Raw genomic sequence first — 72089 nt, forward strand, 5'->3', positions numbered from 1 at the left:
TCTTTCCAATTTCTTCCTGTTTTCTCTATAACTAAGGATATTAACTGTGTTTACAATTGAAAATTCTATTTGAATCTCACGTTTTCTAACCAAAACTATAAGAGAAGCATCATATGTTATATAATATTCAAAACGCTTTGCCTGTATATCCTCTTCAAATTCCATATGCATATGCACTTTCTATTACCACTAATGACAGTTTAGCATGTGTTTTGAGGTGAACTAGCATCCAGTAATTTTCGGAAAATGCACATATTGTTAAGTTCTTCTTTTCCTTTCTTTTTTGGTCCTTTGTCGGTTGTTGAGGAAACAAATTCCTGGGGTATTACAATCTGCAGCCTTCCAAAGGGATTCTCGTGGTGCTTTCAAAAACTAATTCTATGACACATGATGGACCAAAATCACCTCCTCTAGTAATGTAACCCGTTAAAAAACAGTTGGTTTAGTAGCTTATTTTTACTGTGTGATGATGAGCAATAGCATCTTATTATCAGTTTCAAATTTAAAATCTCATTAAAGACATCAGCAACACTCTTACTGAAAACTTCTTAAGAATCACTTTTAATGTCCCTTTTTTACCAACACTGTAAGTTTTTATAAAGAAAGAAAATAAAGTTTTCAAGTGTGGCAGCAAACAAAACTTTATGAAAATCTTTATCCAGTTCTCAGCACTCACTGCTCGTCAGAATCAAGTGATAAGCTTAAATAAAATATTAATGTCTGGCCCATGTACCTGACCAATTAAATCTATGCCTGAGTCAGCTTTGCATGGACAAACTCTCAACTTATGAGCACTCAGCAATCTAGCTCACACAATATGTAGTGAGAAATTATATATTGATTTACTCTTATAGGGTTAAAATTATGAAAAGTGCCTACATGTTAATCAAGTATCCCTGTACCTGACTATTGCATTCTTGCAGTTCACAGATTAAATATAGGGACTGAAAGCAAGTAACAGACCCTTATTTTTCCTCATTAACTACTATTTGAGCTAATAGCAATATAGATATTAAACAAAAGAAAAACACATTTTATATAGATTGAAACATGGCCTGATTCCATCAGGCAATAAACTAAACTAAAATAAAATTTTAAAAAATTAAAATGGCACTATTTTCCTACCGCTATTCTAAACCTAGAGCATTTATTCGAAAACCTTGTGTTTCTCACCCCTCTTTCCAAGTCTTTAATTAGTCATTTTATTTTTTTTCAAAGAAGTTTGGCAAATTTCAGTTTGTCCTTTTCATTCATATGGAAAGAATTGCTAGTCAGCAATCCAATTTTAAAGTTAAAATCACATGTATTAGTTAGAATCAGTTAAATTTATTATGATTGGCAAAATGTTTCCTTTCTCCTTTATACTATATTTTCATTTGACATGTCTGGCATAAAACTCAAATTTTCCTGCTTATAAGAACACATAAGGATTAGATATGTTAGTGTTGATGGAAGTTGTCAGTCTGTGCTCATAAAGTACTTCACTGACCTTTAATTTTGATATGAATAAAGTTTGTTGTCATGTTCATGAAGATTAAGAGGCTTGTGCTGTTGGAGTGGAAGTTTTGTATTGCTCTATAACATTTGGCTTTCTCACACTGTTAAATTTAACTCTTTTTAAATTTAGAATTTACTCAATCTGTATTCCTGTAATCAAAGATGATTGATCCTTATTCCTAACAACTCACGATCTGTATCAAATTTGACTAAGACTTACATATCTTAACTATTTCTTAATTTTCTGGTAAAAAATTTCAGGCAAATATTAAAAGTTTCAAGAGCCCAATAAAATTAAGGAAATCTTAAAATAATTACCTATTAATAATTCTTTCTGGAAAAAATTGAGGTCTATTAAGAGACCTTCTCAAGAAACAGGCCCACGTGGAGGAAGCATCATCCATGGTGCAATAGGAATTTGCTTTCTCTTTGTCATCTTTTCTATCCTGACTCTAACCCATACTATGATACAGAATAGTGTTTCTTCTCCAAACTGCTCTTGATTGACACCTTAACTGAGAAAGTTCACTTCATTCTCTCATTTCTGGCTCTCATACCCATTCCTAATTCCACTTCTTCTATGTTACGGATACTCCCAGCTCCAACCCTACATCCATTCCTGAGCCTCGGTATTATCCTGGTTGGTTAACATTTCTCTTTCATTTGAAACTTGAGGAAAGCTTCTATTCTTCAATTTTAATTATTTTGCATAAACATTAGAAAATTTTAGTATAATATCATACATTGGCAACAAACATTTGCCAAAATTGTTGTGGTTATGATGAAACCTAGATAGTATTTTAATTCTGTTAATATTTGTAGTACAAATTTTAACTGTAATACATTGTAATTAAATATGATTTAATTGTATCTAAGTACAATATTTGTACTACATTTAATATCATACTTATCACATGGCTTAAGTACACTTAATGTAGAGCTGTTTATCATTAGTAAATTAAAGTATACCCTATTTTATCCCCCAGAAGCCCCAAAGCAAAGAAACATTTATGACACATATGTGAAAAAATGTGTAGTTTTTACTTTTACTTATCAAGATCTAGGGCTGGAGCAAGCAAGCAAGCAAAATAGAAGTATTACAGTCCTATCCTGTGTTACAATATGTGAAAATTACTTTAACAAATATTTGAAACACAATAACAACTACAAAGACAAATTATTTTCTGTAATAAAGAAAAGTAAAGAAACAGTTAAGAGTGAAAGCAAATACTTTAGCAGAGTAGGAAGGGGAAACCAAAATATAGTCCATGGTTCATAGCTCTAGATCTAAATACAATAATACTGTCTAGAATCTTTAAGCATCTATTTGTGGATTTCAATGAAAATAAATGAGAATGCATAGAAAGGCCTTACTACCTCCTTGTAAGAAGTCTTTTTTATGAATGAAGATACTGTTATCATATAAGCATGTAACTCCTGGGAATTTAGTTTTATAACTGCTACTGAGACTATTTACACTAATAATTACTCATTCTTTATAAAGAGGGTGTTATCATCATTTGTTTTCACCTTTTAATTTGATTGTGCTAATCATATACAATTAGAGAATAAATCTGTTAATGATAACAGGTGTGCTTTTTAGCTTCCTTAATGGGTATTTTGAGTAGTTCAAATCCAAAGTATGCAAACATTTTTGATTACCTGTATACAGTACAGCTTTATAGCAAAACTCCAAGATGAAGTCATAAAGAATTTCTGAATTGCAATCTGCAAAATATCCTTCAGGTTAAAGCAATGCCTGTAAGGAAATGGGAAGAATAAGATCTGCAGTCTATGTCATATGGAGTTTAAATTAGAAGACTGATTACCTATTTACAAAACCTGTCAATAAGCTCAGTCAGCAGCTATAGATGGAAGTTTGGAATTCTAATGCTTTATCTGGTTTTGTAACAAAAGTATTCACAGTGCTCTATATGCTTAACTTCAAATTGAATGGTGAATTCAACAATATTTTCCAAGTCACATAATTAGGTAATACCATTAATCTTTGTTGACAGTCAGAATTCTTTAATGATCAGCTTTTCACTATGTTATGTGAATAAATACTCCAGGATAATGAATATTCTGTTCTTGAATTTATTTCTATTTTACTTAAATAATACACTTCAAACATTAATGTTTCTAAGCAATTTTCAGTCTTTAGAAACATTTGTTTTTATGGCTTATGTGGTTATGAAATAGTCTCTAGAGAGACTTGACAGGCTTGCTGTTATTATACAGCTCTGCATTTATTGCTATATTAAGCAACAGTAGTGTTGCTTATTTTAAAACATCAATCCATCAAACTTAGAAGCAAATTTTTGGTGAAAAGTTCCTTTTTCCTTCTCCTTCTCTTTCAAAAGTAACATGTTAATTCAAAGAAGGATATAGGAATATACCATAAAGGCTAAAACTTTTATTAGTAGATCTTCAGTTTTGTGATCCTGTTAGTGGGGTGCTGCATTTCATTCATTCATTCATTCATTCTTCATATAAAAATGTAGTGTATTCAATGAGGAATATGTGTCATCAAAGAGTTTACATCCTAGTAAGCAGATAGTGTGGCCTGAATAGCACATGGCTGAATAGAGTATGCCATAGTAGTGCTAGAGATAGAACCTTCAGATTCCTGCTCTTTAGTCTGCTGAGTCAGCACTTTGACTCAGCAGACTAAACAGCAGGAATCTGAATGTTTGGCTCAACTGTCTTCCCAGGAGGACTTTGCCATCTACTTCTGTTCACATAGGCATAGTTTTCAAGTGAGCCCTGGATGCTTGCACATTTACATGCTGACTGGCTAAAGTAGTCACTTGAAACCTACACTTAACTGAGGCATGGGAAAACACCCCTTAGTGTTCTATATTAATAAATTAAGGTTGTACCTAAATGACCAAACTAATGAAATACTGGATCTCATTAATCTTGCTAAGGCAGGCTGCTTCACGAAAGTCCAAAGTCCTTAGCACACGTGCAATATATTTTGCGGCCTTAAAACAATAATTGTCTTCTGTACCCATACATTTTACCTTAGTAGATTCCTTTTATTGTTCTTGGCTACAAAACAATTTGGTCCACTCATATCACTCCTTAACCTCCTAGTTTCATGCTGTTCCCAAATTTGGTTAACAAGCCATTAACATCTGTCAAATCATTGATTAAAATATATATTAGGAAGAGACCAGGGATACAGTCCTTTTAAATTGAAATGATATATAAATTAATAAGAAAAATTAATGGCATTATGAGTGATTATTACACGCCAAACTAAACTATACTAAGTTCTCAAGATATATTCACAAATTCTCACAACAACACTTTTGGTTAGTATTATTAGAATTCTTCTTATAAATGAGGATACTGAGGCATAGGAAGGTGAGGTACTTAGATTGTGATATTTAGGTAGTGACAGAGTGAGGACTCAACTCCCAGAAGTTGAGTTCCAAAGTCAGTACTCTTACTTTTTTGCCACCTTGACATCTGCATCAATAATATTCCTAATTATATTATGCTTTATAGCACATTTTCACTTCATGTCTGAAAGAATATCATGAGAAATTTGTCAGATCATGTGCTGAAATGTAGAAATATATGTGTATATATACATATATATATATGGCCAATTCTATCTTTTAGACATTAGCTTGCATATGGTATAAATTTAGAATATGCTCAGTAATCACTTTTGAAAAAAAAAAAAAGTAAATGGATGCATAAATGAATCCTTAAATCCAAAGCATGGTGGTTCAGTGCATGCCTCTGAAATCAGATGACTTGGTTTAGAACTCAATTTTACATGTTTCATTCTTCAGGAACTTATGATGGTGCCTTTTCCTCCCTTCCTATGCTTAAACCATGCTTTTATTAACCTGGCCATGAATAGTCACTGACCTTGGTATCTATCATTTGAATCTCTAGTTCCCTTGATGTTTTTCTTAAAATTGGGGCAATTATCTATCTCCAGTTTTGCAGCAGTTCTTCTGTTCTATATAATTCTTCCAATATCATGAAGAACAGTTTAATTCACTTGACTTTTCTCAGTACTCTGGGAAATAACTCATTTGAGCCAGGAGACAAACTCATTTAGAGCAGTTACCTGGCTTCTTACTATAGCCTCACTTATTGTGGACTTCAATTCCCTCTTCCAAAAGTTAGATCTATGCTTTCAGTCTGATGCTCATTCCCCTTGACAGAAAAGACAGAGGCAAAATAGAAGTTCAGTAATTCTATTACAATATATCTACAATATATAGTAAATATTAGGCACTGGATGTTATAGGGCAGAAAATCTTCATGCCTTACTGTGACATCACAGAGCATATCTGAAGTAAATATAGTACAAGTTGAGAAGTTCAATTAAAAAGGAATGAATGAAATTTGAGGAGGACATATGTAGGAGGGGATGACTAACTCTGTTAAGAGCATTAGGAAGGCTTTAAAGGGGAGGTGGCTTTTGAATTGGATTTGAAGAGTTTTTCCATGTTTTCCTTTCTTTATATTTGCTTTGACCTTTCAGACATTATTTTTTTGCTTCGATTTTTATATTCATTCCTGGTTATGAGTTGTAATCATCTCTGTACAGTGGTTCTTTTGGCGTCATAAGAACTTACTGTCTCCATGTATTTCAGGACCCATCTACTTTTCTCCCTTTTCAGTTTAGTTCCATGATTCACAACACCAAACTTTCATGCTTGACAATACTCTTGATATTCTTGTTATTTTGTCAATTTCCTGCAACCTGTTAGTAAAACCCAAACTCTGTAGGAATCCAAAAAGTGCACCTCCTAGTGTGCTGTGAAAAAAGTCTCACCATTGGGCAGATTGGTGATAATAAATTCATGCAAACCAACTGTATTAGTTTGTTAGGGCTTCCTTAACAAAGTACCACAAAATTGGGTGCCTTAAACAACAGAAATTTATTGGCTAATAGTTTTAGAGTATAGAAATCCAAAATCAAGTTGTCTACAGGATTGGTTTCTTCTCAGGGCTATGAAGTAAGGATCATCAGTTGCAGTCCTCTCTAATCGGCTTATAGATGGTTATCTTCTCCTGGTGTCTTTTCATATTATCTTCCGTCTACATGTGTCTGTCTCTTTGTCCAAATTTTCCCTTTTTGCAAAGACACCAGTCATATTAGACAAGAGCCCACTTTAATCACCTCATTTTAATGTGATTACCTCTAAAAGGTAATTCACATTACCTGTCTCCAAATAAGGTCACATTATGAGGTACTGAGGATAAGGGCAACAACATGTCTTTTTTGGGGGAATTCAATACAATACAATTCAATACATAACGTTACCTTAATATTTTTCCTTTTAGCTATCTGTGTATACAGATTGTTCTCCCACTCTCTCTATCAAAAGTATTTTAAATATTTCTACTCTTCTTTAAATTCAAGGCCCTGTCTAAATCACTACATCATTTTAGCTGATCCTCTTTACTCATGCTTCAAAAATAAATAAATAAAATAAAAAGAACTTATCATAAAAAAGGACCAAATAGGCACACCTATCTATAGCTATAGCCAATCTCTTTCTCTTATATTTTTATATTAAAAATAAAGGTTGGGTTTCTTTTCTCTCTCGGCCTGTCTAACCTCTAAATGATATTTCTTTGCACTTTTAAAAACTCAGTGCCATTGATTACAGCTATCTTCTTATTTTCAGCTTCCCCTTTCTATTGGCTTTTTTCCTATTTACTGTGGTCTTTCTCTTACTAAAACAGACAAACTCTGTTAGTTAACTAGTTGTCTTTATTTGCTTTTAAAATTTCATTATCTCTCATCTGTGACCCGGACAACTCAATTCTGGATTACATTACTCACCATTTCTTACAACTCCCCAAAACTCCTTAAAACATTCTTACTTTATTTTTTCTCTCATCAGACAGAGCTACAGTTTTCTCCAACTTTCTGTTCAAATTTTAAATTCAATTTCTGATTTCAAATTCTTTTTTCTAACCATGAGTATTGGATTCTTTTCAGTGTATCTTCCTTGGCCTTTTGACTTCTTACTTCAAACCCTCTTACTGAGGGTAAGAGTGGGTGATGCATCCTGATCACTCCCATGGCTTTAACTACCAACAAGTCAACTCAGTTCTGAACTTTGAACCTGTTTAATCCCTCCCCTTGATATTCACTGGAGTGTAATCCACTTGTTCCATAGCTATGTCAACCTCCACATATGTAGAACTTTAATTCTCTATTACCCCAAATTTGAAAATCTCCCCCAATTCCTCATCACAGTAAATGGTATCATCATTTATCCCCCATGGTCAAGTAGAATTTGTTGATTGAGACTGTATTAGTCATAATCATTTGACATCTCCTCATATTCCCATTGGTATGGCAGGGGGATTGACTCCATGTGGAGAGAATTTTGACCATTGTAAAACAAAAAATGAGATAAAACCAGGTAGATAAATTCCTCTTCTTCCTCACTCTTAAGGAATACCTTGAGACAATTTCTTTTTGAAATCCAATTTAGAGAAGCCTTACCAGACAAGTAGACATATTTACAGAACAAATTCCTGTGTCTCTTCAAAGAGGCTCATATCTTTCCTCACCTCATTCACATTTTTGTTATCTTCATTGTCCTGCAGTTGTACTTCTGAAATAAAACATCAGTACTTAATCCTCCTCAGACTCCATTTTCTAAAGAACGTGGGATAAGACATCTCCCTATTCCTTAAGATCATATTTTCTCTTTGGCCTCCTAAATACCTGCATCCATCAACTCCTCTCTCTTCCCACTAATGTAACACTAGTTAAAACCATCACCTTTGCTTACAAGGCTATCTTATATAGGTGAATGGCTATCTTAACTGTTCTCATTTCAACATGTTTCCCACAGTCTCCTTTTTCAACTATTTCCCAGAATCTAGTTAGAATAATCTTAGTAAACTTCAGATTTGATCTTGCCATTCCCCCTTCTAAAATTTGTCAAAGGCTTGATATTGCACTTTAAATAAAGTCCGAACATCTTTAGAATATCCTAGACCAAAGCTTTGCTAAGTCTTACCTCTGCTAGCCTTGCTTTCCCTGTTTTGTATAACTCTTTTTTCAACTGTGCCACAACCATACTGGTCCCCTATAGGTTCCTCCCAAACAGTATGTTCTTGTGCTCTTTTCTATCTCAAGACTTTGTCCCTGGCACAGCTCTCTTCCCTCCTCTCCATCATACCACACCTAACTGTTACTAATCCTTCATATTTTAGTTTAAATATAATTTTCAACGGAGTTGTCTCCCTTAACATCCTGATATAATTTCTTGTGGTGTTCTCAAAAGAGTGTTAAACCTCAAAATTTTCCAAGCTCACAGGGGAGTTTTCTGGGTATATATATCAACATCCCCTTATTACTGGACCATTTTTTTCTTTATAAAATTGAATATCATATTGTTTTGACTATCTATTTGGAAAAGTATCTTAATTCACCAATGCTCAAAGTTTTACTCTCTGATACTCACGAGCTTTAAGATGACATAGGCACGTCCTGAATTGTTCTCATTTCCACCTAATCAAGAATTTCCTTGCTGTTAATAATTAGTCAACAGAATTGGTTCAAAATGGCAGAGTAGAAGGACATGCTGTCACTCCCTCTTGCGAGAACACTGGAATCACAACTAACTGCTGAACAATCATCGACAGGAAGACACTGGAACTCACCAAAAAAGATACCCAACATCCAAAGACAAAGAAGAAGCCACAATGAGACAGTAGTAGGAGAGGTGCAATCACAATAAAATCAAATCCCATAACTGCTGGGTGGGAGACCCACAGACTGGAGAACACTTGTACCACAGAAGTCCACCCACTGGAGTGAAGGTTCTGAGCCCCACGTAAGGCTTCCGAACCTGGGAAAGTGGCAACGGGAGGAGGAATTCCTAGAGAATCAGACTTTGAAAGCTAGTGGGATTTGATTACAGGACTTTGACAGGGCTAGGGGAAAAAGAGACTCCATGCTTGGAGGGCACACACAAAGTAATGTGCACATTGGGACCCAGGGGAAGGAGCAGTGACCCCATAGAGACTGAACCAGACCTACCTGCTAGTGTTGGGGGCTCTCCTGCAGAGGCAGGGGGTGGCTCTGTCTCACTGTGAGGACAAGGACACTGGCAGCAGAAAATCTGGGAAGTACTCCTTGACGTGAGCCCTCCCAGAGTCCGCCATTAGCCCCACCAAAGAACCCGGGTAGGCTCCAGTGTTGGGTAACCTCAGGCCAAACAACCAACAGGAAGGGGACCCAGCCCCACCCATCAGCAGGCAAGCGGATTAAAGTTTTACTGAGCTCTGCCCACCAGAGCAACAGCCAGCTCTACCCACCACCAGTCCCTCCCATCAGGAAACTTGCTCAAGCCTCTTAGATAGCCTCATCCACCAGAGGGCAGACAGCAGAAGCAAGAAGAACTACAGTCCTGAAGCCTGTGGAATAAAAACCACATTCACAGATAGACAAGATGAAAAGGCAGAGGGCTATGTACCCGATGAAGGAACAAGATAAAAACCCAGAAAAACAACTAAATGAAGTGGAGATAGGCAACCTTCCAGAAAAAGAATTCAGAATAATGATAGTGAAGATGATCCAGGACCTCGGAAAAAGAATGGAGGCAAAGGTCGAGAAGATGCTAGAAATGTTTAACAAAGATCTAGAAGAATTAAAGAACAAACAAACAGAGATGAACAATACAGTAACTGAAATGAAAAATACACTAGAAGGAATCAATAGCAGAATAACTGAGGCAGAAAACGGATAAGTGACCTGGAAGACAGAATGGTGGAATTCACTGCTGCAAAACAGAATAAAAAAAAAGAATGAAAAGAAATGAGGACAGCCTAAGAGACCTCTGAGACAACATTAAATGCAACAACATTTGCATTATAGGGGTCCCAGGAGGAGAAGAGAGAGAGAAAGGACCCAAGAAAATATTTGAAGAGATTATAGTCGAAACCTTCACTAACATGGGAAAGCAAATAGCCACCCAACTCCAGGAAGCACACAGAGTCCGATACAGGATAAACCCAAGAAGAAACACGCCAAGACACATAGTAATCAAATTGACAAAAATTAAAGACAGAGAAAAATTATTGAAATCAGCAAGGGAAAAAAGAAAAATAACATACAAGGGAACTCCCATAAGGTTAACAGCTGATTTCTCAGCAGAAACTCTACAAGCCAGAAGGGAGTGGCATGACATACTTAAAGTGATGAAAGGGAAGAACCTACAAGCAAGATTACTCTACCCGGCAAGGATCTCATTCAGATTCGATGGAGAAATCAAAAACTTTACAGACAAGCAAAAGCTAAGAGAATTCAGCACCACCAAACCAGCTCTACAACAAATGCTAAAGGAACTTCTCTAAGTGGGAAACACAAGAGAAGAAAAGGACCTACAAAAACAAACCCAAAACGATTAAGAAAATGGTCATAGGAACATACATATTGATAATTACCTTAAACGTGAATGGATTAAATGCTCCAGCCAAAAGACACAGGCTTGCTGAATGGATACAAAAACAAGACCCATCTATATGCTGTGTACAAGAGACCCACTTCAGACCTAGGGACACATACAGACTGAAAGTGAGGGATGGAAAAAGATATTCATGGAAATCAAAAGAAAGCTGGAGTAGCAATACTCAGATCAGATACAATAGAGTATAAAATAAAGAATGTTACAAGAGGCAAGAAAGGGCACTACATAATGATCAAGGGATCAATTCAAGAAGAAGATATAACAATTATAAATATATATGCACCCAACATAGGAGCACCACAATACATAAGGCAACTGCTAACAGCTATAAAAGAGGAAACCGACAGTGACACAGTAATAGTGAGGGATTTTAACACCTCACTTATACCAATGGACAGATCATCCAGATAGAAAATTAATAAGGAAACACAAGCTTTAAATGACACAGTAAACCAGATAGATTTAATTGATATTTATAGGACATTCCATCCAAAAACAGCAGATTACACTTTCTTCTCAAGTGCGCACGGAACATTCTCCAGGATAGATCACATCTTGGGTCACAAATCAAGCCTCAGTAAATTTAAGAAAACTGAAATCATATCAAGCATCTTTTCTGACCACAACACTATGAGATTAGAAGTCAGTTACAGGGAAAAAAACAAAAAACACAAACACATGGAGGCTAAACAATACATTACTAAATAACCAAGAGATCACTTAAGAAATGAAAGAGGAAATCAAAAAATACCTAGAGACAAATGACAATGAAAACACAATGATCCAAAACCTATGGGATGCAGCAAAAGCAGTTCTAAGAGGGAAGTTTATAGCTATACAAGCCTACCTGAAGAAACAAGAAAAATCTCAAATAAACAATCTAACCTTACACCTAAAGGAACTAGAGAAAGAAGAACAAACAAAACCCAAAGTTAGCAGAAGGAACGAAATCATAAAGGTCAGAGCAGAAATAAATGAAATAGAAACAAAGAAAACAGTATCAAAGATCAATAAAACTAAAAGCTGGTTCTTTGAGAAGATAAACAAAATTGATAAACCATTGGTCAGACTCACCAAGAAAAAGAGGGAGAGGATTCAAATCAATAAAATTAGAAATGAAAAAGGAGAAGTTACAACAGACACTGCAGAAATACAAAGCATCCTAAGAGACTACTACAAGCAACTCTATGCCAATAGAATGGACAACCTGGAAGAAATGGATGAAATCTTAGAAAGGTATTACCTCCCAAGACTGAACCAGGAAGAAATAGAAAATATGAACAGACCAGTCACAAGTAATAAAATTGAAACTGTGATTAAAAATCTTCCAACAAACAAAAGTCCAGGACCAGATGGCTTCATTGGTGAATTCTATCAAACATTTAGAGAAGAGATAACACCCATCCTTCTCAAACTCTTCCAAAAAATTGCAGAGGAAGAAACACTCCCAAACTCATTCTATGAGGCCACCATCACCCCGATACCAAAACCAGACAAAGATACTACAAAAAAAGAAAATTACAGACCAATATCACTGATGAATATAGATGCAAAAATCCTCAACAAAATACTAGCAAACAGAATCCAACGACACATTAAAAGGATCATACACTATGATCGAGTGGGATTTATCCCAGGGATGGAAGGATTCTTCAATATACACAAATCAATCAGTGTGATACACCATATTAACAAATTGAAGAATAAAAAACATATGATCATCTCAACAGATGCAGAAGAAGCTTTTGACAAAATTCAACACCGATTTATGATAAAAACTCTCCAGAAAGTGGGCATAGAGGGAACCTACCTCAACATAATAAAGGTCATATACGGCAAACCCACAGCAAACATCATTCTCAATGGTGAAAAACTGAAAGCATTTCCTCTAAGATCAGGAACAAGACAAGGATGTCCACTCTCACCACTATTATTCAACAAAGTTTTGGAAGTCCTAGCCACGGCAATCAGAGAAGAAAAAGAAATAAAAGGAATACAAATTGGAAAAGAGGAAGTAAAACTGTCACTGTTTGCAGATGACATGATACTATACATAGAGAATCCTAAAGATGTCACCAGAAGACTACTAGAGCTAACCAATGAATTTGGTAAGGTTGCAGGATACAAAATTAATGCACAGAAATCTGTTGCATTCCTATACACCAATGATGAAAAATCTGAAAGAGAAATTAAGGAAACTCTCCCATTTACCATTGCAACAAAAAGAATAAAATACCTAGGAATAAACCTACCTAGGGAGACAAAAGACCTATATGCAGAAAACTATAAGACACTGATGAAAGAAATTAAAGATGATACCAACAGATGGAGAGTTATACAATGTTCTTGGATTGGAAGAATCAACATTGTGAAAATGACTATACTACCCAAAGCAATCTACAGATTCAGTGCAATCCCTATCAAATTACCAATGACATTTTTTACAGAACTAGAACAAAAAATCTTAAAATGTGTATGGAGACACAAGAGACCCCGAATAGCCAAAGGTCTTGAGAGAAAAAAACGGAGCTGGAGGAATCAGACTCCCTGACTTCAGACTATATTACAGAGCTACAGTAATCAAGAAAGTATGGTACTGGCACAAAAACAGAAACATAGATCAATGGAAGAAGATAGAAAGCCCAGAGATAAACCCACACACCTATAGTCAACCAATCTATGACAAAGGAGGCAAAGATATACAATGGAGAAAAGACAGTCTCTTTAATAAGTGGTGCTGGGAAAACTGGACAGCTACATGTAAAAGAATGAAATTAGAACACTCCCTAACACCATACACAAAAATAAACTCAAAATGGATTAGAGGCCTAAATGTAAGCCTGGACACTATAAAACTCTTAGAGGAAAACATAGGAAGAACACTCTTTGACATCAATCACAGCAAGATCTTTTTGATCCACTTCCTAGAGTAATGGAAATAAAAACAAAAATGAACAAATGGGACCTAATGAAACGTAAAAGCTTTTGCACAGCAAAGGGAACCATAAACAAGACAATAAGACAACCCTCAAAATGGGAGAAAATATTTTCAAACGAAGCAACTGACAAAGGATTAATCTCCAAAATATATAAACAGCTCATGCAGCTCAATATTAAAGAAACAAACAACCCAATCCAAAAATGGGCAGAAGACCTAAATAGACATTTCTCCAAAGAAGACATACAGATTGTCAACAAACACATGAAAGAATGCTCAACATCACTAATCATTAGAGAAATGTAAATCAAAACTACAATGAGGTATCGCCTCACACCAGTTAGAATGGGCATCATCAGAAAATCTACAAGCAACAAATGCTGGAGAGGGTGTGGAGAAAAGGGAACCCCCTTGCACTGTTGGTGGGAATATAAATTGATACAGCCACTATGCAGAACAGTATAGAGGTTCCTTAAAAAATGAAAAATAGAACTACCATATGACCCAGCAATCCCACTACCTGGCATATACCCAGAGAAAACCATAATTCAAAAAGACACATGCACCCCAATGTTCATTGCAGCACTATTTACAATAGCCAGGTCTTGGAAGCAACCTAAATGCCCATCGACAGACGAATGGATAAAGAAGATGTGGTACATATATACAATGGAATATTACTCAGCCATAAAAAGGAACGAAATTGGGTCATTTGTAGAGACGTGGATGGATTTAGAGACTATCATACATAGTGAAGTAAGTCAGAAAGAGAAAAACAAATATTGTATATTAATGCATATATGTGGAATCTAGAAAAATGGTACAGGTGGACTGGTTTGCAGGACAGAAATTGAGACACAGATGTAGAGAACAAACATATGGACACTAAGGGGGGAAAGCGGCGGGGGGTGGTGGTGGTGGTGTGATGAATTGAGAGACTGGGATTGACATGTATACACTGATGTGTATAAAATGGATGACTAATAAGAACCTGCTGTATAAAAGAATAAAATTAAGTTCAAAAAAAAAAATTAAATCTGCCACAGAACCAGTGTGACTTGGCAGACAGATCTTAAAAATAAGCAGTGGACCAAACAGTTGAGTTTAGTAATCAATTTCATAGCCAAGCCCCCAAAAAATAAAAAAATAGTCAACAGAAGTATCTTGGTTTCATGCTTTCTCTGACTTCTGAAAAATTAAATGACCTATTGGTAAATATCTCACATTCATTTACAAAAGGTTTCTAATCTTTCATTAATTAAAATGCAGTATCTATAAAACTCCATTTTATTGTGATTTTAAAAACACTGTTACATGTCATTTTGATGGCATCAGGAAACAATGAAACATTTATTAAGATGCCCCACACTTTATGTTTCTTAAAAAGTCAGATAAAGAAAGTGCATACAAAATAAGTTAATATGTTATGAAGCCAACAAAAGAGCACAGAAGCAAGCGAGTGAAAGATTTAAAACAGCTTTGGTTTGGAACTGCAATCCCTAGGTGGTCTAATTCGAGCAGAACATTGCCGCAAGGCACAGGACCCCGGCATTGTTAGAAACAACTCAAGTCATCTGCCATTTTGTCAGATGGAGGAGCTTCCCTACCTCGTAGATGAAGCTCATCACTGCCTTGACAACGCTGGGTTCCACATCATTAGTTTCCATTTGATTCTATAGCAACAAAATAAGAGAAAATTAATTATAGTAGATGCTGGAAACCAAATAGTGGAATTAAAATCCCAGCATTCTCATTTAATGGCCAAAAAACAAATTACACTATTACAGCAGAACAGCTTTTTTAACCTCCTGTGCTGGTTTCTGCATTTTGCATGAATGTGGAGCTTATGCTCTGAAATAAGCAACTTTATTAAAAATGAATCCTGGAACATTGCTGTGGAGAGTTCAGTCAGCAATTCTGTCCAATATGTGAGCTCTTAGGAAGGAACCACATCTACATTTCTGGGAAAAACTACTTACCTCCTTCTATTTGCTTGGTAAACAAAGTAACCTTTTTACTTCAACATCGTCTCTTAGATGGACTCAAGCTGGTGAGACAGACTGGCAAACTCTGGCACCATCAAAAGTTTATACATCTCATTCCAATTCCACTGTAAGGCTGATTAAAACAAGAAAGTATAACAGATCCCATTTTAAATGGAGCTGATCCAAATTGCTGGCTCAGACTAAGGTCAAAATCAGAAAGGACTTGAAAGAGAAAGGCTGTAGGTATATAACATGCCCAAAGAACCTCTTTCAACAGAGAGAGATTCCATAACTATGGAACTGCCAAAGGACAACTCTTTCAAGAAAGTACTTTATGTAAATGACTTCTTGTTTTCATCTCCCACCCTTTGTTCTCTAATAACACTCTACATTAAGAAATGGCTTTATAAGCTTTATTAGCGATTTGAACACAAGAGTATGCTGAATGGCGAGTAATATACTCAAAAATGCTTTCAAGCTTTCCACTTTCTTTTCTAGTTTTATGTTTAATAGAAAATATAACACTTTCCAAATGACTGAAATCAACAATATTTTCATTGCTCTTGTTACATACTATATATGTATATATTGTTTGGTATGTAGACAGGTAAATAGAAAGGTGTGGCTTTCAGATGCTATAATGTAAAGTACTACACGATAGCCTGGGGAAAATATATTCAACTTCTATGTAGTCTCTTTTATTTTGTCATTTCCTATCATCTTTGTACTTCTCTTTTTATTTCTTTCATTTTTTCACGTTTCTGTTATAACCATTTACCTCCCAGATATTTATTGATTTGTATACAACTTATATGGCTATGTTGTATGGTGGGGACAGGTAATGAATCTACTGCTCTATGACTTCCTGAAGAGTTATTTCTATTGAAGATCAATTGTCTAGTATTTCCTTCTCTTTCTTTACCTTCAGCCATTTAATAAAAATATGCTTATTTTCTTTGCTTTGTGTAGTGCAGACAAGGAAAAGCATAAGCATCACTTCATGTATTCCTTGTGATTATTGTATTAATTATTTATTTCATGGATGACCCTAAGATATATGTTTTAACGGAGCCCAAGACATGCATGATCTGACTAATCTCACATAAACACATATTCAAAGCCAGGTATTTTCAGGTTAGCTACAAATGTATTCATATTTATCCTCTTTTTGAGAGAATTTAAATTACCTTAACCAGTTCTTCTTCATTATAATTAATATCAAAAGGATCCTAATAATCACGTGGTACTTCATGGATTGTAAAGTGCTTTCCTACACATTAATAGATCTGATTTTCATGAAATTCTGGAAATTGTGTGCACGTGTGTGAATGCGTGTGTATGCATTACAGGTGAGGCAACTAAGGCACCATGAGAGAAAAAGACACATCCAAGTCCAGAAATGCAAAGTGATACAGAGCACAGCTGATAAACTAACCTACCTCTCCAGATTTCCAGTTCAAAGTTATTTATGTTAAGATACTTTGAGTTTATTTGTTAACCATTGATGTTTGGAGGCTACAAAATAGTAGAAACAACAAAATTGAAATCACTTGAAATATCACTTTTACCTACCTCTAAAAATATGTGTATGTTAAGTTTTCTACACATAATTCTAAGGGAATAAAAAGAGCTTCAGATAAAATTTAAGGGTATAACTTTAATTGGAAATAACCTAAGAATCTAATAGTAAGGGATTGGCAAATTAGGTAATGTTGTAATTGGTAAGCTGATGTACTCTGAAGACATTAAGTGTTATGCTTTTGTATTTGGAAATATGTACAGTTTCATTTGCAATAGAGAAATAAAAATTAAACTATAATTATTCACTAGTCAGGTTGTTCAAGATAAAAATTTTTGATATGCAGAGTATTGGTACATGAAAGAGGCCCACTGCTTTCATACATTTCTAGTAAGTGTAAAATTAGGGACACCTTCTCTGGAGAAAAATTTGTCAGTATCCGCTAAAAGTAATTTCTTTTAACCCACTAATTCCTTTTCTAGGAATTTATCCTCTTGATCCACTCATATGAACAAAATAACATAGGTGCAAAGTGTGCACTGAAGTACTGTTTGTTATTGCAAAAACCTGGAAACAATCTAAATGCCCAGTTGAAAGGGAAGTTGTTAAATAAATGCTAGTATATCATGAAATAAGTACTTCAGAGTTTTCAAATAACATGGAGAATGTTCACTTTGTATTATTTGGTAGAAAAGGCAGATTATAAACAGAATTTTTAATATCAGCCTAATATGTGTCTAAGTATATCAAACATTTAATTGCCAACTGTGGTTCTGTAATAGGAAACTTCTCTTCTATATTGAAAATTTTCTAAAGTGAATGTGTAATTACTTTTATAGTTTAAAAGTGTATTCAATTTACATTTAAAAGTGACTAAAGGAAGTAGAAGTATAGTCTTTTTAATAAAAATTTTATATATTTAAGGTTTGCAACATGATAATTTGGTGTACATGTACACAGTGAAATGATTACTTATAGTGAAGCTAATTAGCATCTCATCTCCTCATAAAATTACCATTTTTGGTGTGTAATGAGAGCACCTGAAATATACTCTCTTTGCAAATTTCCAGCATTAATACAATATTATTAAGTATAATCATCATGCTGTCCATTAGATCTCTAGACTTATTCATCCTACATAACTACAACTATGTACCCTTTGACAAGCACCTCCCCATTGCCTCTACTTCCTCTACCACTAGGAACAACCATTCTACTCTCTGCTTCTATGTACTTGCCTCTTTTAGATTCTACATATAAGTGAGATCCTGAAGTTTTTTTCTTTGTCTCTGACTTATTTAACTTAGCATAATTTTGTATAAAATTTCTGCCAAAAATAATTAACAAGAATTTTTGTATGCATTTTAAAAGTTACCCATAATTTACACTGGAATGCAGAATTCCTCTTTGGGAAAGGCCTGCTGAATGTTTAGGAAAATACTTAATGGGTTAGTGGACATTTCCCCCTCTCTCTCCCCCTCCCCCATCAACACTCCTTCTACTTTTCTTTTGTGTAGTTAAAAATGGGGCTTTGAGAAGTGTGGGTGTCCTCTGATAATTCAAGACCTTGGAGTTTCCAAGATTGTAGCCAGTCAGGAGGAGAGGGAGATAAAGATGTGGTATATGAGATAGGCATGGGCCCAAAAATTTAATGATTGATTCATATTTGTGTAAAAAGATATCAAATAAGAAGTCTTTAGACTACTATGCTTCAGATAGTAGTAGGCTTCAGATACTACTTCAAACTACTGTGACCAAGGACTTCAGCAAAATGAAGTCTAATAATAAATTTTAAATACAGTCATTCAAAAAACAGTCACTGATTATCTAATATGTGTGAATATTCTACCAGGCCACAATCAGTATATGAAAGTTCCCTATTCTCACAGACTTTATATTCTAGAGGGTTAAGAATAAATCCTATTTAAACAGATAACAAATGTTGGTTGGGACAGTGAAGTAAATGAGCAGGACATCACTAAGGGGAAAGCACTCTTAGATAGAATGGTATGGAAATGTCTCTCAGAAGAGTGACTATTTGAGATGGGCACTTGAGAATCTTTAGTGACAATCAGTGCAGCATTGTGGGAGAAAAACATTTCAGGTGGGATAACATCACATGCAAAGCCCCTGACACGGGAAAGAATATTTTGGATTATAGAGAATAAAATACCCATGTGTAATGATTTAGGGAGAAAGGAGAGCAAAACGAAATTGGGAAATTAGGAGCCAGATAATATAGGACATATATAGTGGACATTTATCGATCTTGGCTACCGAAATTCTATTTTTCCTTTCTAATAGCACCCTGATTTTTTTTTAACATCTTTATTGGAGTATAATAGCTTTACAATGCTGTGTTAGTTTCTGCTGTATAAGAAAGTGAATCAGCTATACATATACATATATCCTCATATCTCATCCCTCTTGTGTCTCCCTCCTACCCACCCTATCCCACCCCTCCAGGTGGACACAAAGCATCGAGCTGATCTCCCTGTAGAGAGTATGTGGCTGCTTCCCACTATCTATTTTACATTTGATAGTGTATATATGTCCATGCCACTCTCTAACTTTGTCCCAGCTTACACTTCCCCCTCCCCGTGTCCTCAAGTCCATTCTCTACGTCTGTGTCTTTGTTCCAGACCTGCCCCTAGGTTCTTCAGAATCATTTTCTTTTTTTTTTGATTCCATATATATGTGTTAGCATACGGTATTTATTTTTCTCTTTCTGACTTACTTCACTCTGTATGACAGTATCTAGGTGCATGCATCTCACTACAAATAATTAAGTTCCATTTCTTTTTATGGATGAGTAATAATCCATTGTATATATGTGCCACATCTTCTTTATCCATTCATCTGTCGATGGACACTGAGGTTGCTTCCATGTCCTGGCTATTGTAAATAGAGCTGCAATGAACATTGTGGTACATGTCTCTTTTTGATTTATGTTTTTTTCTGGGTATATGCCCAGTAGTGGGATTGTGGGCTCATATGGTAGTTCTATTTTTAGTTTTTGAAGGAACCTTCATACTGTTCTCCATAGTGGCTGTATCAATTTACATTCCCACCAACAGTGCAAGAGAGTTCCCTTTTCTCCACACCCTCTCCAGCATTTATTGTTTGTAGATATTTTGATGATGGCCATTCTGACTGGTGTGAGGTGATACCTCATTGTAGTTTTGATTTGCATTTCTCTAATCATTAGTGATGTTGAGCATCCTTTCACATGTTTGTTGGCAATCTGTATATCTTTCTTGGAGAAATGTCTATTTAGGTATTCTGCCCAATTTTGGATTGGATTGTTTGGTTTTGCTTTTTTTTTTTTGATACTGAGCTGCATTAGCGGCTCATAAATTTTGGAGATTAATCCTTTGTCAGTTGCTTCGTTTGAAAATATTTTCTCCCATTCTGAGGGTTGTCTTTTTGTCTTGTTTATGGTTTCCTTTGCTGTGCAAAAGCTTTTAAGTTTCATTAGGTCCCATTTGTTTATTTTTGTTTTTATTTTCATTTCTCTAGGAGGTGGGTCAAAAAAGATCTTGCTGTGATTTATGTCATAGAGTGTTCTGCCTAAGTTTTCCTCTAACACTTTTATAGTGTCTGGCCTTACATTTAGGTCTTTTATCCATTTTGAGTTTATTTTTGTGTATGGTGTTAGGGAGTGTTCTAATTTCATTCTTTTACATGTAGCTGTCCAGTTTTTCTAGCACCACTTATTGAAGAGGCTGTCTTTTCTCCACTGTGTAGTCTTGCCCTCTTTCTCAAAGATAAGGTGACCATATGTGCGTGGGTTTATCTCTGGGCTTTCTATCCTATTCCATTGATCTGTATTTCTGTTCTTGTGCCAGTACCATACTGTCTCGATTACTGTAGCTTTGTAGTATAGTCTGAAGTCAGGGAGCCTGTTTCCTCCAGCTCCATTTTTCTTTCTCAAGATTGCTTTGGCTTTCGGGTCTTTTGTGTTTCCATACAAATTGTGAATTTTTTTGTTCTAGTTCTGTGAAAAATGTCATTGGTAGTTTGATAGGGATTGCATTGAATCTGTAGATTGCTTTGGGTAATATAGTCATTTTCACAATGTTGGTTCTTCCAATCCAAGGACATGGTATATCTCTCCATCTGTTTGTATCATCTTTAATTTCTTTCATCAGTGTCTTATAATTTTCTGCATACAGGTCTTTTGTCTCCTTAGGTAGGTTTATTCCTAGATATTTTATTCTTTTTGTTGCAATGGTAAATGGGAGTGTTTTCTTAATTTCACTTTCAGATTTTTCATCATTAGTGTATAGAAATGCAAGAGATTTCTGTGCATTAATTTTGTATCCTGCTACTTTACCAAATTCATTGATTAGCTCTAGTAGTTTTCTGGTAGCATCTTTAGGATTCTCTATGTATAGTATCATGTCATCTGCAAACAGTGACAGCTTTACTTCTTCTTTTCTGATTTGGATTCCTTTTATTTCTTTTTCTTCTCTGAGTGCTGTTGCTAAAACTTCCAAAACTATGTTGAATAATAGTGGTGAGAGTGGGCATCAACCTTGTCTTGTTCCTGATCTTAGTGGAAATGGTTTCAGATTTTCACCTTTGAGAATGATGTTGGCTGTGGGTTTGTCATATATGGCCTTTATTATGTTGAGGTAACTTCCCTCTATGCCTACTTTCTGGAGGGTTTTGATCATAAATGGGTGTTGAATTTTGTCGAAAGCTTTTTCTGCATCTATTGAGATGATCATATGATTTTTATCCTTCAGTTTGTTAATATGGTGTATCACATTGATTGATTTACATATATTGAAGAATCCTTGCATTCCTGGGATAAACCCCATTTGATCATGGTATATGATCATTTTAATGTGCTGTTGGATTCTGTTTCTTAGTATTTTCTTGAGGATTTTTGCATCTATGTTCATCAGTGATATTGGCCTGTATTTTTCTTTTCTTTGACATCTTTGTCTGCTTTTGGTATCAGGGTGATGGTGGCCTCATAGAATGAATTTGGGAGTGTTCCTCCCTCTGCTATATTTTGGAAGAGTTTGAGAAGAATACATGTTAGCTCTTCCCTAAATGTTTGGTAGAATTCGCTTGTGAAGCCATCTGTTCCTGGGCTTCTGTTTTTTGGAAGATTTTTAATCACAGTTTCAATTTCAGTGCTTGTGATTGGTCTGTTTATATTTTCTATTTCTTCCTGTTTCCCTCTTGGAAGGTCGTGCTTTTTTTTTTTTAATTAATTTATTAATTTATTTATTTTTGGCTGTGTTGGGTCTTTGTTTCTGTGCAAGGGCTTTCTCCAGTTGCGGCGAGTGGGGGCCACTCTTCATCGCGGTGCACGGGCCTCTCACCGTCGCGGCCTCTCCCGTTGCGGAGCACAGGCTCCAGACGTGCAGGCTCAGTAGCTGTGGCTCATGGGCTTAGTTGCTCCGCGGCATGTGGGATCCTCCCAGACCAGGGGTCGAACCTGTGTCCCCTGCATTGGCAGGCAGACTCTCAACCACTGCGCCCCCAGGGAAGCCCGGAAGGTCATGCTTTTGTAAGAATTTGTCCATTTCTTCCAGGTTGTCCATTTTATTGGCATAGAGTTGCTTGCAGTAATCTCTCATGATCGTTTGTATTTCTGCAGTGTCAGTGGAAAAAGGACAATTGATTTGAGGCTTCTCTCTTTTTTTCTTGATTTGTCTGGCTAATGGTTTGTCAATTTTGTTTATCTTCTGAAAGAACTAGCTTTTAGTTTTATTGGTCTTTGCTATCACTTCTTTCACTTCCTTTTATTTATTTCTGATCTGATCTTTACAATTTCTTTCCTTCTGCTAAGTTTGGGGTTTTTCAATTCTCCTTTCTCTAATAGCTTTAGGTGTAAGGTTAGGTTGTTTATTTGAGATGTTTCTTGTTTCTTGAGGTAGGATTGTATTGCTATAAACTTCCCTCTTAGATCTGCTTTTGCTGCATCCCATAGGTTTTGGGTCGTTGTATTTTCATTGTCATTTGTTTCTAGGTATTTTTTTATTTCCTCAGTGATATCTTGGTTATTTAGTAGCGTATTGTTTAGCCTCCATGTGTTTGTATTCTTTACAGATTTTTTTCCTGTAATTGATATCTAGTCTCATAGCGTTGTGGTTGGAAAAATACTTGATATGATTTCAATTTTCTTACATTTACCAAGGCTTGATTTGTGACCCAAGATATGATCTATCCTGGAGAATGTTCCATGAGCACTTGAGAAGAAAGTGTATTCTGTTGTTTTTGGATAGAATGTCTTATAAATATCAATTAAGTCCATCTTGTTTAATGTAACATTTAAAGCTTGTGTTTCCTTATTTATTTTCATTTTGGATGATTTGTCCATTGGTGAAGGTGGGGTGTTAAAGTCCCCTACTATGATTGTGTTACTGTTGACTTCCCTGTTTATGGCTGTTAGCATTTGCCTTATGTATTGAGGTGCTCCTATGTTGGGTGCATAAATATTTACAATTGTTATATCTTCTTGGATTGAATCCTTGATCATTATGTAGTGTCCTTCTTTGTCTCTTGTAATGGTCTTTATTTTAGACTCTATTTTGTCTGATATGAGAATTGCTACTCCAGCTTTCTTTTGATTTCCATTTGCATGGAATATCTTTTTCCATCCCCTCACTTTCAGTCTGTATGTGTCCCTAGGTCTGAAGTGGGTCTCTTGTAGACAGCATATATACGGGTCTTGTTTTTGTATCCATTCAGCAAGCCTGTGTCTTTTGGTTGGATCATTTAATCCATTCATGTTTAAGATAATTATCGATATGTTTGTTCCTATGACCATTTTCTTAATTGTTTTGGGTTTGTTTTTGTAGGTCCTTTTCTTCTCTTGTGTTTCCCACTTAGAGAAGTTCCTTTAGCATTTGTTGTGGAGCTGGTTTGGTGGTGCTGAATTCTCTTAGCTTTTGCTTGTCTGTAAAGCTTTTGGTTTCTCCATCGAATCTGAATGGGATCCTTGCCGGGTAGAGTAATCTTGGTTGTAGGTTTTTCCCTTTCGTTACTTTAAATATGTCCTACCACTCCCTTCTGGCTTGCAGACTTTCTATTGGAAGATCAGCTGTTAACCTTATGGGGATTCCCTTGCATGTTATTTTTTGTTTTTCCCTTGCTGCTTTTACTATTTTGTCTTTGTATTTAATTTTTGATAGTTTTATTAATATGTGTCTTGGCGTGTTTCTCCTTGGATTTATCCTGTATGGGACGCTCTGTGCTTCCTGGACTTGATTGACTCTTCCTTTCCATATTAGGGAAGTTTTCAATTATAATCTCTTCAAATATTTTCTCAGTCACTTTTGTTTTTCTCTTCTACTTCTGGGAACCCTGTAATACAAATGTTGGTGTGTTTAATGTTGTCCCAGAGGTCTTTGAGACTGTAGTCAATTCTTTTCATTCTTTCTTCTTTATTCTGCTCTGCGATAGTTATTTCCACTCTTTTATTTTCCAGGTCACTTATCTGTTTTTCTGCCTCAGTTATTCTGCTATTGATTTCTTCTAGAGAATTTTTAATTTCCTCTAGTGTGTTTTTCATCATTGCTTGTTTGCTCTTTAGTTCTTCTAATTCCTTGTTAAACGTTTCTTGTATTTTCTCCATTCTATTTCCGTGATTTTGGATCATCTTTACTATCATTACTATGAATTCTTTTTCAGGTTGACTGCGTATTTCCTCTTCATTTGTTTTGTCTTTTGGGTTTTTACCTCGCTCCTTCATCTGCTGTGTATTTCTCTGTCTTCTCATTTGCTTAATTTACTGTGTTTGGGGTCTCCTTTTTGCAGGTTGCAGGTTCGTAATTCCCGTTGTTTTTGGTGTCTGCCCGCAGTGGCTAAGGTGGTTCAGTGGGTTGTGTAGGCTTCTGTGTGGAGGGGACTGGTGCCTGTGTTCTGGTGGATGAGGCTGCATCGTATCTTTCTGGTGGGCAGGACCATGTCCAGTGGTGTGTTTCGGGGTGTCTGTGGGCTTATTATGATTTTAGGCAGCCTCTCTGCTAATGGGTGGTGTTGTGTTCCTGTCTTGCTAGTTGTTTGGCATAGGGAGTCCAGCACTGTAGCTTGCTGGTCATTGAGTGGAGCTTGGTGTTAGCATTGAGGTGGAGATCTCTGGGAGAGCTTTCACCATTTGATATTACGGTGTCTGGTGAACCAATGTCCTGAACCTGGCTCTCCCATCTCAGAGGCACAGGCCTGACACCTGGCCGGAGCACCAAGACCCTGTCAGCCACATGGCTCAGAAGAAAAGGGAGAAAAAGAAAGAAAGAAAAACTATATATAAATAAAATAAAATGAAGTAAATAAAGTTATTAAAGTAAAATATTTTTAAAAATTATTAAAAATTAAAAAAAAAGAAGAGAGCACCCAAACCAAAAAACATATCCACCAATGAAAACAAGCACTAAAAACTATACTGAAAAACACCCCCAAAAAAGGAACAGACAGAATTCTAGGACAAATGGTAGAAACAAAGCTATACAGACAAAATCACACAGAGAAGCATACACATACACACTCACAAAAAGAGAAAAAGGAAAAAAAAATTATGTATATATATATATAAAAAAGGAAGAGAGCAACCAAATCAATAAACAAATCTACCAATGATAATAAGCTCTAAATACTAAGCTAAGATAAACATAAAACCGGAAACAAATTAGATGCAGAAAGCAAACCCCAAGTATGCAGTTGCTCCCAAAATCCACCGCCTCAGTTTTGGGATGATTCATTGTCTATTCAAGTGTTCCACACATCCAAGGTACATCAAGTTGATTGTGGAGGTTTAATCCGCTGTTCCTGAGGCTGCTGGGAGAGATTTCCCTTTCTCTTCTTTGTTTGCACAGCTCCTGGGGTTCAGCTTTGGATTTGGCCCCACCCCTGCATGTAAGTCACCTGAGGGTGTCTGTTCCCCACTCCGACAGGACAGGGTTAAAGGAGCAGCTGATTAGGGGGGCTCTGGCTCACTCAGGCCAGGGGGAGGGAGGGGTATGGAATGCGGGGCGAGCCTGTGGCGACAGAGGACAGTGTGACGTTCCAACAGCCTGAGGCGTGCTGTGCATTCTCCCAGGGAAGTTGTCCCTGGATCACGGGACCCTGGCAGTGATGGGCTGCACAGGCTCCTGAGAGGGGAGGTGTGGATAGTGACCTGTACTTGCACACAGGCTTCTTGGTGGCTGAAGCTGCAGCCTTAGCATATCATGCCCGTCTCTGGTGTCTGTGCTGATAGTCATGGCTCATGCTCATCTCTGGAGCTCGTTTATGTGGTGCTCTGTATCCCCTCTCCTTGTGCACCCCAAAACAATGGTCTCTTGCCTCTTAGGCAGGTCCAGACTTTTTCCCGGTCTCCATCCTGGCTAGCTGTGGTGCACTAGCCCCCTTCAACCTGTGTTCACGCAGCCAACCCCAGTCTTCTCCCTGGGATCTGACCTCCGAAGCCCGAGCCTCAGCTCCCAGCCCCCGCCCGCCCCGGCGGGTGAGCAGACAAGCCTCTCAGGCTGGTGAGTCCTGGTCCACACCGGTCCTCTGTGCGGGAATCTCTCCGCTTTGCCCTCTGCACCCCTGATGCTGCACTGTCCTCCGTGGCTCCGAAGCTTCCCTGCCGCCCACCCTGCGTCTCCACCAGTGAGGGGGTTTCTTCTTTTCCTCCTTCACAGCTCCCCCCAAGAGGTGTAGGTCCCTTCTCTATCCTTTTGTCCCTGTTTTTCCTTTTTTCTTTTGCCCTATCCACGTACGTGGGGAGTTTCTTGCCTTTTGGGAAGTCCGAGGTTTTCTGCCAGTGTTCATTAGGTGTACTGTAGGAGTTGTTCCACATGTAGAGTTATTTTTGATGTATTTGTGAGGGGGAAGGTGATCTCCACGTCTTACCCCCCCACACCATCTTGAAGGCCCCCCACCCCGATCTTCTCTGTGAAAGCTTAGAGGTGATGATAAATCAGGGGTCCACTCTATCAGTGAAAAGTGGGAAACCTTAGGAGACTTTTCATCACCCAGGTACGTCAAACATGGGCATATGAACAAAGTTCAAAAAATTAAGGTTTTTTCTCAAAGCATTTTAAGCTCATTTTGGTTGTTTACAGTCATTTCCCTAAATGATAAGGAGTATCAATTTTATTCAAAATGTATTATGAGTCTTCCATTTCTAGGAGAATGGCACTGCAAAACAATTAGTAAGTATTAAGAACAACTACAACACACGTTTTTAGGATTGTAATAAAACAAAGGAAAGATTCTCTAAGAGTCAGAAGGGTTTTAAAAACAAAGTGAAAAAGCACAATTAAATGAAACCAGAGCAACTGTCTGGTGAGCAATAAGTGATCCTGAAAGGTAAGGAAACTTCAGTGCTTAACAGCTATGTAAGTGTGGCAATTGTTTCACCATAGTCCCACTACATATTAGGACTCTCATATTAAACACATGTTCTTAGAGTGCCTCAATAATAAACCCAGTATCCAAGGAGAAACAATTACAAATCCTCCCTGAAGAAAAACATTCACAATGCAGACCCTTGATATTTCTACAAGTTCAACTAAATTTGAGCCAAAAAAGAAAAAAAAAATTAGCAAACACAAAGGGAAAAACAACACAAAGGGGCTTCAGCATGAGAAAATCAGATTAATAGCTAAAAATATTTCAGATTTTGGAAAATACTCAGATGGTACATACAATAATTATGTAGGAAATATTTTAAGAAATAAGTAGAAAAATTTTAAGTGAGTAAGGAACAAGGAACTGTCAGAAACGATCAGGTAGATTTGAAAATAGAACTTATAGAAATGTAAACTAAATCATTGAAATAAAATTCTCAGAAGATTAAACAGTAGATCCAACACAACTGTAAAGAGTGTTAGTAAACTGGAAGATAGGGTTGAACACGTAATACAGATATACACGAAGACCATAGTTAGACAGATTTTCTGTCAAAGCCACACTGGCCTTGCAGTCTGTTTACTGATCTTCATCTACCCCCCGTTTCCCTACCTCAACCTCCACCCCTTTATGATGTTGTAAGAATATATTAAAAGTTTTTTTCTATTTTATTTTTAGATGATTATAGATTTCTGAGATTGGAGCTTTCTTCCTATTGCAATAGCTCCTGTTCCCATATTGCAATAGTCCCTTGCCCTTTCTCGCAGTAGTTTTTTTGAATGAAAATCTCTCCTTACGAAGTCCTGATTTGTTTTTTGTTTACACGCTATATTATACCTATATCCCTGATCTTGCCTCTAAGCTTCAGACCTGTATGTCTCCAGCTGTTTACTCCACACAGCTACCTAAATGATTTGGAGGCAACTTGAATTCAACTTGAAAACCCAATCTGATGCTCTTGCCCCTTAAATTTGTTTCTTAGGTAATTTAATAACACTAACTTTCTTCCAGTGATACAAGTTAGAAACCAGGGGGTGGTCCTACCAGATGTGCACACTCCTGTCACCCATACATGCAGTCTGTCCCCAAATTGTATTGATATTTCACTTAAATATAACTTGAATCCTTCTTCATATTAACTGTCACCTTCTGGCTCATGCTACCTTTACCCCTTAATCTGGACTACTTCAGTGGGCCCCTCCTAATATTTTCATTTTAATCATTTCATCCCTGGCCTAAAACCCTCTAATGAGTCAGTCACATTGCTCACAGAGTAAAGAATCAATGTATTAATAAGAACAAGATTTGGCATAATCTGGCTACTATTATTCTTTCCTGTCTCATCTTGTACACCCTCCTTGTCTGACGTCATTTTAGTTGTTTCAAATGGGCACTGCCTACTGACTCAGGGGCTTCACATAAGTTTTTGCCTCTATTGAGAATGTTTGTGTTCCCTTCTTTTCATCTAAGTAATTCCTCCTCAACCATCAGATCTCAGTTCAAGTGTAATTTTCTTAGGGAATTCTTCTTTCATTCCAGACTAGATGAGGTTAACTGTTATGATCTTTGATAGCAAATAAATTATACATTTCTATCATAATTCTTATAATCTTATTTTTAATATATGATTAACATTAAGTCATCCATCTCCAAAAAACCAATATCATCATTAACTATAACCTCCATGAGAGCAAGATGTTTGTAATCTACTTTATTTTACTCCCGGTATCTATCACATTGCTTGGAACATAATAGATTTTCAGTGAATGGGTTGGTTAAATGAAGAAAGGAATGAGTAGATAAAATCAAAGGAATAAAGAAAAGTTGCTAAAGTTGGCTATTTAAGAAAAGCAACTCTTTTATAAATGGATAACAGAAAATGAAAAAATGTCCAGTGTAAATTAAAGGATCAGTACCAAGAGAAAATGAAAAACATTCATTTCCTTTATAGCAAAAAATTACTCTTAAAAGTAAATGTATGGAGAGTTTACTACCGCAATATACTGAGACAATATTTTATTCATATACAGGGATGTAGTTTGCATTCTTTCAAAATCCTGGAGAAGTATGGTGTCACTGCAATAGTAACTTATTAATGTGGCTGATTACTCTAATGCACTTTTGTTATTATTGAAGAGTACCATCATATGTCATTTTTGCCCTTGAGATATAGCTAAATATGTTAATTCCAGGGCATACGTAATACAACGTTACTGGAGTTTTATAGCATAAAAACTACAGTTATAGCATAGTGTTAAAAATCTGCATAATACAAAGCATCAAAGTAAAATTACCTTGAGCATAACATACCAAATATATTTTCAATAGGATGATCTCAGAGAACAGAAACAACTGAAATTAAATATGTATCCATTCGAAAACTCTATTAAAATAATACATTATAAAATTATATTTTCAAGTCTGGAGTTACAAAGTGAGAATGCCTATTATTATAACCGAAGAACATTTAAAAATCCCATGTAGTAATTGGAATTAAAAAATAATGGAATATTCTATACATCTATCATAATATTTATTTATAAGTGTTCAAATAAATTATTTAACTAAAATATAACCCAGTATGACTATCCTTCCATTTTAGATTAACAGGAGCTTTAATTACTAGTATTCTTTAATTTGGAGCATTTATATTGCCCTTGATAAAGAGTTTCATAAAGATCAATCAGAATGATTTTTGTTTTTTATACATTATTTCTGGGTCTGTATTACTTTTGTAAATATTTTTTTTAAAATCCTTACATCTTTACTTAGTCTATATTTTTAAGCTTGAAACTCTTGGTGTTAAACCAAATTACAAATTTATTGTAAAAGAATATATTTTTTTGATTTTATTTTTTAAATTAATGTACAGTAATATTGTGGTTTTGTAGCAGCGTTTATAGTGCTATGCAGTTTTTTTTTTTTTTAACATCTTTATTGGAGTATAATTGCTTTACCATGGTGTGTTAGTTTCTGCTTTATAACAAAGTGAATCATCTATACATGTACATATATCTGTAGCCAACCTGAAATGGTTTGATTTCCTTCTTTATCAAATAAAAAGGAACATAATAAAGAATCATTTTAATGCTAGAGGACAAATGCTTGTTCCAGTGTTCTTTTCTTTTCAGTTGCTGTGATTGCAACTAGAGATAGCTATGGGGTTGCTTTAGATAATCCAGTAAAGGTGCAAATGGCACTCCAGCACACAATCTGCATGCCATGTGTTTCTTGCTATAACCTCATAGCCTTGTTTTTTCTTAGTTCTCTAAATTCATGTTCCCTCATCTAAGCTGTGATTCTTGAATTGCAGGACCTGCAGTTGAGGTTTGCATCTGTGTTGATGTCTGTGTTGAATTGATGTCTGCGTCAAAGCACAAAATTAATCTTATTCTTTCCTCTTATTGATAGTTTCCTTACACTTAGGTTATACAAGATAAATGATATCTGAGATTTACAAGTGCTTCATTTACTAGTAACTAAATCTGAAAGCTGAGATCAGTGTTCAACGTTTCAGAATGCTGCTTGACTAAAATATTTGAGCCTCTAGGGTTTCAAAAACTGGTTGTAAATCTTGCCAAGAGTGGATTACACTATTTCACCTCTTAACTGTATTAGTTCTTTGTGGAACATAAAAGTGCAAAGGCAAGCACAATTTTTTAATTAAAAAGTCTACTGGACATTTTCAAACCTTCAAAAAGGTTCATGTCAGCTTTTGTTCTATAAATGTGCAAGCCTATTTTTTTCCCTTTGGTGGCAGCTCTTCCTTTACCTGTAATTCAGCACATAATTTCAGAAGCATCTGGGATCCTGTAAATGTATATGAAGAATCATGTGTGTAAACAGATGTCTATGTGAGTATATTCTGATGGATGGATATTATGGAGAGGTGCTTTTGTTTTTGCTTTTTTTTTTTTTTGATTTGTCATAAGTTTGTCCTATAAATCATTATGGATAAACAGATATAATTGGAATAGGCATATGAATACCATCAACACTCTTTTCTATACCAAATCTTAAACACAGCATTAATATAGCACTATGTCTGATGGGGAGAAAAGGGAGTTTAAATTCATGTAGTCCATGTGTTATCACATAAAGAAATTCCTTTTAATCCAATAGCCAGCTCCGATTTTCATGTTAGGTTGATTTTAGACCGATTTTTCACCTTGTTGGAAGTTCCAATAGTAACTAAAACTGTGTTCAACATTTTCAGTTGTGTGGTTGACTTGTGGAAATCTCTCCACTTCTTTTCCCTGTGCTCAGTATTTTTATCACGCAGTGAAAGCCAGTATATCACCAAATAAGTAAAAAACAGAACATTGACAGAACCCCGAAAGGTCCTTCATGCAAAATCCTGATCACTGTATACTCCTACCTTCTCCAAAATGTAGTTGCTATCTTGACTGTTAGGATAATCACTTTCTTGCTTCCCATTATTAGTTATACCATATAAGCATGACTCCCTAAACAGTACAAATCAATTTTGCCTTTTTGAACATATATATCATGTGCTCTTTATGTCTCATTCACTCATCATTATATTTGTAAGACTTATCAATCCTTGGGTTTGAAACCAGATATAGGCGGTCCCCTAATTTGCTTTCACCACACTGACTCCCACGTTAGTCCTTAGTTTTGTGTATACTTACTCGTTGAAGTACAATTTATATGTAAAATGCACAAAACTAATGTGTTCAGTTTGATAAATCATAAGTTTTTACACGTCTGAGTAACAACCACCCTAAAACAAGATATATACCATTTCTATACCAGAAAATATGCTTGTGTTCTTTACCAGTCAATGCCCTACCTTCAGGAAATTACCACATTTGCACTTCTATGTTCACAGCTTAATTTTGTCAGTTCTTGTACTTAATTTATATAGAAAGAAACAATATGTATTCTTTATGTCTCACTTCTTCGGTTCAACATAATGTTCTTGAGCTTCATCAGTGTTATTTTTTAATTAATTTTTATTGGAGTATAGTTGATTTACAATGTTGTCCCATTTTTGTGGGATGATTTGCCTTTTCCCACTTCATTTTGAAGTGTTTACACAAAGATGCCATTAGTAAATGCTTTTATGGCTTTTTTATTGATTTGTAGGAGTTATTTGTATGCTCTAGATGTGAGTCTTTTGTCAGACATATGTCTAGAGATAATTTTTTACCATTTGTTTTATATATATATATATATCTGACAGTATATATCACATATATAATTTCCTAGGTGGTGTCTTTTGATGAACAGAAATGTTTAATTTTGATGAAGTCCAAATTTATTATTATGTTTTAATTGTATGTTTAATGAGTGATTTTTATCTTAGTTCAAAAATTATTTGCCTACTCTACCTGATTTTTTCGATGCTTTATATTAAACGTTTTATAAACATAGATCTTACATTTTAGTGCTTTGATTTATCACAAATTAATTTTTGCAAATAAAATGAAATAGGGGTTAAGATTACTTTTGTTCCATATGGATATCCAGTTTTTCAGCATGTTTTGTTAAAAAGTTTTTCCTTTAATTATAAAATTATCTTGATACATAGAACAAAAATTATTCATTCATATATGGGCTGCTGTATTTCGGAGCAATTCTTAGTTGCATTGATGTTCATCTATCTTTATGACAATGTCAATCTCTTTGTATTACTGTAGATTTATAGTAAGTTTAGAAATCAGGTAAATCCTACTTTATCCTTTTCTAAGAGTGTTTTGACTATTTTAGAACCTTCACATTTCCAGATAAATTTTAATCAACCTGAAGTTGGTCAATTTCCAGACAAAATTTCCAACAGACACACATAGAAGCCTGTGGTGTTTAGTTGTTTTTTTTTTTTTTTTTTTTGGTTTGTTTCTTTGTTTTACTTCTTTTATGTGTTCTTTATTTTTTTAGTTTTTATTGGAGTATAGTTGATTTATAATGTTGTTAGTTTCAGGTGTACAGCAGAGTGAATCAGTTATACATATACATATATCTACTCTTTTTTTTCTTTATTCTTTTCCCATCTAGGCCATTACAGAGTACTGAGTAGAGTTCCCTGTGCTATACAGCAGGTTCTTATTAGTTATCTATTGTATATATATATCAATAGTAGTTTGTATATGTCAATCCCAACCTCTCAAGTTATTCCCCCCACCCCCATCCACTGGTAACCATAAGTTTGTTTTCTACATCTGTGACTCCACTTCTGTTTTGTAAATAAATTCATTTGTACCTTTTTTTTTTTTTTTTAGATTCCACATATAAGCGATATCATATGATATTTGTCTTTCTGTGTCTGGCTTACTTCACTCGGTATGACAATTTCTCAGTCCATCCATGTTCCTGATAATGGCATTATTTTGTTCGTTTTTATGGCTGAGTTGATGAACATTTAGGTTGCTTCCAGGTCCGGGCTCTTGTAAATAATGCTGCAATGAACATTGGGGTGCATGTATCTTATTGAATTATGGTTTTCTCCTGGTATATGCCCAGGAGTGGGATTGCTAGGTCATGTCCACTCTCGCCACTATTATTCAACATAGTTTTGGAAGTCCTAGCCTTGGCAATCAGAGGAAAAAAAGGAATCCCAATTGGAAAAGAAGAAGTAAAACTGTCATTGTTTGCAGATGACTTGGTACTATACAAAGAGAATCCCAAAGACACTACCAGATAACTACTAGAGCTCATCAATGAATTTGGTAATGTTGCAGGATACAAAACTAATACACAGAAATCTCTTGAATTCCTATACACTGACAATGAAAGACCAGAAAGAGAAATTAAGCAAACAATCCCATTTACCATCACAACAAAAAGAATAAAGTACCTAGGAATAAACCTACCTAAGGAGACAAAAGACCTGTATGCAGAAAACTATAAGACACTTTGAAAGAAATCAAAGATGGTACAGACAGATGGAGAGATATACCGTGTTCTTGAACTGTAAGAATCAACATTGTGAAAATGACTATACTACCCAAAGCAATCTACAGATTCAATGCAATACCTATCAAATTACCATTGGCATTTTTCACAAATTAGAACAAAAAATTAGAACAAAAAATTTTACAACTTGTATGGAGATGCAAAAGACCCCAAATAGCCAAAGCAATCTTGAGAAAGAAAAAAGGAGCTGGAGGAATCAGGCTCCCTGACGTCAGACTCTACTACAAAGCTACAGTCATCAAAACAGTATGGTACTGGCACAAAAACAGAAATATAGATCAATGGAACAGGATAGAAAACCCAGAGATAAAGCCACCGCCTATGGTCACCTAATCTCTGACAAAGAAGGCAAGAATTTATAATGGAGAAAAGAGAGTCTCTTCAATAATTGGTGCTGGGAAAACAGACAGCTACATGTAGAAGTATAAAATTAGAACACTCCCTAACACCATACACAAAAATAAACTCAAAATGGATTAAAAACCTAAATGTAAGGGTGGAAACTATAAAACTCTTAGAGGAAAACATAGAGAAACACTCTTTGACATAAATTGCAGCAAGATCTTTTTTGATCCACCCCCTAGAGTAATGAAAATAAAAAGTAACAAACAGGATTTAATTAAACTTAAAAGCTTTTGCACAGCAAAGGAAACCCTCAGAAACAAAACAAAAGACAACCCTCAGAATAGGAGAAAGTAGTCACAAATGAAGCAACCGACAAGGGATTAATCTCCAAAATATACAAACAGCTCATGCAGCTCAATATCAAAAAAATAAATAACCAATCAGAAAAATGGGTGGAAGCTCTAAATAGACATTTCTCCAGGGAAGACATAAGATGGCCAAAAAGAACATGAAAGATGCTCAACATCACTAATTATTAGAGAAATGCAAATCAAAACTACAATGAGGTATCACCTCCCACCAGTCAGAATGGCCATCATCAAAAATCTATATACGATAAATGCTGGAGAACGTGTGTAGAAAACAGAACCGTCTTATACTGTTGGTGGGGATGTAAACTGATACAGCCATAATGGAGACCAATATGAAGGTTCCTTAAAAAAGTAAAAATAGAACTGCCTGTTGGTATTTTGATTGGAGTTCATTGAGTCAGAAATGAAATCTTTAAGATTCTGGGTCAGTGCACTCAGATATCTTTTTAGTTAAATTTAAAAAAATTTTTTTTCATTGAGGTATAATTGTCATGTAACATTATATTAATTTCAGGTAGGCAACATGATGACTTAACATCTGTATATGTTGCAAAATAATCACCACAATAAGTCTAGTTAACATCTGTCACTATTCATAGTTACACATTTTGTTTTTATGATAAGGAGTTTTAAGATCTACTCTCCTAGCAACTGAAAAAATATACTTTAACATATTTTAAATGCTCTATTTTTTTTAATAGTTACCCTAACATAAATATTCTATCAATATATTTTCCTGCTTTTTTGAAATTTACCCATGGCTTTTTAACATAATTATGAAAATAGTATGCTACCTGTTTGTGCTTATAAATATGTATATATTTATAATGCATAGACAACATAGAATATATTACTACTTCCTAGAATTTGAATTTGTGAATTTGTCAGCATAAAAACTAAAATTGAAAGAAGGTCTTCTGGTAAAAAAAAAATATGCTAACTTAATAATTCTAATATTTTTACTTGTAATACTTATTAAATACATAATTTAACATTCTGATATTTTTATATTGAGGAAATAGGAAAAGGGAATTGTGATAGGCTGAAAAATACATAAGAAATTTTAGACAATTTTTAAAAGCACATTATGAATACTTTCTATAACTTTTATTCCAGATAGCCTTTTATATATATACATATGGATTGTGCTCACTTGTTTTAATAGCATCATGCTCACATTTTTAAAAACTGGGATAAAATTTTGTTACATTCATTCTTGTAATCTATTTCTGTTTCAAAATATAAAATAGTAATCATTCAAAAGCTTTAATAAAAGACTTTCAAACTAAGTAATATGTATGATGTGCATAGTGTTTATTCCACTTTCCTCTATTAGATGTGAATAATTCATTTTTAGCCTTAAATATGAGCACAGGAAGAGTTTTTGAAATAAATGAAATCAAAATTAGTAATTGGGATCATCACCCTCATAGCTTTTGAAGCTCTAATAATTAGTTGACTGCTGCCACCTGGTTTCATAATTCCAAAGGCAATGACACTGATAACAGTTGCAAATTTTTCACAACTTAAATTAATTAATTACTGAGTCTGATTGACAGAATGAGGAAAGAGTATTGTCTATACTGGCTTTTGTTTCAAGGCAAAAAGCCAGGGATCCTAGGCCTAAACAGGAGAGGAAGTAAAGACAAATGAAGTAAAATGATTTTAATTAGGCTGTGGATGTATTTTGCTTCTAATAAATTCTGTCAAAAAAACCCAACACTCTTTAATTAGTGAAAATGCAAGCAGAGTGAGGAACCTCTACTGATTCTCAGAGATTTAAAAAAACTATTCAGGATAGTCTCTCTCTCTCTCTCTGTTCCTCATAAGTTCACGTCTATATTGATATAATATCTATCACTATGATATAATATTTACACCTTTTGATTAAACGGGCTGCTTGAAGCAGATTTGGGAGGTAAAAAGTGGTGGAAGTGAGAAGATTAGAAAGAAAAACAAAATTCCCATTTTAAATTTTATGTTTTGAGTAATAATGAGGTATTTTATTCAAACTAATCCTGAAGGGTAGATTATTATTGTTGAAATTTTTATTTAAATTTTTATTTAATGTTGTCTTGGTGCCTGTATATTTAATGTTGTCTTGGTGCCTTATGGATAAGATACTTTTTAAGGGCTTTAATGATTGCCTTAATATCTGATTCCTTTGCAACAAAGCAAACCTTAATTCCTTTGCAACAAAGCAAACCTTAATTAAGGAAAGATACAGATTCTCTTTCTGATATTTTCTCAAACTCTCAATAATCCCTAGGTCCAGGAGGACATGGCCTTTCCTCAGTGCATGTACACAAAGAAAGAGACATCAAGCTTTCTAGTATCTCTTCTCATAAGGGCATTAAACCCATCAAAAAGGACCCAACTTCATGACCTCAGCTAAACCTAATTATCTCCCAAAGGCTTCATCTCCAAATACCATCACATTATGGTTTAGGGTTTCAACTTATGAATTTTGAGGGACACAATTCAATACATAGCACTATGACTCTATTTCATGAGCATGCATTTATTTTATAATTGAATCACCAACAGTATATATTGAAAATATTATATTTACTAAAATTACTTAGACGTATGTCTGCGTAGCCAATGAATTACTACTGCTGCCACATTACTACTATAATGTGGCAGTGCAAATAGAACAACCTCTTCCAGTTCTGGCAAAAATCAAATTAATATTTTAGTATCATGGTGGATATTCCATCTCTGCATTAGTGGGTATAAACAAGGGTTCACACCATTCTTAAATGTTTTCTTCATGACAGCCACAACATTCCTCTGATTCTTACTGTCTACTAATTTAGATATATCTAAATTAAACTCTTTATGGCAGCGTATCTCATCAAGATAATTTAGCAGAATTATCCTGAGCTTCTCAGGATACATCTGTCAGGGAGTAAATAATGAAGATGGAGCAGAGAAAGAAGTTGAACTGCATGGCAGATACAACAGAGACCTCAGGAGATTCCTCTAGAGCTTCGGATCTGGAATGTCCTTTCAGAGTTTTCCCAAATTGAGTAAGGGATCTCAGCCTGTGGGGGAGATCCCACATTGACCAGCTGTGGGATGCAAGCTTCCTCTAGGGAGGGAACATAACTTTAAACAAACCATTTCTCTTCATTGGAGGCCAGTTCCTGGAGAGTAATTCAGCTGTGAGTTTTCAGCAACCAACACTTGGCAGTAGGTGGGAGAATGAGTGACTACACTTGCAGGGGGTAATGACTGTTGAACCACAGCATCCACTACAGATTCCCTCTCAGAGTGCCATCTAAGTTTTCTAATGATGCTGCAATATTGAACCCTGTTTTATATTCCAGCAAGACCAGCTTTTCCTTGGAGAGAAACTGCCTTTTGCTTGGATTGGAAACTATTTTAACAGAAGAAAGTGATCTTAAACCAACTTCTCTTGCTTAGAGACAGAATTTTACTACAAAAAAAGAGCTCTGTATTTGGAGCTAGAAAACTAGTCTAAGTTCTATTGCTTATTTTTTGACAAGGGTGTTGATCTGCAGATATAATGATTATTATTTGCCAATACTATTGAAGGATAAGGAAATACATTTTTTAAAATCCAGACCTGATAAGATAAAAGTGTAAGCTAGCTGACCCTAAGGGCAACCAACCAAGTAAACAAACAAATGAAATGCAAATTCAAGAGTTCTCCTATATAACAAAAATAACAAATCCTAAAAACAAATGAACAGAAAGAATCTATTTGGAATAGAAGCAAAATCATACAATATCTAGGGAAAGCTAAAAAGAAATATGTAAGACCTATATGAGGATAACTATAAAATTTTACTGAAAGACATAAAAAAAACCCTGAATAATGGAAAGGCATCTTATGTTCTTGAACATAGTGTGTTGTAAAGATGCTGAAACTTTGTGAAGCTGTATAAATAAACTGAACTTCCTATCTCTTTCACTGCATGACAAGAAAATATCCATTCAGACTTTAATCAAACATGGATATTAAATTTGGGATCATCTTATAGAAAATATAGGTATGCATGCATGTTTGCATGAAGGGAGGGACCACTGGAGAGTTATCCCAAACAGGCATCTGAAACAGAGGTGTAAGGTAAAGCAAGTTCAGTGAGAAATGCCATATATGTGTTTTGAAAAAATGGATACAGAAGATACACAGTGGTTTCAAATGTGTAGTATGAAGAAAACATTGTCAGGAGAGAAAATTATGAATTTTAGACCTGAGTTCCAATTACGCTGTTTCTTACATAAGCAACTCTATGTGATCTACTTCAGTGTGAATAGTTGAAAGGATTTATTTATTTATGTAATCTGGATTAATAATTTTTAGAGCAATGCCAGTATTGACCAGAAGTTAATTTATACCCATTCTCTATAATCCCAATGAAAACTTTATCAAAAATTTTAGAGAAATCAACAGGACAGTTTGCTGAATGACAGTGTCTTTTTTTTTTTGGTTTGCCAGACAATGAGTTAACAGGGCTGTAGCTTTCTTTTCTCCCAGTTGAAAGGGCTTCCCATTGTCTTTCTCTGAGTGTTTTCAGCCTTTGTATCTTGCATGCTACTTGTCTACAATTCTTCTCCTATTTGTCTGACATTCAATTTCAGACAGTTCTTAGCCCTTGCACAAGACCACTCATATGGAGTTACAGAGTAAGGAGAAAGAAGGGCCCCCATTCCTAGAACACAGACACATAGCACATGCGACTACATCCAGGCCCATGTGCCCGTCTGCAGGATGGTAGATGCATGCATGTCTTTGTCTTATGACCCTCTGCTTGTAAATTTTCCTAATAATACCTCCCTTTTCTTTAATAGATTCTTCCTACAGGATGGCAAATCCCTGAATCTCTACAGAGTCTACTGTTAAAAGCAGTAAAGAGAGTTTGATTCCTTCTTGAAGGGTATGACAAATCTTATTTCTAGAACATGAACAAATCCAATCTTGTAAACAAATAGAAGGATGAATAATCTCTCTTATTCTCTAGTCTAGATAGGCACAGGCCAATTAATTCGTGCCCCTAGTGGAAGGTTTATGATGATTATCCTCTATTATGGGAAGACAAGAAGAATTGTTTACTGAATGACCCCCGTGTTCTTCTCCCAACTTTTAGCATCAGCGATTCTTCTCCCCCACCTCCCAATGGGAGGAGCCGCAAGATATCAGTGCTCTTTAAAGTCTCCAGATGCTATTACTACTGTTGCCCAGCCCATGGTATGTGTTCATGACTCCCCTAAATAGCTGACATTCAACATGTGCATAATCACATCACAAAAGAAGCCAATGAAAATGGAGAACAAAAGGCAAGGTTTTTGGCTGGAGCACAGAATCACAGTATTTCCATTTGCATGAAACCTTAAGCATACCTTTCTACAGATGTCCAAAGCATAGGGGACTTAATACTTCATCTTGCTGACCCTCTACTTAAAAGTTTTCCCTAATAAATTGATTTTACCTTAACATGCATGTCATTGTATTGTTTGCCTTCCCTCATAACTATACACTTTATTATTCTAAAATTTATTTTGGAGAATATGTTAGTTCCCTAGAGCTATATAACAAATTACAACAAACGATGGCTTAAAACAAGACAAATTTATTATCTCACAGTTTCTTTAGGTCAGAAATTCGGGATAGCTTACTTTTAGCTTAGCTGGGTCCTCTGCTCAGAGTCTCACAAGGCTAGAATCAAAATGTTGGCTGGGATGCATTATTATCTGGAGGCTTGCCTGGGGAAGAATTAGCTTCCAAGACCATTCAAGTTGTTGGCAGAATGCATCTCCTCTGTCTGTTTCCTTGCTGACTGCTGGCCAGCTGCCACTTTTAGTTTCTGGACACAGTAAGGTAAGGACACAGTTCCTTATCACCTGGGCCTTTCCCAGGCCCTTTTACAACCCATGACCTTTGCCATATTCTTTTGGGTAAAAGCAGGTCATTGCTTCCACTGTCTCTCAAATGGAGGGAGTTATACAAAGTCATGAGTCATCAGGGATCCATTTAGAGTGTGTCTGCCGCCGAGAATGAATATAAACAAATAACCAATACATTTTTGAGAAAAAAATGAGGAGTAGGTTGTCCTACCAGACATGAAAATATGCCATAAGATTTTATCAATTAATCTACTGTGGCATAGCAGCAGAAGTAGGGGGAAAAAAAAGAATAATGGAATAGAATTGAGAGCTTATAAGCAGATTTACATTTACCTTGATATAAGGAATTTCATTTATGATAGTATTGAAAAAAATCACCATTAAATAAATGATATTAGGGCAATAGAATATTGCATTCGGGAAAACAGTAAGTTAAAGCTTATCTTACAAGTAAATATCTTACTAATATAATAAATAAACAAATGAAATATAATAAAATACATAAGTAAAATGAATAAAATAAAATAGAATAAAGTAAATAATGATTCAAATTAAGAGAGAGATTAATTTGAAAATAAACTTTAGGAATCAAATATGTGGTAGTAGCTTAATATGACCTGACATCAATTGTATGAATATTTCCATGTGGACCTATGACTCATTTTCTGTCTTGATTTTCCATTCTGAGGGTCCACATCTACTCCATTCAGAGGATATTATCCAGAATTCACCAAATTCATTTCATTATATTGTTTGCTAAAGAGATTCTTCTTAATCTAGGTGTTTATTTGTGGACTACTTTATTTCTATCCTTTTTATATCATGCCTTACCTACATTAATTAAAGGTATTTTTTTTCTGTAACATTTTAAATGTTCCAGACAGTTGTTTGAGTACAAAGTACTAGGAGAAGAAAACAAAAACAAAAACAAAAACAAAAACACCAGGTGTTTGCTGTGATATTTTTGATACATTGTAGAGTTAGTTCTAAAAGGTATTGGTCAATAGATTGATAATCTCAAGAACTTTCATTCTCTGCTCTTATCACTGATTTTTTATGAGTGCAATTTATACTCAAATAATTATTAAACTCTAATGGAACTATGATGTGACCAAATATAAAGACTGATAGAATAGTTATTTTTTTCTTTGAACACGATGGATTTTATTATTCAGTGGGAAATACTTCTAGCATAAGATCAAGGAAATCTCACTGAGCATTTTTGGGAAAATAAAAGATATCCTATAAACACAAAATTTCTCATTAGTTCCCTGAGTTCATTAAGCACTTACTAGTCCCACTGATCACCATATCCCAGTTAATCTAACATGAGCACATACTCTCCTCTCCCAACTCATCCACATTCACAACTACTTACGCGCTTATACACACCTCTTCACTTACACACAGAATCACATACATACACGCATACATACATATACATACTCAAAGACTCATTTTTTAAATGTAGTTGAAAGGGAGCAAAGATACACAAAAACTCTGAGGTAAGGATATTCTTTGTAACTAAAAGCTTCGCTGTAAATGGCTCTGTTACTAAAGAAGAAATCACGTTTTTTTAAAGGGCACATAAGCAATGAGGTTCCTACCTTTTATAAAACATACTGGCTTCATCTCTGTGCATCCAATTATCTATTTGTCTTTCAAAGTTCTCAAACTGAAAATAAAGAAAAGCAAAGCCACTGAGGATAAAACCTTGCTTATCATCCATGGACTATACAAATTAGACACAAAAGATCATTGCAAAAATATCAGAGCTCTCAGAAGCATTCCATCACAAAAATATTTAGAGATCAGCAGTGAATTAAATCAGTCGTCCTCCCTGTCACACTGATGAAGGAATTGTATGCTCTGTTTTCATGACAAACACATCATTAGTGTACATACATTTAAACTGATTATTTAATTCAGCACAAGGGACATTAGGGTTAGAGTTATATAAAAACTCAAATCACACTTGATGTTTCCCAAATATCATGCTTTGTGTGGCCTAATCAAGATTTCATCAAATGTTTTATTAAGCTCTGTCACAGGAACCCAGCTGAAGCCAGATGATCCCTTATTATTAAGCAAAAGTAAATTGCTTTCATTTTGGTCTGAATTTCAATGAAATGGTTCCTAAAATACTTGGGAAATATAAGAAGGTCACTTGTAATACCACCAAAACGCTGCAGTGCATTCATGTAGCTGGTGAGCTGAAAGAAATGATGAAGTGTAAAAATGGGAGTTTAACAAAAATTACTAGAGCTATTATGCATATACAAACATCTGTACATCACGAAAAGGAGAATTATTAGGCAAAGATGTATGAACGCTTACATTTACTACAGTTTTGTATTTATCACATTTCTGATGCGACCACAAAATCAAGGAAATAGCCAATTACCATTAAAAAGCTAGTGTATGATTTTTAAGGTAAATTCAACTGTTGTTTATAATATGAAACAGCTTGAAAATTAAACATACCTTCCAATATCAAAATATACCATAGTGATGTCCAACAGACAGTATTTTAACAAAATCACTCTGAACTCTAGAGAATGATCAGAATCAAAGAGAAGTTCTATACCAAGACCAGTAAGTCAGGATCATGTGTAACCAAGTAACCCAGTTTGCCTTGGACAGTTCAATTTTATACCTGGTGTTCTGCTGTTATTACTAATAGTGCTTCCTTTAACTCTCTAAGTATTCTTGTTTAGCTTATAATAAATTATGTGGCCATTTTTTTCTCGATTCTGATTAATACAGAAACACCAGGGCGTGTTCTTTCAACTGACTATGAGAGCAATAGGTCTTCGTTCTTTTGCCTCAAGACTGTTTCCTTCCTTCTTTCCTTCACAGCCCAGAGCAAACAAAAATGTCTTAACATCCCCATAACATTATGCTAGTCCCTTACATAGGTGGAGATTTGCTAATTATACCTGATAAGCAAGAAGTTGCATGTCCCTAGATACTTCTATCAGAAGTGCATATGCCATATGGTAAGATATAAGTGCCCCCACCAAGGCTTTCCACATTGGTGAAATTTCTAAGAGTCAGTAGTTTAGGTCATGTTGCAATATTCCCTCTGAAATGAAATACAAGTTTCTGCACCTTGATTCACTTGCATGAAAAAAGATACACAATGCTTGGTGGACTTCTTTGGATTTTAGAGGCAACATGTGTCACATTTGGGTGTGAATCTCTGATCAATTTATTGAGTAACATGAAAGCCTTTTTGAGAGAGGCTCAGAGGAAGAAAGGGCTCTTTGGAAGGTTTGTATTGTGGTATAAGCAACCCTGCCATTTGGTCATAATGACACAGTATACCCAGTGTTGCTTACTGCATCTGTAGTAGTCAGTGTGCCTCATGGAACTCCTGGCAAATCTCAGTTAGAGAAACTCTTGGGAAGCACTAGGATTTTGGAGTTAAGTTATTCTTCAATTGAGAAGCAGCTCTAAGCTCACTATTTGATAGAATATAAATATCTATGAAACACAAAGTAAATATGTGTTCTGATCTCAGTGTCATGAATGGGATGATATTTAAACCACATCACCAAATCTAAAGTGGGTTATGCCCAGGAGAATTCTATCACTAAATGGAAAAGGTATCTATAAAACTGGCCAAAAGCAGATACAGAAAGCAAAAGTAAATCCCATGTCTGAGTTGCTTAGATTACTATTAGACACACTAATTTTGCCTTGCTACCTTTCCTACAACCCACCAATGGATCATAAGAAGAAATAAAAATGCATGCCTACTTTGTCTATGGTTCTTCATGATATCCTTACACCAGCTGGAGGAGAAGGCTGCAGCAGGACAGCTCTACTAAGGAGTGTGTCTGAAAGACAGGAATAAAAGAAACCTCAGTGGACAGAAATATGAACAGCGTATTGACATTAACTTATGGACAGTAGCTAACAAATTGGATAAGGAGTTCAGAAAAAGCAAGATTGGAAGATTATCAACAAAGAGGTCTGGGTAAAACAAATGGCCAAAATTGATGGTGAATATAAGTGTATCCTATGTGCACATCCATGAGAGCATCTACTGCAGAAGCATGCTCAATAATCAGATGGGCTAGATGACCCATTGTGGAAAGGTTAGCCTTTTTCCACTGCCAGCCAGTGTTTGATCAATGGGATCATGATCCAAGTTCCATGGCTGCAAGGATAAAAGCTATACATGAGCTCAATAGTTTGGAATTCCCTCATCAAGCCTCACCTTTATGTATCTAATGCTAAGTGCTCAGCCTGCCTTAGTAGAGGACAATGTGGAGCCCTCATATGACACAATTCTCCAGGAGGATTAATCAATCTGATGTCAAATCAGTTACTCTGGATGCTTTCTAACATGGAAGGGGCAGTGATGTTTTGTTTTGGTTTTGGTTTTGGTTTTCTCATGGGAACAGAGACATAGTACAAATATGGGTTTACCTTTCTTGTTCATAACACTTGTGTCAAAAATGCCATCCACAGACTCTTAGAATGCCTGACGTAACACTATAATATTCCACATGACATTACTTCTGACCAAGAAACTCATTTTACAGCAAAATGAGCGTGGCAATAGATTCACTCCCACAGAATTGATTGGTCATATTAAGTATCCCAGATCTCAGAATCAATTGGCTTTACAGAATCGTGTACTGAAGGCTTATTTACAAGAGACTATTAGGAGCTAACACTTTATGAAGTTGGGGTACTGGTCTATAAGAAATAACATATACTTTAAACCAGTGACCAATATGTGGTAGAATTTCTCCAAGAGCCAGAATTTATATCTGAGAATTGAAGGGACAGAAGTAACAGATATTCTCTCCCTAATACATGTAATAGCTCACTTAGAGAATTCTTTTCTTTCTGTTCCTCTGTCATTGAGTTCAGTGGTCCTAGTTCCCAAGGGAGAAAGACTCCCTTCAAGGAACAAAGCCATAATTCTGCTAAATTGAAAAATCAGAAGTCCCACTGGTCTTTTAGGTCTTGTTATATCAGTGAGACAGCTGTCATAGAAAGGGGCTAATCTGCCTCTGGTGATTGATCCTGATTACTAAGGAAAAATTGGGTTGACATGACATAATGGATTCATGAGAACCATGTCCAGGGTGTCTCTTAGAACTCATGTGTTCAATAATAAATATTAATTGAAAAATTATCAATATGATAAGGACAAAATCATTAAGTACTCAAATCCTTACAAAATGAAAGTTTCAACACAGCAGATAAAGAACTTTGAGCAAATAAAGTGCTAGTATAAGATAAAGTTACATTGAATGGAGAAGAAAGAAAGAGAGAAAGAAAGGAAGGGAGGAAGGAAGGAAGGAAGGAAGGGAGGAAGGGGGAGGGAGTGGGGGAGGGAGGGAGGAAGAAGCCTTTTGCCTAGCTACAGAGGTGATGAGTGGTGATGAGTGAAGCTGCTATGCATATTTTATGTGAGATAATTTTGTCTTCCTGTTGCTGTATAAAGATGATAAGTTATAATTAGGGTTCCAGTTGGGAGTATTGCTAAATTGAAATCACCCCTGTTGAAAGGTGGTTGATCTCTGTGGGACTTCTGTGTTGGAAATTGAGAGCATTGTCTTCTGAACAAAAGGTAAGAATGAAGACTGAGTGGCAAAAAGAGTATACTTTTCTGGGTATTCTTTTTTTATGGCTACCTCCATCATTTTTTACCCTTCTCTGTTTTTCTCTGAGACCCTGGAGACTGACCTCTTTGGATTGCATCACCCAGGTTAGACTTAGCTAATGGGAGGCATCAAAAGGACAGTGAAAGTTGAGACAAAAAAGAATGCTATTTCTTGTCTGCTCCTGACTTCCCCCTCAACCCCAGCTATGTGAGTTAGGTCCTCCCTCTACTAATGCCTGTTATGTGACCCCTCCTCTAGATGGTTCCAATTCTCATTGAGTTATATTTCTATTCCCCCCAGCTTATTCTTTCAACTCTGGGTAACAAGAGCTTTTACCGTCCTTCATGTATTTGCTTAACCTTGGTCATACTCTTATAAGCAACCCCCTTTAGAAAGTTTCTTCATCTTAACTATTGGGAGTGAATTCTGTTTCCTACACTCAACTGACACTGATCCAGATGAATTCTCAATTTATTTTACACAAGAACCGGTAACTATTTTCTTTTAATTTCCACGGATCTAGCACCATGCCTGGCCTATTGAAAAACAACTGTATTAATGTTGAATGAGTAGATGAATGAATGAATGACTTTATTAGGATTGTGTAAGATAACTGAGAGACTTCCTCTTGCTTTCATACCAAGAGCATGCACACGATGATATGCTGCTTCAAGGGATTTTCAAATTTCCTCATGGGAATATCCCCCTGACCATAAGTGAAAACCAGATAATTGGTAATTAGACATCACAAATCCCTAAATGATTTCTACTGATGATGGTCAAAGTAAATGAATTATTGAGCTATTTGATGGTTTGAGAAACATGAGACAGGGAATGATCAGGGTATTTTAAGTACTTTCTATTAATGTAGCTATCTGATTCAATATGTGAGGAATATATGTATCAAGGTCATTTTACAGGTTAAAATTTAATTGAATTGCCCAATATAACACTCCTAGTACTGTAGGACCAAAACTAATGTAGGTCTTGTTAATTATTCTGTGTCATTCCCTGAGGATTCACTGATGCTATCTGACACTTCAGTAGCCCGTTCACCTTATGTTACACTGATTCATTGTATCAAAACAATTGCTATTTTTCAGATTCTTTCCACTTATAGGTTATTACATAATATTGAATACAGTTCCCTGTGCTATACAGTAGGTCCTTTTTGGTTATCTATTTTATACATAGTAGTGTGTATATGTTAATCCCAGCCTCCTAATTTATCCCTCCCTCCACCCCCCTTTCCCCTTTGGCAGCCATAACTTTGTTTTCTGTGTTTGTGAGTCTCTTTCTGTTTTGGAAATAAGTTCATTTGTGTCTTTTTTTTCTTTTAGATTCCACATCACATATAAGCGATACCATATGATATTTGTCTTTGTCTGTGTATAACTGAAATTGCTGTGCTGTACACCTGAAACTTACACAGTATTGTAAATCAACTTTACTTCAATTAAAATAAATAAAAATAAAACAATTGCTATATAATGATATTTATAGGTAAGTGAAAAAATGCATACAGATTTCTCATTTAGGTATGACAAAAGTATGGAAAAGATAAACTGAATGTAAATTAAACATGCATTGGAAAGTAATGGTGAGAACACCAATCAGGCCAGGCATATATCTTTGAATTACTGTCTATCCTACAACTTTATTCTATGGGATCCTGAAAGTCATAGCATGTGTGATTGTTTAATTATGAGCATCTCAATGTGAAGTAATATGACTCCATTTTATAATAGTGCCAGATAAAGGTTATAGATGTTTTATGATGAGATATTTTAGGAAATATTCTAATAGACATGCTGGTAAGGAGTATGATAGTGCTTTCAACAAGGAGAAATCAACTGAGCCCATTATTTTAAAAATGGTGAAGAAACTTTGGACTTCTGACTCATCTAATGGTGACATAAACCATTAGTCATAGCTGATCACTGTCACTGGTCTGTCATCTGGTTTTATCATCAAAGTTATAGTTATATAACATAATTGCATAATAACATAGTTATAGATCATAATTGCATAAGTAATTTAGAATTTTAATTATTTGTATAAAAATTTAGGAAACTTAAAAGACTTTTTAAAATGGTAGTGTCTAATTTAAAATATAACAATATACTTCATTGTGATTAAATTTCTTTTGCAGTTTTCCTGATTATCTCCATTCTGATACCATTAAAGTGATGGAATTGTTCAGTCTCATGAAATTGTCCAGTCTCATGAAATTGTCTTCCTGAGACACTGTTAAGCATAATGCTTTGCCTGCAATTTTTTCAATATTTAGCACATTATGTTCAGTTATGTATATATAATTAATTATTTTTATATGGCAGTTACACATTCATTCATATAGTGAGCTTCATCAAAAATAGGAAATAAAACTATGGTATCAGAGTAATTACTAGTACCACTCCACTGGAATTGACATTATGCAAAGGATTTGTGCCCAACATTAAAAACAAAAAAAAAACAACACACGAGGTAGATTGTATATTCTAAATTACATTTAGGACTATGCTTATTTGTTCATTAAAAAAATCTTTATAATCCCATTGTAATTCTTTTCCCTATATTTAAAAGTTTCACTTAAAATAGAAAATATTAGCTATTATATAGCAGGCAAAGGCAGATACATTTTAGTTTTAATAGAAGCACTGTTCAGTATATCACTTTAACATCTCATATTAAAATAAAGAGTTTCTAAATGAACTGTTTGTGTATAGTTTCAGGAATAATTCAACCAATGAAAGGAAAAAAAACCTGACAAAATAAAATTGTAGTTACAAATTATAGAATTACTGCAAATTTTCTAATATCTCAGTCAAATTTTAAAAACTGTCCTGTAAACATCCATATATCTATCACATTTGTTTTAAATGATAAAGCTGCACAGCCCCTTGATTTTGCCCCTTCTTTAACTGATCTTTCTTTAATGATTTCCAGAATCTGATAAATTAGGTCACTGATGGCAATATCTACAGGAGAATGACTACCTTACATTCTTAGTTCTTTTAAGGGTCATCTTTTTATACCTCAAGACCTTTCTTTAGAGTCATCCATTTATTCAACAGGATAATTCTGCCTACCAGAGGTGGTGGGATATCATTGTTTATGAATAAGTGCAATTTCCATGGTTATCTTATACCTTCTTCATGTAACACTAAGATAGAAGTTTTCATTTCTTAAAGTGGTATTATTTACAAACAATAAGTCACTACGTAGGCAGATTTTCAAATTTTGTTATATTTGTGGTATTTACTTTTTATTTATTAAAAATACCACAGCAAATACTTGAAAATGTATTTTAGATGTGATTTGATTATGGGTTCCTTTCTCTCTAAAATGGATATTAGTTTGATCTTACAGTATAATTTTCTGAGTATCCTGAATCAAGAACCTATATTCATTTCATAAGATTTATTAGATCAAATCCAAAAATCTTTAATTTGTTTTGTTCCCTGACTCCTTCTTATTTGTTCAACCTTATCTGTCATTTCTTAAGGTAGATTCTTTTCTCCAATTAGGTGATTCTTCTAAAAAGAAAGATTATTCCAGTCTCAATGAATTTTCTTCTTATTCTTTTCTCTTACCTAAAATGGCTTGCAATCTCACCTCCAACATTGCAGACTTCACCAGTGAACCTTTCTTGTAGAATCACCTGTTCAATGAAATCCTACAGCTTAAGTTCTAAAAGTGTCACAGAAATGACTTCTATATACTAATTGCAATAACAGCTGTATTAAGAGCCTCCAGATACAGTATTTGGGTTCGTAATACTGCAACTGATTGCCCGCCTCCTCTGGAAAAGGAAGAAAGCTGTGGTATTTACCCACCACTGTTAGGCTGAGCCCAGGTATTTTAACACCCTGGCATGTCTCATCTTCCTTGGTCTGAGCATGTGCCTCTAGAATGGCAAAACCCTCAGGCAAAAAACTGAAGGTGGTTGAGGTAGGATGCCGTCAAGCAAGTGTGCAAACTTGACATGAAGTGGCTCTTTACATGGTCTACTCTGAGGTACATTTTATGCAGTCTGCTGAAGTCCTCAAGGGAGACTGAGTCAAATTGCTCAAAAACAGCTTTTGAAATCAACTAAACCAGACTTTCAATGTTGGTTCTAATACTTGTGAGCTGCATTCTGATTGTCATTTATATTAACAGAAATATTTATTGTATTACAGGAAAATTATTGGAACAAAATATAGGGGTAAACCTTGATTTATGATACCTGATTCATGATTTGGCCAGTATGTCAACTGTTAAGAGTCTTCAAACTGGTCCCTGAGACTGTTCTTCCTCTTCTCCATCTGATTTCTCTGGACAAGGATGTAGTAAACTGAAAGCAAACTTGCAGTGCTTTAAGCTGAAATGTGAGCATGATCTGAGCCTTTATAGGAGAAATATGTAGCACAAATTGAATCTCAATCAAGGGAGGATGTCCAGGTCTCTTCCTAGCTTAACTGCTGCTAAAGTGACCTTCAGTGAGCTAGTCAACCTTTTTATTCATTAGCTTCTCCCTTGTCAAAGTAAGCAGCTAAGAATATATGACTACCAGTCATGCATGACCACAGTGAAGAGAAATGGAAAAATTTGAACCCTAAGATGTGGAGATTTGCTGTGGAAATATTCCATGTATGTAGAAATTTTTAAAAAATTGTCTACAATGTTTTCTTTGTGATTGAGCTTCAGTGGGTGATACTTAGGTATTTTGTCAGTTTTGGATTGTTGCTTATTTTAGTCTCATGAAAGACTGTTTCACAAAATAGATTAGATTTTATGATATCTTTCCACTTAAAGGAAGCAGATAGTTACATGGCTGGTTTCACCTAATGGAGAGATTTATTGTCATGCTGAAGTGAAAATGTGATAAATGTATTTCCCAATTCAACCTTTTCCCAGTCTGCATATTTCACATTTCAATCACACTCAAACGACTGCCAGGTGATGATTTTATTCACTTGAATTACATCAAAAATGGTAGAAATATAAATATTAAGAAGATCAAACTAGAAGTAAAATAGAACATTAATTCTGGGAACCAACTACTTGACTTTTACACTATTACTTTGAAACTAAAACAAAAAACAATACAAGAAACTGTCAGTTCTTTTAGAGATGAAGTCTAACATGTATCATCTCTAAATGAGTAAGGAAAAGTTAACACAAATTTAGAAAGTAAGGAGAGCAATTACATTGGTTCAAATATCATGATATAACTGTATTACTTCTTTACTATTTTAATTTTTTTTTCTTCCTTACCTGATCTACTGTTCATTGAGTCAATGATTAGCATTGTTCAAAACTTAGGTTAGTGATTCTCTATGCAAAGTTTATTCTTCTGGTCGGGGGTTTGGACAAGAATTAAGATAATATCTATTAGATACACAAGGAGGGATGAAGTTTGTACACCTCCTGGAGAAAAGAGGAAGAGTCCATGTATGAAATTATTAATTAACATGTATTAAAAATCAGTAGTACTACAGAATAATAAAGAAAAATGAGTTCGGAAACTAGGGACTTGGGTAATTGCCTGATACCTGTTAATAGGTGGTTCCCTTGTGTTACTTCCTTATCCTAAAAATAAGGTTTGGAATTAGATGGTCTATAAGGTTCCTTCTAGCCTAACATTCCATGATTCTTCTATATTGTTATTCATTTGCTGTAGCAAATTCATGAACATACTCCTGGTACTTTAGCTTTGAGAAGAGTCTACCTATTTGTCTGGATTTATGGAGAGGATAGAACTAGTGAAACTTGTTTCCTTTTGTGGGCATCTCGAGGTCTGACTATTTAAATTTTATAAGTAAGGTACATTTTTTTTTTTTTGCTCTCTTCACTGGGAAGGTAGATATTCACAAAGACATTGTCTCCTGGGATTTTACCATGTTACCGCTCACTGTTTTAAATCCTCAGAAAACTTAGAAAAAGCCTTCAACATGAAACCTTGTGGCCAAAGGGGATCACTTTCAAACATATCTAACAATTTGTAGCTCCTGTCCTGAGAAGATCTCTTCCTTTTAGTCAACTGCTTAACACTTTCCCAGTAGATCTATTTCAGTGTTTGCCTTTAGAAAAAAAAGTCTAGCCTATACTATGTATAAAGTTAATTGTTAATACAAATATTTCAAAAATTTTAAATAACAAGAAAGATTTTCTTTTTTTGAACTTGCTTGTTAATACATTAATTAATTCATCAAGTAATTGTGGAATTCTCAAATTTACTTCAATGTAAACACAGAAATAAGTGAAATTTGATTTAGTAATACCCTGGCTATTAAACTTTTAAGTTTCTTAACAATCAAGATTCAAAACTAATCCAATGAGATTAATAAAAGCTTAGCATTTTATGATGCTCCACCTAAAATCAACAGTGAAATCACCTGTGTGAATAAAGTACTATAGAATTTAAAGAATCTTTCATTCATTAAAAAAAGAAAAAATATATATAGATCTAAAATAAAGTAAAAAAACAATCAACAGTTACAACATCTTGTGATTTTCATTTTCTATAAAACAATGAGGCCAACTAAATTTTGTCTGGATATGTTTAAAAAAGAGATGACCATACTTGTTTACAGAGTAAGAAAAAAAAAATGAATCAAAAGGTATTGATAAAGTATAGTGTACTTGTAAAAGTTGCCACAAAAATGAGCATCAGATTATGTTTTTGAAACCTAAAATGAATAAGGACAATGTAAACTAAGAATCAGCTAGTTGGAACAAAGTACGTAACAAAACATACAGCATCGATTCTTCGTCCCGCTCTTATTTTATTAATTTCAGTATAAACTCTGAAGAATTCTGAGATATGTACATACTGAAAAATGCCAGTTTAGCAAAGTTGCTGAGGAGTTTTCAGCCACTTTGTAAGCAAGCCCCTATGTCCCTCCTCAGTTTAATATTTATTTATCATTTATACAGCTGGACACTTTGGTCCACTAACACACAAGCATAATCAACCAAAAAAAGCCCAAATCAAAACAATCCAACAAAACAAACAAGCAAACAAATAAAAACAAGGTCTTCCTAACATAACTTGAAAACTTATGCATATACTCCAATAAAAATTAATTTAAAAAGAAACTAACTATTAAGTATGTTCATGTAAAGGTACAGAAATCCAGAAATTTTAAATTAAAAGATAAAGGGATACAATTTCATATTTTACCTCAGGACTAACAAAACAAATGAGGAAACAACTTTTAAGAAAAACTGAATTTAATTACTCCATTTAAAATCCAAAATTACCCAGAAGGAGGTGTTAAGAATTTTACAACTTAAAAATGCTTTCATTTATGTAATGGTTCCTTATATAAAAGGGGTCCCTATACAAAATCGCATTCTAAACTTAATAAACTAAACAATCAAAGATTGTTTTGAAACTATCATTTGTGATTGAAAGATTATATAGAGTCTGTTAAATTGTTTACATATTCCTTGATAAAGGCATACATTGGTTACATGGGGACAGACTATAACCTAGAGCAAAGAAGAAGAAAGAAGTGAGAAGATTTATCTTTCTCCTCAACTTCTAGGCAGCACTGCAGAATGGAACAAAAGGAAATGGATGCTGTTTTCCTAGGTTTCTGGATTAAATGATGCTTTTGTAAACCATAATTTGACCCTTATGTTTTATAATTAAGAAGAACAATAAAAGGAAAGAGGACTAAAAGACTTCCTCAGTCCTCAGTATCCCCAGGAATCAACAAAGATTGCTCAACTAACATAAATAAATGAAAAAAGAAAAGTTTTTGTGAGGGTCAGTACTGTTTTTGACTATACACAAGCTCTGAATTATGTTAAATTATTTTGTTAACTAGCATTATCACTTATTTATATTTACTATTAAATAAAGCAATCCCATCAGCATTGTTTAAATCTAGTTATTCCCAATGCATTTAGAAAACTTCACTGTTTGCAGTAACATGACTCTCCAACTCCAGTTGTCCAGACTGTTTGCTACAATGTCCATCTGACTAGTATTAAAGACAATTATAATAAAAATTGTGGTAACTTACAGTTATTGAAAGCTTTGGTGAATGGCCCGCATTGTGAATTTTTCATTCATTGTTGGAGAGGATGCATTATAACCAGAACACCTGGGGCTTTAGCACAATACTGCTGGAAATATAAAATGGTACAAACCACTCTGGAAAAACAGTTTCTTAAAAGGTTAAACATATACTTATGACATGGCCTAGCAATTCAACTCTTGTTATTTACCTAGAGAAATGAAAATGTATGTTCGTAGAAGTACTTGAACATGAATTTTCGTAGTAGTTTTATTTGTAATATCCCCAAACTTGAAACAACTTAGATGGCTATCAAGAGATGAATACACACAAAGGAATAGGGCTGAACAGCAAAAAAGCAACAAAATGGATATACAAGCAACAAAATGGATGTATCTCAGAAACATCATGCTGAGCAAAAGCTGCCAAGCACAAAAGAGTATATATTCTATGATTCCATTAATTTCAAACTGTAGAATAGGAAAAAATAATCAATAGTAAAAGAAGCTGATTTGTGGTTGTCTGGAGCCAGCGATCTTGGGAAGGATTTACTGCAAAAGCCCAGCTGTGAACTCTTTGAGATTGATGACCATATTCTATATCTGTACTTGCTCAAGGTTGCACAGGTATATACATTTGCTGAAGCTCTTGGAAGAGTTCTCCACTTAAATACTTGTTTTATGTAAAAATACAATAAAGTAAGTTTTTTTTAAATGGACTTAAACATCTTAATGGAATTTTCTTTTTTTTAAGAGGGAAACTGTGACCATTTTAATGCAAGGTAATCATTAAAACTAATTATTCTGAGGTTTGTAGCTCACACTAACTGTAATCACATATTATTCATTGTCTCTACAAAGGAAAAAAATACAGACGATATAACCATAAATGGTATGTTCCTCACCATTTTAATGTTCAAAATAACTGACAGATCTACAAAGTAAAAATGGAGTATATCTTAACATCTTTGACAGAATTTTTAATTTAGTTAGAATTAATATAGAAATTATTACAGATAACAGAGGAAAAAAACCCACAAAATTCCATAAAATAGTGTTGTTACAAACCTTCTTTGGTCAGTTAACAATTTTTACTATGTCCATGTAATTCTGTAATCATAAAGCCATACATGCTCTTCTACTTCACTGAAGATATTTTGACACCTGAAACTAACACAACATTGTAAATCCACTATCCTCAATAAAATTTTTTTAAATTATTTTGATTCAAAAATGTTATCAGTGTACATATCTTAGAATTTGTTTCATAATGCCAAAAATTTAGTCAACAATAATTATTAGAGTAAATATTATGTTCCCACCCTATACACAGCCTCACCTTAATTCAAAATATGAATATAGAAAGTGCATGGTTTACCTAATGCCAATGCTTTCCTAAACCGTATTTCTGACTTTTCAAGAAAAAGTACATATCAGAATCAGTGCAAAACTTTTAAAATCAGTACAACATTTCTCTTGAGGGACACACCCTTAAACCCAACTACCCTGGGTTCCAGCAGTAAAAGCCCTACATTTCACAAGTTCAGATTGCAAGACTGCTAAACAAACTCGCTTAAAAAGAATATTATCATTAGTCAATGAGTGTATTAAAACACACACACAAAGACTGCTTAAAACCACAGATAATTGGACTACCACATTTGTCACATTTTAACAGCTGAAATTAGGATATGTCTTATAAGTGATGTTATCTTATAGTCACAACTAGGTGGTAGTAATGACAAGGAAGCATAGAGAAAACAAGGTGAACCTAAAGTACAGTACAAGTGACTAAATTAGTTAATGAAAATATATATAGATATGAATATTTTCATTTATATATTCATATATATGGGATATAATGTAAGAGATTTTAAGGTGTAAAAGAAATACAAAGGATAAATACATAATGTTTAAAAGTTCAATTTCTTCAAGAAATTATAATGATTCTAAATAGATATACACCAAAAAATCTGAAAATTTGTAAATCAAAATTATCATATTTATAAAGCAAAGCAGAGAAATCAACTATGGGAGAAGTTAGACATAACTTCTACAATTATTACCTGTTAAAGAAAACATCAGGAAGGATATAGATTTGAACAGGGAAATTAGCAAGCTTGATATAGGTGTCTTATATAGAACATTGCATCAACAATGATAGAATTCAGGTTCTCCTCAAGTACACATGTAACATTTATAAAAACTTATATCATAGGATCTGTATTATATAGTCCATATTTTCTGAGTATAAATAAATTGGAAAAAATAAAAGATACCAAGAAAAATCCCTATAAATGTGAAACTTTAAACAGTAAACATGTAAATAACTCATAAGTAAAATAGTGAAAAGATAAAAATCATAGTGGAAATTTTAAAATAAGCTAAAAGTAAATAAAAATACATATCAAATTATTGGAAATTTAGTTAAATTAGAACTTTGAAAAGTATAGTCTTAAATGTTAATATTTGGAAAGAAAAAAATAACAATTATTGAGCTACATTTGCAACATGAGTAATTAGAGAGAGAAAAAGAAGATAAACCTTGAGAACCAGGAAAAAGCAATATGATTTTAAAAAAAGAACAGAAATTAATGACTTGTAAAATCTAGTACTTGACATAGTCTAGTTTTTCATTTTCACCATTCTGCAATTCTGTTGGTATATACATCTATCATATCATGGGTTTAATGTGTTTATTATTGATGCTAATTAATTATGCTGACACCTTTTTATATATTAATTAACCATGACTTCTTTAGTAAAATTCCTGTTAAGTCATATCCACCCCACTCCATGCATCTTTTATAAATTGGATTGTCTTTTTCTTATTAATTCATAGTATTCTTTATGTATTATGGATAAGTGCCTTATATATGTCAGTATACATATCACATATAGTTTTCATTTCATTCTCTTAATTTTATTGAACACAAAATTTTAATTTTATTGCAGTCTTATGTATCAATATTGTACTTTTATGGTTAGTAAGTTTTGAGACCTATTAAAACATGTTTTGCCTACTCTAAGGTCATAAAGATATTCTCCTTGTTATCTTCTATGAGCTTTCTTGCTTTACCATTCACACTCAAATTTACAGTCTATCTGGAATTGATTTTTATGTATGGTTTGTGAATAACTACTTTTTTCTACTTGGATATTGAGTTTTTGCATTACCATTTATTTAAATGGTCATCCACTTCATTCTAATTTGCAGTAGCAATTTTCTTAAGAATCAGGTAACCATAGAAGTAGTGATCTCTTTACAGAGTCTTTATCCTGTTCCCATTGATATCTGCTTCTTTTCATGCCAATAACATATTGTCCAAAAACAATTTGATAGTAGACCTTGGTATCTGATAGTGTATGTAAGTTTTTCTTATGCAAGATATTCCATGTGATATTTGCTTCTTTCCCTTCCATATGCATTTTTAAATAAATTTATCAACTTCTACAAATAGGGTTATGATATTGACAGGAATCCAATTTATACTCTAAATCAACATTGACATATTGGCATCTTTATATTATTTAGTCTCCTAGCTCATGAATAAAGTGTATTCAGTCATTTATTTAGGCCTCTTTAAATTTTTCTCAATAATGTTTCTAAGGATTTCTATTTAGAAGTCATATATTTTCATTTGTTTTGTTGACAGTTTTTGTTGTTATAAAACATGTCTAATATGTGGAATTCATAGGAATATATTTCACTTTTATATATTGTGTATCTACTGACCTCATTACTTGCCTTATTATTTATGAAAGCTGTCTATACATTCTTTACGAATTTCTTTCTACACAGTCGTTTTGCATGCAAATAATGGCATTTTATCTCTAACTTTAAATACTTATACCTTTTAATACTTTATTGTACAGTCTAGGCTATGCAGTAACCAACAAAATTGGTGATATAGGACATTTTAGTATCCTTTCTGATAATAGGGAAAATATTTTCAATAGTTCAAAAGTAAACATTATATTTTGTAGAGAAATGTTGTAGACACCCATTATCAAATCAAGAAAGAACCATTATCTTCATACTATGTTGTGGACTTTTATAATAAATGTGCATTGAATTTCATCAAATGCTTTTTCATAACCATTAAAATGATCATATTTATCTTCTTTTTTTTAATATCTCTATTGGAGTATAATTGCTTTACAATGGTGTGTTAGTTTCTGCTGTATAACAAAGTGAATCAGCTATACATATACATATATCCCAATATCTCCTCACTCTTGAATTTCCCTCCCACCCTCCCTATCCCGCCCCTCTAGGTAGTCACAAAGCACTGAGCTGATCTCCCTGTGCTATGTGGCTCCTTCCCACTAGCTATCTATTTTACATTTGGTAGTGTATATATGTCCATGCCACACTCTCACTTCATCCCAGCTTACCCTTCACCTTCACCGTGTCCTCAAGTCTATTCTCTACATCTGCATCTTTCTTCCTGTCTTGCCCCTAGGTTCTTCAGAACCAGTTTTTGGATTTTTTTTAGATTCCATATATATGTGTTAGCATATAGCATTTGTTTTTCTCTTTCTGACATACTTCACTCTGCATGACAGACTGTAGGTCCAGCCAACTCACTACAAATAACTCAATTTCGTTTCTTTTTATGGCTGAGTAATATTCCATTGTATATATGTGCCATATCTTCTTTATCCATTCATCTGCCAATGGACACTTAGGTTGGTTCCGCGTCCTGACTATTGTAAACAGAGCTTCAATGAACATTGTGGTACATGATTCTTTCTGAATTATGGTTTTCTCAGGGTATATGCCCAGTAGTGGGATTGCTGGGTCATATGGTAGTTCTATTTTTAGTTTTTTAAGGAACCTTCATACTGTTCTCCATAGTGGCTGTATCAATTTACATTCCCCCAACAGGGCAAGAGGGTTCCCTTTTCTCCACACCCTCTCCAGCATTTATTGTTAGTAGATATTTTGATGATGGCCATTCTGACTGGTGTGAGGTGATACATCATTATAGATTTGATTGGCATTTCTCTAATGATTATTGATGTTGAGCATACTTTCATGTGTTTGTTGGCAATCTGTATATCTTCTCTGGAGAAATGTCTATTTAGATCTTCTGCTCACTTTTGGATTGGTTTTTTTTTTTTTTTTTTTTATTGAGCACCATGAGCTGCTTGTATATTTTGGAGATTAATCCTTTTTCACTTTCTTCATTTGCAAATATTTTCTCCCATTGTGGGGGTTGTCTTTTCATCTTGTTTAAGGTTTCCTTTGCTGTGCAAAAGCTTTTAAGTTTCATTAAGTCCGATTGTTTTTTGTTTTTTTTTTAATTTCCATTTCTCTAGGAGTGGGTCAAAAAGGATCTTGCTGTGATTTATGTCACAGAGTGTTCTGCCTATGTTTTCCTCTAAGAGTTTTATAGTGTCGGACCTTACATTTAGGTATTTAATCCATTTTGAGTTTATTTTTGTGTATGGTGTTAGGGAGTGTTCTAATTTCATTCTTTTACATCTAGCTGTCCAGTTTTCCCAGCACCACTTATTGAAGAGGCTGTCTTTTCTCCATTGTATATTCTTGTCTCCTTTATCAAAGATAAGATGACCATATGTGCGTGCGTTTATCTCTGGGCTTTCTATCCTGATCCATTGATCTATATTTCTGTTTTTGTGCCAGTACCATACTGTTTTGATGACTGTAGCTTTGTAGTATAGTCTGAAGTCAGGGAGTCTGATTCCTCCAGCTCCGTTTTTCTTTCTCAAGATTGCCTTAACTATTTGGTGTCTTTTGTGTTTCCATACAAATTGTAAAATTTCTTGTTCTAGTTCTGTGAAAATTGCCATTGGTAGTTTATTAGGAATTGCATTGAATCCATAGATTGCTTTAGGTAGTGTAGTCATTTTCACAATGTTGATTTTTCCAATCCAAGGACATGGTATATCTCTCCATCTGTTTGTATCATCTTTAATTTCTTTCATCAGTGTCTTACAGTTTTCTGCATACAGGTCTTTTGTCTCCTTAGGTAGGTTTATTCCTAGATATTTTATTCTTTTTGTTGCAGTGGTAAATGGGAGTGTTTCCTTAATTTCTCCTTCAGATTTTTCATCATTAGTGTATAGGATTGCAAGAGATTTCTGTGCATTAATTTGGTATCCTGCTACTTTACCCAATTCACTGATTAGCTCTAGTAGTTTTCTGGTAGCATCTTTAGGATTCTCTATGTATAGTATCATGTCATCTGCAAACAGTGACAATTTTAGTTCTGCTCTTCCGATTTGGATTCCTTTTATTTATTTTTCTCCTATGATTGCTGTGGCTAAAACTTCCAAAACTATGTTGAATCATAGTGGTGAGAGTGGACAACCTTATCTTGTTCCTGAACTTAGAGGAAATGGTTTCAGTTTTTCACCATTGAGAATGATGTTAGCTGTGGGATTCTCATATATGGCCTTTATTATGTTGAGGTAAGTTCCCTCTATGCGTACTTTCTGAAGTGTTTTTATCATAAATTGGTGTTAAATTTTGTCAAAAGCTTTTCTGCATCTATTGAGGTGATCATATTGTTTTTCTCCTTCATTTTGTTAATATGGTTTATGACATTGATTGATTTGCGTATATTGAAGAATCCTTGCATTCCTGGGATAAACCCCATTTGATCACGGTGTATGGTCCTTTTAATGTGCTGCTGGATTCTGTTTGCTAGTATTTTTTCAGGATTTTTGCATCTATGTTCATCAGTGATATTGGCCTGTAGTTTTCTTTCTTTGTGCCATCTTTGTCTGGTTTTGGTAGCAGGGTGATGGTGGTCTCATAGAATGAGTTTGGAAGTGTTCCTCCCTCTGGAAAAGTTTGAGAAGGATAGGTGTTAACTCTTCTCTAAAAGTTTGATAGAATTCACCTGTGAAGCCATCTGGTCCTGGGCTTTTGTTTGTTAGAAGATTTTTAATCACAGTTTCAATTTCAGTGCTTGTGATTGTTCTGTTTATATTTTCTATTTCTTTCTGGTTCAGTCTCGGAAGGTTGTGCTTTTCTAAGAATTTGTCCATTTCTTCCAGGCTGTCCATTTTATTGGCATATAGTTGCTTGTAGTAATCTCTCATGATACTTTGCATTTCTGCAGTGTCTGTTACTTCTCCCTTTTCATTTCTAATTCTATTGATTTGAGTCTTCTCCCTCTTTTTCTTGATTTGTCTGGCTAATGGTTTATCAATTTTGTTTATCTTCTCAAAGAACCAGCTTTTAATTTTATTGATCATTGCTATCGTTTCCTTCATTTCTTTTGGATTTATTTCTGATCTGATCATTATGATTTCTTTCCTTCTGCTAACTCTGGGTTTTCTTTGTTCTTCTTTCTCTAATTGCTTTAGGTGTAAGGTTAGGTTGTTTATTTGAGATGTTTCTTGTTTCTGGAGGTAGGATTGTATCGCTATAAACTTCCCTCTTAGAACTGCTTTTGCTGCATCCCATAGGTTTTGCGTCATCGTGTTTTCATTGTCATTTGTTTCTAGGTATGTTTTGATTTCCTCTTTGATTTCTTCAGTGATCTCTTGGTTCTTTAGTAGTTTATTGTTTAGCCTTCATCTCTTTGTATTTTTTACAGGTTTTTTCCTTTAATTGATATCTAGTCTCATAGCATTGTGGTCAGAAAAGATACTTGATATGATTTCAGTTTTATTAAATTTACCAAGGCTTGAGTTGTGACCCAAGATATGATCTATCCTGGAGAATGTTCCATGAGCACTTGAGAAGAAAGTGTATTCTTTTTTTTTTGCATGTAATGTCCTATAAATATCAATTAAGTCCATCTTGTTTAATGTATCATTTAAAGTTTGTGTGTCCTTATTTAGTTTCATTTTGGATGATCTGTCCATTGGGGAAAGTGTGGTGTTAAAATCCCCTACTATGATTGTGTTACTGTCGATTTCTCCTTTTATGGCTGTTAGCATTTGCCTTATGTATTGAGGTGCTCCTGTGTTAGGTGCATAAATATCTACAATTGTCATATCTTCTTCTTGCATTGATTCCTTGATCATTATGTAGTGGCCTTCTTTTTCTCTTGTAATAGTCTTTATTTTAAAATCTGTTTAGTCTGTTATGAGAATTGCTATTCCAGCTTTCTTCTGATTTCCATATCCATGGAATTTCTTTTTCCATCCTCTTATTTTCAGTCTGTGTGTGTCCCTAGGTCTGAAGTAGGTCTCTTGTAGACAGCATATATATGGATCTTGTTTTTGTATCCATTCAGCCAGTCTTTGTCTTATGGCTGGAGCATTTAATCCATTTATATTTAAGGTAGTTATTGATATGTATGTTCCTATTTCCATTTTCTTAATTGTTTTGGGTTTGTTTTTGTAGGTCTTTTCCTTCTCTTGTGTTTCCTGCCTAGAGAAGTTCTTTTCGTATTTGTTGTAAAGCTGGTTTGGTGGTGCTGAATTCTCTTAGCTTCTGCTTGTCTGTAAAGCTTTTAATTTCTCCGTTGAATCTGAATGATATACTTGCTGGGTAGTGTAATCTTGGTTTGTAGGTTTTTCCCTTTCATCACTTTACATATGTCCTGCCACTCCCTTCTGGCTTGCAGAGTTTCTGCTGAAAGTTCAGCTGTTAACCTTATGGGGATTCCCTTGTTTGTTATTTGTTGTTTTTCTCTTGCTTCTTTTAATATGTTTTCTTTGTATTTAATTTTTGACAGTTTTATTAATATGTATCTTGGCGTGTTTCTTCTTGGATTTATCCTGTATAGGACTCTCTGTGTTTCTTGGACTTGATTTACTCTCTCCTTTCCCATATTAGGGACGTTTTCAACTATAATCTCTTCAAATATTTTCTCAGTCCCTTTCTTTTTCTCTTCTTCTTCTGGGACCCCTATAATTCGAATGTTGGTGCATTTAATATTGTCCCAGATGTCTCTCAGACTGTCCTCAATTCTTTTCATTCTTTTTTTCTTTATTCTTCTCTGTAGTAGTTATTTCCACAATTTTATATTCCAGGTCACTTATCCATTCTTATGCCTCAGTTATTCTGCTATTGATTCCTTCTAGAGAATTTTAAATTTCATTTAGTGTGTTGTTCATCATTGTTTGTTTGCTCTTTAGTTCTTCTAGATCCTTGTTAAATGTTTCTCATATTTTCTCCATTCTGTTTCCAAGATTTTGGATCATCTTTACTATCATTACTGTGAATTCTTTTTCAAGTAGACTGCCTATTTCTTCTTCATTTGTTTGGTCTGGTGGGTTTTTGCCTTGCTCCTTCATCTGCTGTGTGTTTCTCTCTCTTCCTATTTTGCTTAACTTACTGTGTTTGGGGTCTCCTTTTCACAGGCCGCAGGTTTGTAATTCCCATTGTTTTTGGTGTCTACCCCCAGTGGGTAAGGTTGGTTCAGTGGGTTGTGTAGGCTTCCTGGTAGAGGGGACTGGTACCCTGTGTTCTGGTGGATGATGCTGGATCTTGTTTTTCTGGTGGGCAGGACTGCGTCCGGTGGTGTGTTTTGGGGTGTCTGTGACTTCATTTTGATTTTAGGCAGCCTCTCTGCTAATGGGTGGTGTTGTGTTCCTGTCTTGCTAGTTATTTGGGATGGGGTGTCCAGCGCTGGAGCTTGCTGGTAGTTGAGTGGAGCTGGGTCTTAGCTTTGGGATGGAGAGCTCTGGGAGAGCTCTCGCTGATTGACAGTATGTGGGGCCGGGAGATCTCTGGTGGTCCAACATCCTGAACTCAGCTCTCCCACCTCAGAGGCACAGGCCTGACACCCGGCCTGAGCACCAAGACCCTGCCAACCACACGGCTGCTGGTTCTGTGGTGAGCTGCCTTGATGCTCTGTGAGCCTGCAGCCGTCTTTCTTGTGGGCAGATTCACAGGGGTAAGCATAAGACACTTATCACTCAAGGGATTCCAAGGATTTGGGAGCTTTGTGCCAGGAACTGCTAGTGTTGGAGGGTCTCCTGCAGAGGCAGGGGTTGGCTGTGGCTCACCGTGTGGACAAGGACACTGGCAGCAGAAGCTCTGGGAAGTACTCCTTGGCATGAGCCCTTCTGGAGTCCACCATTAGCCCCACCAAAGAATATTTTTCTTCTTTATGCTACTGATTTAGAATTATTATCTTTTATAATGTCTCTAGGATTGGAATTGATGACCCCTTGTTCTTTCCTGATATTGTATGCTGTATGTTGTCTCATATCTCATTAGGCACTTATCAATTTTATTAGTCTTTTCAAAAAACTAAATTTAGTTTTTCATTTCTTCTCTTGAACATTTATTTTTTTAAACTTTCTCATCATTATACTTTGATTATTGCTACTTTTTTGGTTAACTCTCTGAGGTTATTTTTCCTAGCTTCTTGTGATGAACACTATATTACTGACTCTTAGTCTTTTCGTTTTGAATTAGAGAATTTGTCTATTAATTTGCCCCTTTGCATGGCTTACCTGTTTCTCAATAGCTTTGATATATTGTATGTTTTTATTATTAGTTCAAAATATTTTCTAATCTTTATTTTCATATCTTCTTTGACACATTTATTTTATAGTTATGTTTCCTAAATTTCGAATATTTTAGTATATTGTGGTTATTATTTATTTTAGTGGTTTAGCTTAATTTAGCTTATTTTCACTCTGATTAGAGAGCACACTCTGAAAAACTTAAAGTATTTAAATTTATTTACTTTTGTTGAGATTGAATTTATAGTCAGTGTTATAATCAGTTCTGCAAAATAGGTTATGAATACTTGGCAAAAATTTATGTATTCCATACTGTATTAATTTCCTATTACCACTGTAACATATTACCCCAAACTTGGTGGCTTGAAGCAACACAAATGTATTATCTTTTAATCCTGGAGATTAGAAATCCAAAATGTGTCAGTGGGAATGCACTTTCTTCCAGACACTGTAGGAGAGAATCTGTTTCCCTGACTTTCCTAGTTTTTGGAGTTTGCCTGCATTACGTGTCTCCACGCCCCATCCTCTAGCTTCAAAGTTTAACAATGTAGATTCTTCCGATCTCTCCTTTTGCTTCTGTCATCACATTGCCTTTTCCTGATTCTGGTCCTCCTTTCTCTCTCTTCTAAAGATCCATGTGATTACATTGGGTTCAGCTGGATAATTCAGGATAATCTCCTCTCAAAGTCCTTAATTTAATCACATCAGCAAAGTCCTTTTTTCCATATAAGGTAACATATTCACAGATTCTGGGATTAAGGCATGGATATCATGGGGGCTATTATTATGTCTACCACATGCAATTGTAGGTATAGGATGCTAAATCAACTGTTAGCTGTGCTTTTCAAGTATTGCATATTCACTAAATTTTTGTCTCTTTTTCTATTATTTACTTAGAAAGCTAGGCTAAAATCTTTAATTATGATTTTAAATTTGTCTCTCAGTTCTGTCAATTTAGCGTTATATGATTTGAGGCTATGTAATTAATGAATGCAATTTTATTTTATGATTGGTTTCATTCTTTCATTTTACAGAATGCCCTTCTTACTTCTTACAATATTTATACCTTTACCTCTTCTGAGACAATATATACACCTTAAAATATTTAACTCCTGCACCTGACTGTACCTGAGGTTTGTGTTATTGTTCTTATGTATTTTAATATGACATGATATCTCTTCCTGACATATGCTTCCTTCTGGAATAATTTTCCTTCCTCTGATAATTATTTTTAGTATATTTTTAAAATTTTGTTCTAATGATGATAAACTCTCAAGTTTCATTTATCTGAAGTTGTCTTCACTTTGACTTCATTTTTGAAGGATATTTTCTACAAATTTAGAGTTTTACATGGATAAGTTTCTTTCAACATCTTGAAGGTTTTTAATCGTTGTATTTAATGTTCCCTCATTCCTGTTAACAAACAGCTCTCTTAATATTGCATATTAAAAGATAATATGTATATTATAATATTGTATATTAGAAGATAATTTTAAACATATGGTGTTTTTAAGGTTTTTGTCTTTGGTTTTCAGGTATTTTTTAAAATGATACTTCCATGTGTGATTTTCTTTTTAGTAATTCTGATAGTTTTTTTCCCCCTCTCATTAATTTTGCAGTGTCTCTAGCTTGCATGTCTTCTCTTACTGCCCCTGCACTGTTTTTACCTTTTTTCTAGCACTAGAATTACTTGCATTCTGAGGCTTTTCTTCTGGATCTCATGTATCTCTTATATTCTTCGATATCTCTTTTTCTTCCAAATGCTTCACTCTGGATATATTCTTTTATTTATTTATTTATTTATTTATTTATTTATTTTTAATTTATGGCTATGTTGGGTCTTCGTTTCTGTGCGAGGGCTTTCTCTAGTTGTGGCAAGTGGGAGCCACTCTTCATCGCTGTGCGCGGGCCTCTCACTATCGCGGCCTCTCTTGTTGTGGAGCACAGGCTCCAGACACGCAGGCTCAGTAATTGTGGCTCACGGGCCCAGCTGCTCCGCGGCATGTGGGATCTTCCCAGACCAGGGCTCGAACTCGTGTCCCCTGCATTAGCAGGCAGATTCTCAACCACTGCGCCACCAGGGAAGCCCTGGATATATTCTAATTGCATATTTTCAAAAAATATTTCTTGCTGTTTAAATATCTTCTTATCTGCTGTGTCTGATCTGCTTTTAAAACGATCTCTTGAGTTATTCATTTTTGTAATATTATTTTTAAGCTGTACTTGATTATTTTATAGATTATGGATTTTTGTTTAAACTCTCATCCTGTCAACTCTTTTTTTCACATGTTAATAACGGTTTATTTTATTTTTTTCCAGCTTCATTGAAATCTAATTGATGTATAACATTGTGTAAATTTAAGGTGACAGTGTGATAATTTGATACATATATATATTGCAAAATGAGTACCACAATAAGGTTATTTAACACATCTGTTACCTCACATAATTAATTTTTGTGTGTTTATGGTGACAACATTTAAGATCTACTCTCAATAGATCATTAATTTGTCATAATTTTTAAAAGGAAAAAATTTTATTCTATAGAGAAGGTGAAGAAATCTATATGGATATAAAGAAAGCTGTTCCCTTACCATAGAGTATAGATCGACAGAAAAAATGATATGAAAAAAATGTGTGGAAAACCACCACAACAAAAATTATCCATAGATGTGAAAATACCTTAAAAATTACACAGATAAATTCTAAACACAAAATTAAGGTTGATGATATTATTATTAACGTAAGGCATCTAAACCTTCTATAAATAAGTCAAGCTTAGATACCAAAATATAAAGAGTGGTTCAATAAAATTATTGTAGGTCATACAAATTTGGCATGAAATTTTAATATCTAAAAAGAAATTTCAGCAACAATAGTGAAATATGGGAGAAAAGGTAAAATATTTAATCTTTGTATAACAATATATATAAATTATCTACAGGAATGAAATATTAAATTTATATGCCTGAAAATTTCACATAACATAACATTAGTATACTATCTAAAATTTTTTCTTTAGAAGATTTCCTCCAATGTAAATTTAAACTAGGCCACTTTAGATATACTTTGTTTAGTATGTATACCGAACAGTTGTCAATCAAAAATAAATCAAGAACTTCATACTAATAAATTTCCCTTAAGGGGATTATGTTGCAAAAAGTTTGTGACTTTCTTTTTTTATTTTTATAATTCATTTTTTACTGATCTGTTGCTGTGTCCTCGAGAACCACTCCCAAAATGTCATTCCTATTTTTTAGTAGCATAATATAAGCATCATTATAGGCAAAGACAGTCTCCTTTTAACACTTTGAAAGTACTTCACCAAGTGCAACTGCATTGAGGGCAATAACTACAGATTGTAATATTTACAAAGATGATGATCATTATGAAAGCTTAAAGTTATGGAGTGTTTATTATATGCCAAGCGCCATACTAAATGATTAACATTTATTATCCATTATCTACAATACGTAGACCTATAAAAATACTTCAGCTTGAACATGTAAAGTAACTTGCTCAATATCATTTAACTAGTGCTTGGGAAAGTTGAGGTTTCATGTTACCTTGTCAGAATTTAGAAATGGCATCCTAAAATATTTCACGATTTGACTCTGACAGTGTAATATTTGGCACTAACATATACATGAATGTAATTCTCCATCAGGTAATCTTAAAAATTAAGGCCAGAGGTACTTTGAAAAGAAGTTTTATTTGGTTTTCTAATAATCCAAGGGAACAAAATAAAGTACATTTCTAAATATGTAATGTTACCGAATGTGTTATATTTGATATTAAAAGGAGAGTGATACTAACCATGTAAATTCAATGCATGTTAAATAAGCATATTGGAAAACTTATTTTGTTTTTCTATTATTTCCATCAGTCAGCTTCCTCAATGGGTCAATTTAAACCTATCTAATAATGAATTTCCTATGATTTTTATTAGTCTAGAGATGTCTACAGAGTACTTTAACCTCATGAATTTCAACTAATATTTAAACATGTCTCTGACTTCATTATATTTTAATTAATAAAATCACCGTGTACTTCATCAGGCCCTAGAATTGTATGACCAAAATTGTTTCTGGCTAGTGCTATCCCCAGAAGTCCTTAATCGATTTCCCTTGAGCATCCACATATGGAATTTCAATATGAAATCAATAGCAAAACCTGATTTTCTGAGAATTGTCCTTAACTTTTCATATGGTGTTTGTGTGTGTGTTTATACACTGAATAAACCAGAATCAAAGTATGTATGCTTTCTTATTATCATTGACCAAAGTTTATTATTCCATATAATGCCATTAATGTCATTCCTTGATGAAAGGACTTATCTTCATGGGTTCTCAACTTTACCCAGGTCATCTGTAACCCACCCAGAGAGGTACACAAAACTGCATGACTATATGTGAGATTCTGATGTGAAGCTGTAGTATATAAAAGAATGTTCAAGAACAAAAGTGATGAGGAGGGAGATAATATATTTGCACAACAAAATGTAAATCAGTGTTTTCAAAAGAATTAAATATTAAAAGAGAATAGTGATTAGCAATTATTTCCTTACAGAAAAAAAGTACAGTGTGTATATATATTTGGCTTATATTTCTTAAAACACTGACCCTCTATTGACACTATTTTCCCAGCAGTTCTAAAAACAAATTGAATTTCCTCTCCGACATACCTGTCAAAAAATCAAAGATTGTAGTGTCTTCTACCTATATATAATACGTTACATATACTATTTTTAAAAGATGTTATTTTTTAGAGAAGTTTCAGGTTCACAGCCTTCTGAAGGTTAAGTACATTTTCTTCCTCATTTATACATCTAATGTTCCTTCTTTTCTACTCATGTACAATTAAATATGAATTTATTTTTCTCAATTTGAAGTTACTTGAAATGTGTATATTTGAATTTAAAAAGTGGACTAATAGAATCAGAAAACTTAGCAGATTGCTTTTGGTCAAATTTTGTGGATCAAAGTGGCAAGTGTTTGGCTAACACTGACATGCCTCAGATTGCTGTGTATTGCCATCCACCTATTCCACCTGTGATCTGCTCTTAGAAATGGTCATGCAACCTAATTACCTGGAAGGCTTTGCTCTCTCCAGTGGAAGAGAAATATTCCTCAGCTTAAAGACATGAACTGAATGGATCTGAGTTATAAAGAAGTAAATGCTCTACTGACATATCAATGACTTTTATTTTTAAATGTAAAATATACCCAGAAGCAAATACATTTATTACATACAGGAACAAAATCGGTGTTCAGAGGAAGCTGCTTGCAGTTTATTTCAAAGATCATGAATTACAAAAATATATAAATGAAAAGAAAAAGAACTTATAAAACCACTGTAGCATTACAGTGAATTTTAAGAACAGAGTAAGTTTTTCAAAATACCCTATATTTAATGTAAGACAGTCAGATTTAGTGTATAAAATACTTTTTTTTCCTTTATAATGAGAAATTTACTCTATCTCTGTGACAGAAGCACTATTTTTCATCCCTAAAATGATTCTATCCAAGCTGAGTGTACATTTAAAATCGAAGCTTTAAAATATAGTGTATGTCAGTCCATTATGAGTGTTGTCTTTAGAGGAAAGGGGTTGTTTTTTGTAGACATAACGTAAAATCTTTGTGTTCTTTACTAATATTCTTTTTTTTTTAAATTTTATTTATTTATTTATTTATGGCTGTGTTGGGTCTTCGTTTCTGTGCAAGGGCTTTCTCCAGTTGCGGCAAGCGGGGGCCACTCTTCATCGCAGTGCGCGGGCCTCTCACTATCATGGCCTCTCTTGTTGCGGAGCACATGCTCCAGACGCTCAGGCTCAGTAGTTTTGGCTCACGGGCCTAGTTGCTCCGCGGCATGTGGGATATTCCCGGACCAGGGCTCGAACCCGTGTCCCCTGCATTGGCAGGCAGATTCTCAACCACTGCGCCACCAGGGAAGCCCTACTAATATTCTTAAATGACTTTTAAAAAGCATGTACACTAGATACAGAAAAATGGTAGAGAGAATGACTGCATTAATGAAGTGATAAACCATATCATTTTCCAGGTAATCTATAAATGGTAACAGATTCTAAAAGGTTATATATTATTTTTACCTACATTACTTAAATATTTTATTAAAGTTGGAAGAAAAAGGTAGCATATTATCTATCCTTTCTTTATTCAATTAACAAAATATTTATGTTTTGTTTAAATTTTGATGTAATTTGGTGTGTAGAAACATCTAGAACTGGGATTTTAATGTGACTATGTCAGAGAGTGATCTCCTTATGTAGAAGCCACATGAGGAAGGTAGAATCAAGCACATCAGTCCCCTGTCCCTCCTCCAGCCCCACCCTAGGTCAGGTATCCAATGTCTACAACCTATTTACAGTACATTTACCTGATGGTGTCCTTCCTGTCAGAGCGCCATGATCTGACCCATCACCTCTCCTAGTCACACATTTCCCCATTGTCTCTGGGTCTTTCATTTGGTGCTATTAACAATGACAATGATATTAAAGTTTTTATCATGACAATATTGAAAGATAGTTTAAGTACGTTCCAAAAACCCGCATCCTAGAATCCTTATAAAGGAGACTAAGCTAATGCAGACTTCCTAGTACTATGAAGATTTGGCCTCAGACCCCCTTGTAGAACCAATAACCCAAGTAAGCATGGTTAACCACACACGAGTCACAAGAGATCTTTGTTCTTCTGGACAGAGGCCTAGCCTAACAATACTCCAAAATGC

The sequence above is a fragment of the Balaenoptera musculus genome, chromosome 9, assembly GCF_009873245.2.
Source record: "Balaenoptera musculus isolate JJ_BM4_2016_0621 chromosome 9, mBalMus1.pri.v3, whole genome shotgun sequence".
In the NCBI taxonomy this organism is placed as follows: Eukaryota; Metazoa; Chordata; class Mammalia; order Artiodactyla; family Balaenopteridae; genus Balaenoptera; species Balaenoptera musculus.